Consider the following 72,089-nt stretch of genomic DNA (forward strand, 5'->3'; position numbering starts at 1 on the left):
ATAGCGGAAGTCATGGTAAACAGAAATATAGTCGCCAGTAAACTTACTTACATTAGAAAATTTTATTTTATTTGATGAACCGATAGCCATTTAAAAGAACAGGGCTCTTACTTTACTTCTACGTGATTGAACTAAAGACATTGATAAATTTGGTGCTGGACTGTGATTCGAATTCATATCTCCTCTGTCGAGGATCTGAATCTCTCGGAAGAGTATAGTTCAATCATTTCGTTCCTTTTCTCAAGACGGCAATCTTCTCTAGGTCTCCTCCAAAGGTAGTTATGTGGGTCCGAATCCTGATACAGTACAAAAATATTCATAATTTCATTTCAAGCGGTATCACTTGTACACCGGCCTGTTAGTGAAAATTAACGTACATTTTTAATGTCTGTTCATGTGTTGTCAATAATCGCAATAGGTGTCATTATTTCTGGTCAAACACGCACACATCTTACTATTGGTGAGTAAGCAACTGATACTTAAGCTATTTTCGTGGATGCACGGTAGGTGAGCAGTTCGATTGCCGCTTAGGCACAAGAGTTTGTATCCTTATTTTAGATTCAATCACCTAGCAGCAGGTAAGAAAAACCGATACAAAAGATTTGATTTTACTTAGTTAAAAATCCGATTACGTGTTGGGTTCGTATCTCCGTCACAGAACTTCGCATCATGCACTTCATCCTTAAATGCATGCACACTTTGTTACTTCAGAGTAGAGGTATATCAGACATCTTTCGTGGTTAATTAACAGGGACGAAAGGGTCTTGACAGAAGTCCCGGTTTATTACAAAAATTGTCGTCTTTTATTTTCAAATTTAGATTTGGTTACTGGTATTGGCAAAAGCTTCGGTAATTCATGACTCTTCATGGCTAGTCATCAATATGATACGATTGGATTAGATTAATTCTTGTTTCATAGATCATGAACACGATATTTCGTAATGATGTGGAACGTGCCATTTTAATGAAAGATTTCTTTAAATACCATCATGAAATTTCTTTACAATTTTTTACTCTCTCTCTCTCTCTCTCTCTCTCTCTCTCTCTCATTCTTTTTGATTTTTATCTCTCTATCTCTGTCTCTCTCTCTCTCGCTGTCACACAAACACACACACACACACACATTCTTTTTTTATTTTTATTTGTTTGTTGTGATCGACGATCGGCGAGGCACGATAACGTCTGTGAATGAATTTCTTAGTTTTGAGTACACTTACGAAACAAATATAGAAACAACTATGAGAGTTACTGATTTATGATGTTTAGTTAGCAGTCAGTTCTGAGTATTATTAGTTCAAATGGTTCAAATGGCTCTGAGCACTATGGGACTTAACATCTGTGTTCATCAGTCCCCTAGAACTTCAAACTACTTAAACCTAACTAACCTAAGGACAGCACACACATCCATGCCCGAGGCAGGATTCGAACCTGCGACAGTAGCAGTCGCGCGGTTCTGGACTGAGCGCCTAGTACCGAGAGACCAACGCGGCCGGCGAGTATTATTAGTAACTACGCTCCAGTCCCTAACCCTAGTTACAGAAATGCGAATCAGACGCATTATGTATTGTAGGTCGTTGCAGCCGCGACTTGGAGACACCAGCTATGGTCACTTCCCAGCCCGCTGTAGGATTACATCGGTTCGTCTTCTTCCTGCTGGTAATGTAACTGAGATTTGGCAACCAGGCAATGTATGTTTGGTGACTCTGTGATCGACGAGTTACTTCCTGGTGTAAACGGAATTAAGCCTTAAAGATAACTAGATTTTACCTGCCATTTCCATAGAATAATCTGAGTTATTATCGCTTGAGATGTAACAAAAGATTGTAAATTTACGTTTTTCATCCGAGGAAAGTCGTTGCACGTGGAAATCGCAACTAATCTCGTCCTTCAAATAGCGGTTTACGAGTTCTAGGCACTATTAGTCTCGTAAGAGGACGCTTGGAGTCATACTTCTTCGCCAGCTCTGTGGTAACATGCAGAGCTGTGAAAAAGCGGCTGTTATGATTCGTAGTTCCAGTCTCACTAAGTGTAGCGTTTTTATCCCTTCTGTGAATGACTGCAAGCAGTCAGATCAACCATCGATCAGGATATCGCAAGAAAATACTTTCGGCTCATAGTGCAGTGGTGAAAAACTTACAATGCTGCATAACAGTTAACGCCTCTTTCTGCTGCTGACAAGCAAATTTTGGGTTTCTAGGAATACATAATTTTATTTATGAAATGCCACATTTGCATACATCTTGAGTATGACACAGCATACCAATTAAACACGGACCCAATCAAAATCTAGGTGAGTAGTATTTTACCAATTCGTGACGATAGAGGCACGCTTGTGTACAGATACTTAGTATTATTAAAACAGACTTTCGTCGTAAGGTTATCGTGGGTAGTTTCATTTCATTTTTTATAATAAAGTTCACAATTTTCGTTAGGTTTCCATTAATGTTGTTAAAACAATAGTATACATGAGAGAGAAATTAATCATCAACGATATATTTGAATTCTCTGATGTTATCTATAACAGTCTGAAAATGCACATTCAGTTTATTGATTACATGCATGTAGAACACATGTTCTGAGTTAAAGCACTCAAACAATGTTTGAAGAAGAATAAAATGCCACTACCAGACGACAGCTAATGTATAAAAAAACTTTCCGACGTATTTTGGCACGATGCGCTCTACCCATACATAATACAAAAGTTTCGAGATGCATCTACTGTCTGGCTGTCTGTTGAACCTGAAATGAACAAAATGTCACAGAAGTTAGCCCTTTTTCCACATACGACTATTTTGGGTTGAGATGTGAAGGGAATTATGTTACAAGTTCGATTATATTGATAACTTTAGCAGACAGCAGAATTGTATTTTATAAAATATAGCAGTGAATGTACTCTAACTCTCAACATCTTATCTACCGTGCGCGATACTTACCATTATGCTGCTAGCTGACACTTAGCTATAACAGCTCCAGAAGTCACCAACAGTTCTTCCAGAACTTCTGCATTCCACAGCACTGTGGGATAATGCATATGGCCAGGTCTATACTTATGAGAGACAAACAGTTATACCTTTTCTTTTGCACTGCACGACGTTTTCAACAAACAGATAGCGCAGTAGAGTAGATCAAGTGGAAAGGAACACTTCCTATTTAAATTTCTCCATCCTACACTGTTGGCAGTTCTGTGTTGGTGGCAGTTACGTGATTTTATTTTGGCGATTACAAAATAAAGTTGAATGGTGATTCGGTCAACCAAGTAAATGAATTTACTGAACATGCTGTAAGTTGATATAGGGAGCCTGTGTATCAGAATTTTCAGCCAGTGTGGCACAACAGCGTGATGACAGAAAAATGAGCCACTGAGAAGAGGATTTGGTGGTCTGTTGGGCTGATGAGAGGTTCATGTAAGTACGGTCTGGGTTCGATTCCAACTTAGGTCACTGATTTTAGATAGATAGAGACAGATTCCATTCTCTTCTGGCTACATCAAGTGAAGAAGATATAATGGCATTGTGGTCTGAAATGCACATTAAAAATGATATTCCTTCTCTACCAAGTAGCCGTTAGGTTGAGCCACAATAATGTCTGGAGTGGCGACACGTAGAAACTCTATCACCAATAACCTTTCTTACTATTTATTTATTAGTAGTGACGAAACAAACGCCATGTAGGCTCACATGACACTTATTCCATCTTTTATCTGAGCTTCTGCATGTCGATAAATTGGTTCTGAACTGGGAATGCAACTCAGACCGCCCTTATCGCGGAATTTGTTCCCTTCGTGACAATAAAGCTCGGCCACAATTGGTTGTTTGTTCAAAACTGCAGATTCCTCAACATGTCCACATACTGCGCGTGAATGGGTTCGAATCCTGTCCCGGCACTAAAGACTTCATTATGAATTACCAAATTCTAGGATGAGAACACCTATCTGCTGGTGCATAATAATTTCGAATTTTAATGTATTTTCATTCGTTGTCAACACGAACGATATTTGACGTTTTTGACTCCCAATGAGACACAGAACTATTTGCGAGATCACTGTAAGTTCAAGATGTTACTCCGATCTGCTGGAGGAGAAAAATTCGGTAGCTGACGTATCTTTGTGTGTAGTCAACAACGATATGTGTGGGGCTCTATTCCCAGTGAGCACTGAACTCTTCGTCATATTATTTCTAGTTCAAACATGCTCACATGTCGCTGCTGGTGCAACAAACCCATATTTAATGTTCGTTTTGTCTAGAATCAAACGGTGATAGATGCTGGAGTCCTGGGAAGGGAAAAATTAATGCTTCGTCTCGTCATTTCACTTAAAACATCTAGCTACTGCCGAGAAAATGCGATATGTCACAGATGATTGTGCTTTATCCGATTAGGTTCTGGGTTCGAATCCCTGTCCATTACAAAGCTTTACCTCACGGCATTTGAAGTAAGTTAGTTGTTAAAAAGCAATATTTAACATCTCTCGTAGTTCGTTAACAGGGCCAGTAGGTGCTGGGTAGGAATTCGCGTCCCTTAAAAATGCTTGCGTTATGTAATTTAAAGTTGACATTTGCTAACTGATACTGTCTAAAATCGAGGTATATCACTCTCTGTATTCCTAATCAGGGATGACTGTTAGTTTCCGTCAGTCATGAAATCTCTGCTTAGTCTGCATGGTTCAAATGGCTCTGAGCACTATGGGACTTAATATCTATGGTCATCAGTCTCCTAGTACTTAGAACTAATTAAACCTAACTAACCTAAGGACAGCACACAACACCCAGTCATCACGAGGCAGTAGGCTGCATGACCTGGGTTTGACTTTGAAGAGGAAATCATGAATACGACGAACTTACTGCGTGCATTACCTATCTGACGTAATAATGAGAGTGGTGACATTTCAGGTATGTCATTTATTGTAATAAATGTGAGCTTACAAGCCTTAGGGGCAGTATTATCTGTGATACGTTGTTCCCTGATATTTGTAGTATCGTAGTATTACTTTACATCTTGAGTTATTGCGATACAGAGCAGTGTTTTCTAGTGGTGACTTGTTGGAACCATTTTCAATAGTCAAACGACTGTACCAAGGGGCGATTAGAGGACCTGCTAGACAGCTGCGTTATGTGGGTTGCATGCGAATCAGGCGAAATGCAATTCTGGTCGGTCGGATACTTTTGAGCATGACTGTACATATAGAGTAATTAAGTGTAAGTAAAATAAGGCTTTATGTGTAAATTTCTTTAAAATAATATGGTATAGAATAATATTAAATGTTTTGCTGAGGGGAATTCTTAATAAACATTTTGAATTTCACATAACATTTACTGGAATTGTAGCGTAACATGTTAACCATTTAAATTTCAGGTACTGTGTCATGTTTTCCAAGATTGTAACTCTTAGAGTACTGTTTGTCATGTGGTGAATCGAGGTAGTGGGGTGAGTGTTAATTGTGGTTGGTGTGCATTGCGTCTTACCGCAGTTGTGGGTTTGATTTGCGTCTGTAGAGACGATATTAGGTGGCCTGTCTTACCGCTGTGAAATGACGCACCAGTTCGAGGATGTTCCTTTGATTTATGTTACCGTCCTTAGAGACGAAAGGGGTCAGTTTCAAGCAGGAGCGAAGACATGCACCATTTTCAAGGGTATTTTGAGTGTGTTGTTGCGTCCACAGAGACGTGCGGTGATCTGTCTAGTACGGAATGTCTGGACGCACCGAATTCGAGGCTTTAATGTAGCGATGTGGGTTGTAGAGCCCGGTGGTTTATTTGTATTTGTCTGGTACGTTCAACTTGTGAACGCCGACAAGGTTGAAAGAGTAGGTTATCGACAAAATCACAAGACAAAACATTGTCAAGGATGCGCAAGGCTGGAGAACTTGATTACAAATATGAATACTACAAATTTAATGCAATTTTTCAGGAATCAGCGTTATTAAAATTTAATACTGTATATGTCAGTAATTGATAACTATAAGTAATCTGTTTTTCTTTTTTCTTTTTTTTTTTCACGGGAAATGTGGGGCGTCCAATGTTGACAGCAAGGACGGAACGAAAGATAGCTTCCCTTCCTTTTTCCTCAGTCCTAGTTGGCCAACAATTCCCCAACACATCTTAGAAACATATGTTATGTCTGCATGATGATGTATTGAAGTAGAAACTACAAGTCATTTATATAGTATCCATAGTAGAAAGTGAAACATTGTAGTAAGAATTGGTGGTGGTAAATATTCTATCGAAATGTTTTCTTTCCCTACAGCAAAATGAAAAAAGGAGAATGATGTTATATTGTTTAAATGAGTTAAATTGATAGAATTGGTAGATATTCATATTATTGACAAGAGTGAATATATGTAAAATGTGTAATTTATGTCTAGAGTAGAGAGAGTAAACTTTGTAAAGGAGCCTATAAAATGTAATGTTTTACTTTGTATAAAACTAAAAAGGATGGAATTTGTTGTAAACAGATGGACGTCGATGTTTTGTCCCAGAGGACTGACACGCAGAAGAGGGTTTGGCGTAAGTGGAGTACCGGCCACAGTGGGACGACAGCGAGGAGAAACCACTGTCGCTTTCCGTGGCTGAAGCAGGTAGCGAGCTGGAAGGCTGAGGGCGCATGGAAGACACCCCTTCCACTGGACGCGCTCCAGCTGACCGTGAAAGGGCCAGCGTAGCGAGAAGTAGGACCCTTGCGGCGGCCTGCTGTCACAGCAGGCGGCGGGCGACACAACCGCTGTCCGTCATAGTGGGGAGTCCAAAGCTGGAACGGCCCAGCGCAGAGGAGGGCGGCTCAAAGTCGACTGACCATTATCTTGCTGCAGACAACGAGGTTGTAGTGGACGAACACTGACTGAGAGGCAACCGTAAACACAGCTCGTGTGGATACATCCAAAGCCTTCTAGACTATGGTATTGCAGCTGTATACACAAGCATAATAACATCTCCTGATCGTAACTGTCACAAAATTTGCCTATCCAAAAACAATAGCAGATGAAACGTAACATGAAGAAAGAAGACTAGGTACACATTTGAGATTGGAAGAACACGAAGAATGAAATAGGAAACAGTGACACAAGTCCTTAATCGCCGAAGAAGAGTATAGTTTCCTAAAGCCCTGTCAGTACACAACACAACATGTGCGCACTACCAAATAAATCGTCATCTTACACCTCTTGTACCAGCCATAATTCTGACAGTCCTGCAGCTAATTGAAGAGGCCCATTGTATGTCGGAGGAGATTCCTGAATGATTACCATTTTTGCTGAACCACCATCGAGCCGTGGGTCCATCAGCACCTTTCAACAGCGCCACAAATGCATTAATCAACAAGTGTAAAGTGTTGTGATAGTGCCAGTGAAATTCTTTTCAACCTCCTTCTTTTTATGTGGTGTAAGCCTCGTAATCGACTTCTGTATCCCTGCACACGTTCAACAACGTGTTCTATTGAAAACTTCCTCCATAGCCAAACCTTCCCTATCCGTTTGGAAACTTAGTCTTAGCAGCCCCGGGGACGCCTAAAAATTGCCACCTAACTTAAGAAACCCTTCTCGCTGCAATTCCACAGTAGACTCGAGATGTCCCTGAATCCACAGCTTTGCGTCAGAACGTTTCAGCTACCACCAGTCAGTCAGTAACACCCATTTTTCATATGAAATGAAGTGTAAATGATCTGGTATTGGACTGAGAAGCGATTTTTACTAGTCAAGATGCACTTTATCGACTCGAGGCTATCTCAATGATTATCTGTAAGTTTGTCAGGAATATCAAGCTTTTATTTTTCTCGTATATTTGCTGTTTTCCTCCTTTGACCTCGTACTAATCTCAACTTTACGCGATACCAGAAATCCTCGATGCAATTTGCCGAATTACTAGTCTTTCTGTTCGCAACATACTCTTTACGTAATGTGTCTAGCAACTCTGGAATGACACTCGATTTGAAATGCCCTTACCATTGTTCAACTAATCTCTTCCTTCCTCTGGTATGCGCTTCCCACAGATGTCTTTCACAGCCTCTTCAAAATCCTACTCTGTTGACCTTTTATATGGAGATATCAATTATCTTTGAAATACACTACTAGCCATTAAAATTGCTACACCAAGAAGAAATGCAGATGATAAACGGGTATTCATCGGACAAACATGTTATACTAGAACTGACATGTGATCAGATTTTCACGCAATTTGGGTGGATAGATCCTGAGAAATCAGTACCCAGAACTACCACCTCTGGCCGTAATAACGGCCTTGATACGCCTGGGCATTGAGTCAAACAGAGGTTTGAAAATTGTCTTTACGCCATGTTTGCGCAATATACGGCCGATTCTGTCCGTCACTCTGGGAATGTATGGCAGAAAGGCCGTACCCGACATTTCTTTTTCTGGTTCCTTACTTCGCCGAGTGTTTGGCTCTGTTACACTTCTAATATAATTTGTGGAGTACCCATTGCTCCTCAGGAAGATCAAAGAGTGTCTTAGATCGGCGAAGGAGAAAAGAGACCCACTTGCAATGTTGAGAATATACCGTATACCATGCACATGCGGAAAAGTTTATGTCGGAATGACTGGAAGATCCATCAACACCAGGATCAAAGAGCATAAGCGACATTGCCGGTTGGGGCATGTGGAGAAATCGGCCGTGGCAGAGCACGCACTGAATGAGACCGACCACGTAATAAAATTCGCCGACACGGAAGTTCTGGCTGTAGAGAAGCATTATCACATGCGCTTGTTCAGAGATGCTGTAGAAATACTAAAACACGCGAACAGTTTGAACAAGAAAGAGGAAAGCCTTAAGGTAAACGGATCCTCGCTTCCCGTACTGCAGCGAACGACCGTCGCAGGTAGCAAGAGGAGAACCGCACCGGAAATGACCGCGGAGAAGCCCTCGGACGTTGGCGCGCCAGGTACATATAGTCTGCGCCCGCGAGCTCGGCTCCACTCAGGAAACTCCTGAACTCCAGGGTGACAGTGGAGAGAAAATCCGTTAGGGAAACCGCGGCCCCCCCACACCAACCGAAAAACCCCACAGTCAGCGCAGTGATCAAGGATGTCGGCTTCGACATTCTTCCTGAAGATGTCAAAGCCGAACTTCAACGCCAGGGAATCCCAATTCTAAACGCATGGAGAATTAAATCCCGAAAGACAGGAAATTTTGGCCCCATGATTCGAGTCCTCTCGAACAGTCAGAGGGACATCGACTTCATGCTCGAACATGGAGTCCACATCTACTTGTCTCACCATAGGGTAGAACCTTCAAACCCACCCAGTCCCCTACCAATTCAATGTCAACGATGCCAGCAGTTTAACCACAGAACCGAACAATGCTCCTCTCCTCACAAATGTAGCCGCTGTGGCAAGAACCACCCCCTATCTTCCTGTGAACTAGACCCTTCCGTCACTCCCACCTGCGTCAATTGCGGCGGCCCACACTCCTCCCGCTCCTTCCGTTGCAAAAACCGCCCCCAACAGGCCGTAAACGACCACCTCCAAGCCCCCCTCCACCTCGCTGACACCCCCGCCACCCAAGGTCCTCACCTTCTCATCGAGGACTTCCTTAAATCCATCACATTCACTCTCGCGTCCCTCTTCCAAGGCCGGCGGCAAGAGATAATATCTACTCTCCGACAGGTGGCCCAAAAATTCTTTCTCAAAGACCTAAAGTACAATCAAGCAGGCAATAACGTCACCACAACGATAATCAAAACACCGTATTCGCAAGCACTGAGGAGTTAAACACACTTGCCAACACCCTCATCCCCCCCCCCCCCAATCTCATTCATGGCAGTACACCCCATTAGAGAACCCACCAACCTCCTTTTTGTCAACATAGAAGGCATCCACAGCCGCAAAGCCCTCCTCAACGACTGCCTCTGCAGAAACGACATAGACATCCTTGGACTAGCAGAGACCTGGACCAAACCTACCGACAATATGAGACTCAACCGCAACTACGACCACTACGCCAAACACCGACCTGACGGCAGAGGCGGCGTTGCTATATACACCAAGACTACCCTGGCCACCCAAGAGGTTCCACTCCCACCTCAATATCAACATCTAGAGGCAGTCATGATAGCCATACCCCGCCCCAGACGTAGACGCCTCATCATAGCCTGCCTATACAACCCACCAAACACTCCACTCCCTAGATCCTTCCTCCGCTACCTAACAACCTTTAAAGAATACTTCCTCCTAACTGACCTGAACGCAAGACATGAACTACTAGGAGACACAACACACAATCAAAACGGAACCGACCTACTTGACTTTCTCACCACTGAAAACGCGACAAGACTTCCCATCAATACCTCCACCTTCATAGGACACAACGGTTGCTCCCTCCCCGATCACATCCTATACAGCCCCTCCCTCTCTGATACCATCACCCAGTATTCAATAGGTGACACCCTTACCAGCCCCCACCTACCCATCCTCTTCAGCACCTCTGCCATCAACCCCCCTCCCCCAGCTCCCACATCCCGGACGATAAAAATCTATAGCAAAGCTGACTGGGCAAAGTACAAAGAGACCATTAACAACAACCTACTAGCCCCACTAACCATTACCGACACCAACGACCTTAACCGCATCAACGACAGAATAACAGACACCATCAAGACAGCCATCGACACAGCCATCCCCACCAAAACCATCGCCTCCTTCAAACCCCACCTTCCCCCTGAAATTCTCAGACTTATCCGAGAAAAAAGAAAACTCTACCGCGAAATCAACAAAGACAGAAACCCCGACCTTAAAACAATCTGGAACAGGCTAAACAACGAGATTAAGCGACTCACCTCCGAACACCGACAAAAACAATGGGACGAAACCTGTTCCAAACTTGACTACAGACAAGGACGCAAATTTTGGAACAAATTCAAGACACTCACGGGACAAAACACTGACAGGACATTCAAACTAAAGGTAGACGACTCCCCCACCACCGACCCCACCCAAGTAGCAGAAGCCTTCAAAACCATCCTAGAAGACACCCACAAATTCCCACAGGACCCCCAATTTATCGAACCATTCCACCACACAGTCACCACAGAACTCCCCCTTCTACTCGTCTCCCCCACCGCCCCCACAGAAGAAGACATTAAACTGCAGAATGTAATTACCGAGAGTGAAATTAAGAAGGCCATCTTCTCTGGCAGAAACTCAGCCCCTGGCGAAAACGGGATACAGCGTCTACACCTCCGCAACTGCCCCCTCAACACCATCATCCCCCTCCTGTCCCTTCTATTCAACTTCTGCCTCTCCCACAATACCATCCCCACAGCGTGGAAATCCGCCAAAATCATCATGATCCCCAGACCAGGCAAACCCAAATCTGATCCTAAATCCTACCGCCCCATATCCCTCCTCGACGTCCTCCGCAAGACCTTTGAAAGAATAATTACAGACAGACTCACGCACTTTACTGACAAACTCCAACACATTCCTCACCTCCAGTCTGGCTTCCGAAAACTCCATTCCACCAATGATCCCCTTCTCAGACTCACTTCAGACATAACAAGACATCAGAACCTTGGACAGTGCACGCTCGCTGTCTTTCTGGACATCGAACGGGCATTCGACAAAATCTGGCATGACGGACTTCTATATAAGCTGCTTAAGACAGGCTTCCCACCACAGACAGTACGACTAATCCAAACCCTATTAAACGACAGACGCTGCCAAATCCACGTCAACCAAACCACCTCGGCCCCCTTCCGCCCCGAAGCAGGAGTAGCTCAGGGTGGGATTATCTCCCCCCTGCTCTACTCCCTTTACACCATTGACATCCCCACCCCGACAAGAACTAACGAACAACTCCAATTATACGCAGACGACACAGCATACTGGAATTCTGGTCCCTCGACAAACACCATCAACAACCAGACAGCGACCTACCTGACAAAACTAGAAGACTGGATGCGACAATGGCGCATCAAACCCAACCCCACCAAAACCCAACTCATCCTATTCAAACACCGCAACATCCCCAAAAAGACAAACCAAAATCCCGACCACATCTCCCTCACGCTGTGGGGCACCCAGCTCCTCCCCTCTCCCAATGCAAAATACCTGGGCGTCCACCTCGACAAGTATCTCAACCTGAACAACCATATTAAGGAGACCCTCAGCAAAGTACGTCAACGACAACAACTCATACGACGTGTTCAAGGAAAATTTACAGGCTGCAGTGACAGGACAGCTGTAAACACCTACAAAACGTTCGTCCGCCCACTGTTTGAATACGCAGCAGCGCCTCTCGCCTGCCTCTCCAAAACCCAAGCTGAAAGAATCTTCCGCACCGAGAGACGAATACTACGCAGCATCCTTCGCCTCCCACCCTCCACCCCCAGACAAGAGGTCTTTGAGGAAGCTAAAGTCACCCCCGTTCAAACAAGGCTAGCCATCCTGAGAGCCCGCTATGGGAAAACCATCCTCACCTCCCGTCCTGACCTACACACAATATACATACACAGAACCAGACACAGAAACAAACCAAAACACAAATACACCTACCCACCAAGAACAATCATAAACAACACCCTCCACATCTTTCCTGACACAATACACCAACACGAACACGCAAGACAATTACACATACAGAATAACGACACTCCCGCCCCCTCCCACCTCCAGGCACTGAACCCCGACCGCCCGCCACCATAAACTCGACCTAATCGATTGCAACAAAACGTTCAAGTGCAACAAAATGGCACATAAATCCGCCTCCACTGTCACCCCTATCTCCATTTCTATTTCTACCTCCTTTGCTTGAAAATTTGTAATTAGTTCTTAAGATAACAAAACATTTATACACTATTGGAAATTGAAATAAGAACACCGTGAATTCATTGTCCCAGGAAGGGGAAACTTTATTGACACATTCCTGGGGTCAGATACATCACATGATCACACTGACAGAACCACAGGCACATAGACACAGGCAACAGAGCATGCACAATGTCGGCACTAGTACAGTGTATATCCACCTTTCGCAGCAATGCAGGCTGCTATTCTCCCATGGAGACGATCGTAGAGATGCTGGATGTAGTCCTGTGGAACGGTTTGCCATGCCATTTCCACCTGGCGCCTCAGTTGGACCAGCGTTCGTGCTGGACGTGCAGACCGCGTGAGACGACGCTTCACCCAGTCCCAAACATGCTCAATGGGGGACAGATCCGGAGATCTTGCTGGCCAGGGTAGTTGACTTACACCTTCTAGAGCACGTTGGGTGGCACGGGATGCATGCGGACGTGCATTGTCCTGTTGGAACAGCACGTTCCCTTGCCGGTCTAGGAATGGTAGAACGATGGGTTCGATGACGGTTTGGATGTACCGTGCACTATTCAGTGTCCCCTCGACGATCACCAGTGGTGTACGGCCAGTGTAGGAGATCGCTCCCCACACCATGATGCCGGTTGTTGGCCCTGTGTGCCTCGGTCGTATGCAGTCCTGATTGTGGCGCTCACCTGCACGGCGCCAAACACGCATACGACCATCATTGGCACCAAGGCAGAAGCGACTCTCATCGCTGAAGACGACACGTCTCCATTCGTCCCTCCATTCACGCCTGTCGCGACACCACTGGAGGCGGGTTGCACGATGTTGGGGCGTGAGCGGAAGACGGCCTAACGGTGTGCGGGACCGTAGCCCAGCTTCATGGAGACGGTTGCGAATGGTCCTCGCCGATACCCCAGGAGCAACAGTGTCCCTAATTTGCTGGGAAGTGGCGGTGCGGTCCCCTACGGCACTGCGTAGGATCCTACGGTCTTGGCGTGCATCCGTGCGTCGCTGCGGTCCGGTCCCAGGTCGACGGGCACGTGCACCTTCCGCCGACCACTGGCGACAACATCGATGTACTGTGGAGACCTTACGCCCCACGTGTTGAGCAATTCGGCGGTACGTCCACCCGGCCTCCCGCATGCCCACTATACGCCCTCGCTCAAAGTCCGTCAACTGCACATACGGTTCACGTCCACGCTGTCGCGGCATGCTACCAGTGTTAAAGACTGCGATGGAGCTCCGTATGCCACGGCAAACTGGCTGACACTGACGGCGGCGGTGCACAAATGCTGCGCAGCTAGCGCCATTCGACGGCCAACACCGCGGTTCCTGGTGTGTCCGCTGTGCCGTGCGTGTGATCATTGCTTGTACAGCCCTTTCGCAGTGTCCGGAGCAAGTATGGTGGGTCTGACACACCAGTGTCAATGTGTTCTTTTTTCCATTTCCAGGAGTGTATATGATCAAACAATATTTTAAGAAAACTGTAATTAGTATGTTATTTAGCAATAAGTACAAAATAAATAAAGAAAACCAAAATGTAATACCCTCATCTCTGGCCCCAATAGAGCAACAAGCTCTCCAGCGGCCCATCTGCCTCCCTTTAGGAGCGGAAATGAATAGTTTAAAAAAAAAAAAAAAAAAAAAAAAAAAAAGCTCGGCTCCAGTTCACCACCGGCAATGGAGGGTGAAGCTTTGACAATGCCAGCCACTCGTGCTGGCGAAACGTCAGAAAAATCATTAGATGAGCGTCGGCCGAAGAACTCGAGACAGAAGCCAATAGGCAGTTTGTCAACAAGTGGCCATGAAAGCCTTAACAATTTTATACTTCATGTAGCTGTATAAATTGTACTAATATTGGCCTTCATTCGAGGTAGCTGCGGTCGTTACTACTGTGTAGCTACCAAGGAAGATTTCGGAATTATTTCCACACATAGCGCACAGAGGGCACGACAGGTTCGGTTATAGCAGCAATAATGCGAATAGTGAACGGATCTCCTTACAGGTTCTACGAATTAGCTTCACATAGCGAGAGCGTGATCAAATACATACGTTGCCGCATGTGTCTCTATGTGTGAAAGAAACCATAGATAATTAATCTAAAGAGAAAACACTCCTTGCATCGTGAGTCCATATACACACATCAAAAATTTTTGCATCAACCCGGTTCCCGGAACTCCTCAAGATAGATGTTGACTCTGGATATTTCATCATAGTCCCTTTGACTGTTCAGAGATATCACTAAACCCACCCAAAGATGTAAACAACCACGCATGAGCAGCGCCTATTAGACGGAGGGGGGTCCGACAGCCGATCAGTTTCAGTCATTCCACCAGGATGGAGGTACACGGCTCGTATTGTCTCTAGTTGAATCATCTCCTCACGGTTAGATCAGGTCATAGAGTCGGCATTATAAATCTGCCATCAACAGCACCGACAAATATTCTGTTGTTTCTGATGTCCGAGAAACATGGTGAGATGCAGCACGGTGAATTACCGCTCCTAAATGCATAGCTTCTCCAACACCACGACCAGCAAGATGAGCTACAACATCAACCCCACAACAGCTTCTGCACCATCATCATCAACAAGCTGTAACGGTTGAAGTGATGCTGTTGAGCCAGCGGTTGCTTCAGTTTAAGCAACAACAGCTGGCTCAGTAGCGTCACTTCAAGTGTTACAGCTACAACAACAGCAATTCTAGCAATCTACCAACAACAACAACTGCATCAGGTTAGCAAGTTGTCCATCCCAGCGACCCATTTAGCTCTGCGCTTTAAGCCAGTGCACCAGCAAGTCAGCAGCAGGAAAGTTGTCCAATTAATACACGGCTGTGTGCGGCTCACCTCCTGTCCCTGACAGCGATATGTGTAAGTTATCGAGTTCGGATCCCCCTTCTAGCAATGGTACATTGCAGGCAAACTCAGAATGCTCGCAGAGTCAACCGTTGACTTCCGCTGCCGCAGTCGTACGGCCAAGTGTCAGCAATCGTTACAGTCCATCAGATGCAGGCCCTTATATTGTCTTTGTGGAGAGCTTAGGTAAGAACATTGGCAATCTCCACTCTATGTCGATGGGAAAGTTATTATCTTCCTATAACTCCCCTATCAAGCATATCATTGCCGACATTATTGCGTGCCGGCCGAAGTGGCCCTGTGGTTAAAGGCGCTGCAGTCTGGAACTGCAAGACCGCTACGGTTGCAGGTTCGAATCCTGCCTCGGGCATGGATGTTTGTGATGTCTTTAGGTTAGTTAGGTTTAACTAGTTCTAAGTTCTAGGGGACTAATGACCTCAGCAGTTGAGTCCCATAGTGCTCAGAGCCATTTGAACCATTTTTGAACCATTATTCCGTCAGGCATAAACAGAGTCAAGATAGAACGGAAAACTGCTGCGGCTGCCAACGCTTTGATAGAAGTCCCTGTTTTCAACGCTCGTAAGATTGATGTCCTTATTCCCAACTTCCTGATCCATAGATGTGGCATTATTCGTGATGTTGACAGGCAAGGAGATGGTAGCTGCTATCGATAGTCTGCCGATAGCGAGGCGTTCGTTTTCCGTGGTTAAAGAGGGCTGCTGCACAAAAGAGGTAGGGAACTTCGTAAGAGTCGGTTGTCTTGTCGGAATATGGAGCAGAGAATGGTGATAAAATTTTTATTATAGCGGTAATGAGTAATTTATTGTCGATGAATGTACGAATAGCAATGGAGCCCGACAGGGGTCGTACTTCCGTGTCTATCTTGAAACATTTCAGACGGGAAGCGATTTATGCCGGTGAAAACCCACCATGTCGCATATCCTACGCTGTATGCATCGAACTGAGAACTGACCCTAAGGAATACTAACAAAGGTAATCTGTTCTGCTGCTGATAACGCACTTATCGTTAAACCTGAAGTCGCGACCGCGAAAATATCTTAGATATCTTAGAAACGACGTATAATATCACTTGATGCTACTGTGCAACTTAGAATAATTAAAAATAAATTTTACAGCAGCTTTACGTTTTACAGTGTGTCATTTCTAAAATTTATAAAATTTTTGAAACACAATCAATAAAAAGTACTTAGGAGAAAATATTGCTGTGCTAACAAGAAGTCACTCACTTGACTTACGTGATTTGATCGTGAGATCGATTCTAATGTACATACAATATTAGTATGTGAATCGTGGAGGCAAATGAATTACAATTACAGAACAGAAATCAAATTCTACTACGACTATCTTATTTTTAGTAGTAGAGTAGCACTCATTCAGTACTTGTTGGACAATTTCATTGCACCGTACTCGCACATAAAGCGTTTTAACCACTAGCAGTGTCATCGAGGATCGAGGCACGGGTAGGTGACGGACTGCGGTCGTTAAGCATGCCCGTCGTTGTGGTAACTGTGTAGTACTGTGCAGTGTAGAGTGAGGTATTATTACCCTTGAACTTGCAACGCCTTATATCCTGGTTTGGGCCCTTGAACCTTGAACAAATAAGCGTTATATATAAATGCCTGAGATTCTGAAATTCTTTCACTAGGTACCGCACCACCACATCCACCTCAGCCACACCTCCAGCTGGACATTTTCTGCGCACGTGTGTGTGTGTGTGTGTGTGTGTGTGTGTGTGTGTGTGTGTGAGGCAGAGAGAGAGAGAGAGAGAGAGAGATACGAGGCGAGCGTATTTCGTGTAATATTCACAGTCAGTTGGGATTTCTGTATAAAAGAAAGGGCAGCTTGCCTAACGGTGTGTTCAGTCAGATATCAAATGGGCATCCGAAGAGATTAGACTAGACTAGTTTCATTTAACAGTCCCTGATAGAATTACAGTTAAAATGAAGCAAAGACGTATTTCAACATTTGAAAATTGTGACATAGCCAAAACTGAGCACCAGAGATGAATTCAATGTAAAACGATATTTTAATGTAACTAGGCTAGTGCGACTTACTACTTGTTAATTTGAAAATTGCTTTGGCTGTGGAGCCTGCTGAAACTATTATTTTGTTCCTTTGTTTTTCTTGTAATTGTTGTAGTTTTGGTTTTCCTCCGTCTGCATAAATGAAACGTTTAGTTTACTCTGCTGCATAGTGAGGAGAGAACAGTCAATTGCTAAATGTTAGGCGGTTCACAATTGTTACAGTCGAGACGATAAAAGATGTAACAGTCACAAATAATGGAGCGACGACAGAGACCATAACAGAAGGCAAATAACAGAGCACTCACGCAGTGGTAGACAATCGTCGGTAGCACCATAAATAGAGCACATCGGCCGGTAATTTACTTTAAGCACGCGTTATTCGGTAGCCACAATACATGTTTAATTCAATAGAGGCCGGCCCGGTAACGAGGCTAATAATATATTCCGTGAGAGCGCTGGGGTCGGCCGACGTCACAGGGCGGCGATTATGGCTGCCTCCGCCTCCGCCACCGCCGCGCCCGCAGCCAACCCCTGCCCGGCGTGGCGGTCAGCCTGTCGGCGCCGACGCCTGGCGTCGCGACGCCGGCCGGCCTCTCCTCTGGCGTCTGTGGCGTCGCGCAGCGCGCGTCCGCGCGAATACTAATGAGCTGGCCCCGCCGGACAAAGCCACGCAGCTCCGAAACGCTTTAGTCTCTCCCGAGGTACACGGCCCTCATAATCCCTTTAGCGAGGACTTCACAAACGGATAAGTGAAATCCAGACACATAAAGAAGATCGTAGTGAAACCGGGGCAATGTTGTGTGGATGTCTGGACACAGAATGAGGGGTGACACAATGGTGTTGTGTTGATACTACCACGTAATTACATCCTACCACGAGCCACTTATGAGACAAAGGTCGATAACGTGGGAAAACAATGAATGAAAAGGGGCATTCAATAGGCTACGCAACAACTTTTTTCTGGGAGTTACGGCTGAAAAAATTCGGAATATGTTATGCGACATTATGAAAAATTCTCACGTTAGCCATCCTAGTTACATGAAGCTCCGACAGGGTGCGGCGCTATAAGTAGTCTTAAAAATGCAGTCTGGAAAGAAGGTGTGTTCCAAGCAGAGCGCTGTCATTGAGTTTCTCTTCACGGGTATCCATGGTCTCCCAGATGTTCACAGGCGCTCGCATAATGTCTACGGAGTGAACAAAAGCACGGTGATATTTTGGGCGAGGCGTCTGTCATGGTCGCAATAACGACCCGCAAACACATCCGATCACCCGTGTGTCGTCCGACCACACATAGCGGTGACTCCTGTAATGTTGGAAAGCGCGGACACACTAATTCGAACTGATGGACGTGTCTCAATGATACACCTCGCTAATCAGCTAGACGTCTCCGTTGGTAGTGCTGACACACTCGTCCACCTGTTGGGGTACTCGAACGTTTGTGCCAACTTGCATTCGTGTAGCCTAACGGAAGACCATAAAGAGAACAGAAGGACAATCTGTGCGAAACTACTTCCGTGCTACGAGGCTGAACGTGACAACTTTTGGTAGCAGAAACAAAACGGCAATACATGCACTGGGGCCACACACCACCTCTCCTCCGAAGAAAAAGTTCAAAGTCGCACCCTCAGCTGGTAAATTAATGGCGAAGGTCTTCTGGGATTCTGAAACAGTAATTCTGTTTGATGTTCCGACTCATGTAGCAACAGTTAACTTTGAACTGTATTATACTACCATCAGGAAACTGAAGAAACTACTTCTGCGTGTTTGTCGTCATAAAAGTGCAAAGGAACATTTCCGTGACAACGCAAGGCCTCAGACTATTCTGCGTATCCGAGAGGAGCTCACAAAACTGTATTGGACTGTTCTCCCTCATCTGCCCTACAACCGGATCTTGCACCTTCCGACTTCCACCTGTTTGGCCCAATAAAGGATACACTCCACGTGAAGCAATACGTGGATGGTGAGCAGTACAACGTTGGCTCCAACGTCGACCAGTAAGGTGACGTAAGGCCGTCGCATTGAATGGAGATTATGTTGAGGAACAGAGCTTAGTAGCCAAAAGAGGGGGAATAATGTGGTGCATTGAAGTCCTGAGTAAAGCCAAGGTGCTTTCAGAAAAGAAAGTGTTGCATCACTTATTGAAATCATCTCCTAAATTTGTCCTAACTTGAGATTGAGGGTATATTGCAGCATCATTAAGTACGAAAATGTGCCGGTCAGCAACAGCGCGAAAACCACAGGTAATCGGCCACATATCCCACGAAAGTCATTTGAGCACGATAAAATCTAGTAAGCGTTACGTCGGGGATACAGTGATATCGTCAGGAAAGTGATATTATACTCCCGCACCCAATCTAAATGATATTCACCCATATAGGGGCTGCAGAAACTGGGTCGAAATTCAAGAGATTTTAGTATTTTAAGTACATTGTAAGTTGACGCAGCAATATTCCCAGAACGCTTTTAATGAGGTTGACAGCGACCGCGGAAGCCTAGACATTTATACTTGAAAAAGAGTAGATAAAATTTTGCATTTTCGGTATTTGTAGGCAATGACATCGGAGCAGCGAAAGGCACATGAAGAGTGTAAATGCGGTCTTGGGTGCTTTTAGTGTACTGTATAGTGTTTATAAAACTAAGTTCCAACATTTTGCAGTCGTGGTGTATGACCAACAGCAAATTTCGGCAGTGAGGCACTGTGACCGGAAGATCCGTACGTCACCTTTAGGCACTGCCAGTGGTCAACAACAGTCTGCCACAAGGTTAAAGCTGAAAATTGAGATGACTGTGTCCTGTGCTGGACTCGGAAAAATGGAAATCCCAAGGAACCACTACTGAACATCGGTGTTACGTATTTTCTGACACTGAGCATAAGCAGATGTACAAGAAGTAGTGTAGACTTGCATAAATTGTACCACTTTTGAGATTTGATGTGTTATAGCCTAACAAGAAAGTTCAATATTATTTCAACAATGATATCTTCAACTACAGGATTTTTTCATAGTATCTAATTTAAAGAGTAGAATTCCTTTGAAAAATAAAAACACTGCACCCTTTTTTAAACATCTGAAAGCGGTACCAACTAGAAATTTGGTTTCCTAATTTGTACCAGTGGGTACGTAAATTATAACGCTATATCCTTGAACATGAAGATACGCTATACGATCAAAAGTATCCGCACACCTGGCTGAAAATGACTTACAAGTTCGTGGCGCTCCCCATCGGCAATACTGTAATTCAATACGGTATGACAGCTTCCACTCTCGTAGGCATACGTTCAGTAAGGTGCTGGAAGATTTCTTGGGGAATGGCAGCCCATTCTTCACGGAGTGCTCCACGGAAGAGAAGTATCGATGTTGGTAGGTGAGTTCTGGCACGAAGTCGGCGTCTCAAAACATTTCACATGTTTTCTATAGGATTCAGCTCAGGACTCTGTGAAGGCCAGTCCATACACAGAAGCTATTGGGTAGCCACTCCGCCACAGGCCGTGCAGTATAAATAGGCGCTCGATCATGATGAAAGATGCAGTCGCCGTCCCCAAATTGCTCTTCAGCAGCTGTAAGCAAGAAGGTGCTTAAAACATCAACGTACGCCTGTGTTGTGAAAGTGCCATGCGAAACAACAAGGAGTGCAAGCCCCCTCCATGGAAAACACGACCACACCATTACACCACAGCTTCCGAATTTTACTGTTGACAGTACACACGCTGGCAGATGATGTTCACCGCCCATTCGCTATACTCACACCCTGCCATCAGATCGCCACATTGTGTACCGTGAATCGCCACTCCATACAACGTTCTTTCACTGTGCAATCGTGCAATGTTTAGGCTCCTTGCACCAAGCGAGGCGTCGTCTGGCATTTACCGGCGAGGTGTGTGGCTTACGAGTAGCCGCTCGACCATGAAATACAGGTTTTCGCACATCCCGCCTAACTGTCACAGTACTTGCAGTGGACCCTGCTGCAGTTTGGAATTCTTGTGTGATGGTCTGGATAGATGTCTCCCTATTACACATTGCGACTCTCTTCAACTGTCGGCGGTCTCTGCCAGGCAGCAGCCGAGGTCGGCCTGTAGGCTTTTGTGCTGTACGTGTCCCTTCACGCTTCCGCTTCACTATCAAATCGGAAATAGTGGACCTAGGGATCCTTTTTTTTTTCGTCATCAGTCTACTGACTGGTTTGATGCGGCCCTGCGGCCCGCCCCGAATTGCTTTCCTCTGCTAACCTCTTCATCTCAAAGTAGCACTTGCAACTTACGTCCTCAATTATTTGCTTGACGTATTCCAGTCTCTGTCTTCCTCTACAGTTTTTGCCCTCTACAGCTCCCTCTAGTACCATGGAAGTCATTCCCTCACGTCTTAGCAGATGTCCTATCATCCTGTCCCTTCTCCTTACCAGTGTTTCCCACAAATTCCTTTCCTCTCCGATTCTGCGTAGAGCCTCCTCATTCCATACCTTATCAGTCCACCCAATATTCAACATTCGTCTATAGCACTACATCTCAAATGCTTCGACTCTCTTCTGTTACGGTTTTCTCACAGTCCATGTTTCACTACCACACAATGCTGTACTCCAGACCTACATCCTCGGAAATTTCTTCCTCAAATTAAGGCCGGTATTTGTTATTAGTAGACTTCTCTTGGCCAGAAATGCCTTTTTTGCCATAGGGAGTCTGCTTTTGATGTCCTCCTTGCTCCGTCCGTCATTGGTTATTTTACTGCCTAGGTAGCAGAATTCCTTAACTTCATTGACTTCGTGATCATCAATCCTGATGTTAAGTTTCTCGCTGTTCTCATTTCTACTACTTCTCATTACCTTCGTCTGTCTCCGATTTACTCTCAAACCATACTGTGTACTCATTAGACTGTTCATTCTGTTCAGCAGATCATTTAATTCTTCTTCACTTTCACTCAGGATAGCAATGTCATCAGCGAATCGTATCATTGATATCCTTTCACCTTGTATTTTAATTCCACTCCTGAACCTTTCTTTTATTTCCATCATTGCTTCCTCGATGTACAGATTGAAGAGTAGGGGCGAAAGGCTACAGCCTTGTCTTACACCCTTCTTAATACGAGCACTTCGTTCTTGATCGTCCACTCTTATTATTCCCTCTTGGTTGTTGTCCATATTGTATATGACCCGTCTCTCCCTATAGCTTATCCCTACTTTTTTCAGAATCTCGAACAGCTTGCACCATTTTATATTGTCGAACGCTTTTTCCAGGTCGACAGATGCTATGAAAATGTCTTGATTTTTCTTAAGCCTTGCTTCCATTATTAGCCGTAACGTCAGAATTGTCTCTCTCGTCCCGTTACTTTTCCTAAAGCCAAATTGATCGTCACCTAGCGCATCCTCAATTTTCTTTTCCATTCTTCTGTATATTATTCTTGTAAGCAGCTTCGATGCATGAGCTGTTAAGCTGATTGTGCGATAATTCTCGCACTTGTCAGCTCTTGCCGTCTTCGGAATTGTGTGGATGATGCTTTTCCGAAAGTCGGATGGTATATCGCCAGACTCATATATTCTACACACCAACGTGAATAGTCGTTTTGTTGCCACTTCCCCGAATGATTTTAGAAATTCTGATGGAATGTTATCTATCCCTTCTGCCTTATTTGACCGTAAGTCCTACAAAGCTCTTTTAAATTCCGATTCTAATACTGGATCCCCTATCTCTTCTAAATCGACTCCTATTCCTTCTTGAATCACATCAGACAAATCTTCACCCTCATAGAGGCTTTCAGTGTATTCTTTCCACCTATCTGCTCTCTCCTCTGCATTTAACAGTGGAATTCCCGTTGCACTCTTAATATTACCACCGTTGCTTTTAATGTCACAAAAGTTTGTTTTGACTTTCCTGTATGCTGAGTCTGTCCTTCCGACAATCATATCATTTTAGACGTCTTCACATTTTTCCTGCAGCCATTCCGTCTTAGCTTCCCTGCACTTCCTATTTATTTAATTCGTCAGCGACTTGTATTTCTGTATTCCTGATTTTCCCGGAACATGTTTGTACTTCCTCCTTTCATCAATCAACTGAAGTATTTCTTCTGTTACCCATGGTTTCTTCGCAGCTACCTTCTTTGTACCTATGTTTTCCTTCCCAACTTCTGTGACGGCCCTTTTTAGAGATATCCATTCCTCTTCAACTGTACTGCCTACTGCGCTATTCCTTATTGCTGCATCTATAGCGTTACAGAACTTCAAACGTATCTCGTCATTCCGTAGTACTTCCCTATCCCACTTCTGTGCGTATTGATTCTTCCTGACTAATGTTTTGAACTTCAGCCTACTCTTCATCACTACTATATTGTGATCTGAGTCTATATCTGCCGCTCGGTACACCTTACAATCCAGTATCTGATTTCGGAATCTCTGTCGGACCATGATGTAATCTAATTGATATCTTCCCGTATCTCCCGGCCTTTTCCAAGTATACCTCCTCCTCTTGTGATTCTTGAACAAGGTATTCGCTATTACTAGCTGAAACTTGTTACAGAGCTCAATTAGTCTTTCTCCTCTTTCATTCCTTGTCCCAAGCCCATATTCTCCTGTAACCTTTTCTTCTACTCCTTCCCCTACAACTGCATTCCAGTCGCCCATGACTATTAGATTTTCGTCCCACTTTACATACTGCATTATCCTTTCAATATCCTCATACACTTTCTCTATCTGTTCATCTTCAGCTTGCGACGTCGACATGTATACCTGAACTATCGTTGTCGGTGTTGGTCTGCTGTCGATTCTGATTAGAACAACCCGGTCATTGAACTGTTCACAGTAACACACCATCTGCCCTACCTTCCTAGACATAACGAATCCTACACCTGTTATACCATTTTCTGTTGCTGTTGATATTACCCGATACTCATCTGACCAGAAATCCTTGTCTTCCTTCCACTTCACTTCACTGACCCCTACTATATCTAGATTGAGCCTTTTCATTTCCCTTTTCAGATTTTCTAGTTTCCCTACCCCGTTCAAGCTTCTGACATTCCACGCCCCGACTCATAGAACGTTATCCTTTCGTTGATTATTCAATATTTTTCTCATGGTAACCTCCCCCTTGGCAGTCCCCTCCCGGAGATCCGAATGGGGGACTATTCCGGAATCTTTTGCCAATGGAGAGATCATCATGACACTTCTTCAATTACCGGCCACATGTCCTGTGGATACACGTTACGTGTCTTTAATGCAGTGGTTTCCATTGCCTTCTGCATCCTCATGTCGCTGATCATTGCTGATTCTTCCGCCTTTAGGGGCAATTCCCCACCGCTAGGACAAGAGAGTGCCCTGAACTTCTATCCGCTCCTCCGCCCTCTTTGACAAGGCCGTTGGCAGAATGAGGCTGACATCTTATGCCGGAAATCTTCGGCCGCCACCAATGCTGATTATTTATCAAAATTTAGGCAGTGGCGTGGATCGAACCCGGGACCGAAGACATTTTGATTGTGAATCAAAGACGCTACCCCTAGACACCGGGTAGGAGGGTGAAAATCTCTCGTGTGACAACAGGTGACAGCCAATCACCTGACCACGTTCGAAGTCCGTGAGTTCCGCGGAGTGCCTAAGTCTGCTCTCTCACGATGTCTAATGACTACTGAGGTCGCTGATACGGAGTACCTGGTAGTAGGTGGCAGCACAATGCACGTAATATGAAAAACGTTCATTTCTGGGGTTGTTCGGATACTTTTCATCACCTAGTGCATGCTCTAGTCTAAGATTAAGAAAATTTTCCATATCTTAGATTTAACATCACTAATTGCAGCCTCGTACGCACTGAGATAGTACAAGATCAAGAGTATGACAAATCTCCAATGGCCCCTCAGCCTAGCATAGCTTCAGTATAGGGATGTGTCAACAGAAGCCAGCTTCAAGATGTAAACATATGACACGGTCTGTCAGACACCAAGAGTGCTACGTCGACACTTCTGGGTTTGCATAAGCCCAGTGTAAAAGTGTACGACAAGCGCACACCAAACTGTCTTTGTTGTCATCACAACATTAAGTAAGATGCACTAGATAGGACGCAACACCACCTATAAGGCAACTGAAAGAGCACTTACGGTACTGAAACAAATCTGTTAAGCAAACGTAACAGGCCTAGAGACTGCTGATTACTCGCAATAAACTGGACCGATTCGCACAACAAAGTCTCTCCTCAGTTCAATACAAGCACCCCGACCAGCTAGCTTAAAGGTAGTCAATTAGTAGCATCGTGGTGCCAATGTTGTTCGTGCTCGGTTCTCGCATTACTGAATTTAAACACTGTAAGATTCTTCCAGAACTGACACAAAAAATGGTTCAAATGGCTCTGAGCACTATGGGACTTAACATCTTATGTCATCAGTCCCCTAGAACTTAGAACTACTTAAACCTAACTAACCTAAGGACATCACACACATCCATGCCCGAGGCAGGATTCGAACCTGCGACCGTAGCAGTCCCGCGGTTCCAGACTGCAGCGCTAGAACCGCACGGCCACCGCGGCCGGCAGAACTGACACACTGTGTCAGTATTATTCTCGCTGCCTAGCGTAATGACAGCAATTCCGTAAGCACGCATAATTTACAGCGTAGCCCGAGACGGAAGCTGCCACTGATGGGTAGTCCACGGGTCCACCATCAGCGCCCGAGCTGTTCCGACAGTTCGGTATCGTGTGGACCATGAGTCCTACCATGCCGATGGACCAGGATCAGTGTACATCACGACGTCAGACATCATGCCACCCGACACGGTGGTCCAGCCAATGGGACACCGCAGATAGCGAATAGAGAGAGGGGGAGTGGGGGACAGAGCACTCTCTGGATGAGGTGTGAATCAGTCATACACGCGCCGCTGTCACACTGCTTCGCAATAGATCTGCCGCACGGGAATGCCTACTGATCGGCGTGCGAGCAACCCGTCAGACAGCGAGTCGTCTACCTGTGGTAAGGGCTGACGCAGCGGCTCTGAACAGCCTTGAATCTGGCGTATATGACACAAGTTTCCATAACAGCCTAAGTAGCAACCGACTGTCGCTGTAAATAACAGTCGCCGCTGAGACCACAGCTACGAGATCTATATTGAACAATGAAATGATTGATAACTAATCTTCTGTTATTGGAGTCAAAAGACGCCCCAGGGGTTCTTAAGCCGCATATTCTGATAAAACAATAGGAGTTACCAGCGCTTGAGGGGATAACTCCTGTGAGGCTTTTTGAACTTCTTTCTCCATTCCTACACACTTTTTATGAAATCAGATTTCTCTTTTCATGCACATCTGCTTCTTTTCCATTTGATCTTTCTTGCACAACTCGCTATATATTTTGTGCAAGTGGACCTGTAGTTGTAGATCTCTTCTCCTTTGCTTCGCTTAACTTACTTTTGCTTAGAATAGACGGCAGTTCACAGACTCCATGACTAGGCATTGCAATTTTACTTGGATATTTATAATATTCCTTGGATTCGATGATAATTCTTAGATAGAAACATTTAAGCCACTTTTTGGCATGCCATGGCTTCTTCTGCATTGAAATCATAGGGCAGTCCGTTTCGTTCTGCCACTTCGAAAGCGTTATCTTAAATGTGTATGCATAAATCGAACATCATCTCTTTTAATACGGGTATAAGAATATGTTCTTCCGTTTCGTAGCCGGCCGAAGTGGCCGTGCGGTTAAAGGCGCTGCAGTCTGGAACCGCAAGACCGCTACGGTCGCAGGTTCGAATCCTGCCTCGGGCATGGGTGTTTGTGATGTCCTTAGGTTAGTTAGGTTTAACTAGTTCTAAGTTCTAGGGGACTAATGACCTCAGCAGTTGAGTCCCATAGTGCTCAGAGCCATTTGAACCATTTGAACCGTTTCGTATTCAACTTCGTTGGAAAACACTTTTACTCCGGCCAAGAAGTTTTATATCTCAGTTTGTATATTTATTTTCATTTACAACCTCCTTCTTCGGTCTTAAAGCCAACAGTATGAGAAAGTTCTTCTTTTAAAAAAAGAAAACTGTATCGGCATGGAATCGAAAACTTACAGCGGTACTCAAATGGATAATAGATTCGTGACTCTTTGAAAAGTAAGGTTATTTCATGATATTCGTTTGTTCCTATGGATACATTTTACAGACAGCCAGAGACCTGATTCATTTAGCATAAGATAACCTGTTTCCGTTCCTCCAATGTCCACTTACGGGTCTCTCCTATGACTATATAGGTTTTGAACAAGAGTTGAGCAGTGATCTCGTTCATATAGCTCTGCTTCATGATATAGTTCTCTGACGATTTTAAATAAAATAAAATTGCGAAGCATCCACAAGAACTTTATAATTTTCTTTATTACCGGTTTCGATCGTAAGATGCGAGAACCTTAAGAAATTTAGTATTCAACGGCCGTTAAATGTATATACCTGAGTACAGCTCCAATGTCAGAAGTCTTCGTTCTGAGAGACAAACCCGTAACTCCTGTAATAATTCCTGGGTTTTGTGCAAAGGAATTTGTTGTAACCGTCGTTGCTGATCTCTCAGTCCATCATGACGAATTTTTCACGAATTTTCTAAGATGAATTCCTTTAACAGCCGAATGCCTGTCACTATCGCCAAATCTGTATAAGGGTATGAAGCAATAAACCTGCTATATCCGCTACTTGCCTGATGACACGATCTCTGATTCACCAGAAGGCAAACAGCCTCTTTAACCAGCTGCAAAATAACACATAGACACTGCTCTGCATCAAGAACTCGCTAAAAACTAGTCCTCCAAAGCATTCGCCTCCCAGTCAGTCCCGTATGCACTGCCGCTGGCGACTGGTGAGCTTACTTTCTTTCCTTAGAAGAGTGCTGTTTTGAGAAACGATAACGGCATGTTTCTAAACATTGGAGAAGAACTTCCTAGAACATGCGTTCGGCTTGAACACATGCTCCTTCTTGCCGACATCTGAACTTCGCAAAATGCAGTCTGTTATTATCTATACAGCAGACAACATACTGTACTCCATGAACGGCACTTCGAAGGTACGTGTTAAATGGCAGACCTGTATTTAGCTATACAGCCCTTCATGACTGGCCCTGATCACCAGTTTCATGCTTTAATTACCGTGGCAGTGGCATCCAACACGAAAAGGAATTGCGACGGTTAACGTTTCAAAGAATGTGCAACCACCTGTGTAGTGCAGATGTAAGAGGCTTTTAAAAAGTCACCAGGCTTATGTTTTCGAGAGCTTGATCATTTTGAAGTATGATGAAGATTTTTTACTTGACAGAGACGTCGTTGATGTAGACATCCACAGTAAGTAAGTAACCTTATATTCCTTCTTCAGAGCCACAAGATGTTCTTGCCTTGTCCACTGTCCTTCGTAGCACATTCCACTGACGACGGGCGATACAGGATAATTTAGCTGAACCTACCGAGGTCGATTTATGCAACCCATCGATGCTATGTCCTATATAAAAAATTAATGGAACCTTTTTGTACGAAATTTGAATCAGGTAGACTTTGTATTAGGAGACGTCTTCGCTGGAGGCCACAGTTTTCGAGTTATTCAAAATAAACTTAAAGAAGTGACCTTCAAACGCACCTCCATCCCCTAAATCATCCCTCACCAGTCAGGATTTTTGGCATTTTGATCGTGGCACCCCGTCCAACAACTGTAAAAAACTTCCGACTAAATTAACTATTCCTAATATTGCCACTTTTTTTCTCTATTTACTGGGTCACTAATACGCATTATTCGGCTATTTCCTTAACATAGTTAAGTTAAACCTACCGCCGAGTGAAATGAAAGAAAGAAGACTTTTGTGCAAGTTACGCTAACACGCTAAAACTAGTTAAATTGACAATTCGATCCAAGCCAAGGCCTTAAAAGCACAGTAGTTTCGTAGTCAGATGACCAATGATGTAATTATTTATTTTATGCAGTCTACATTCACAAAAAACTCTCACAAAAATCAGTTTTACAATTTCTAAGTGCTCAGCAAGGAAGGATCAAAAGTGGGAAATAATCCGTACAGTTGCTAATTTTTGTAGAATGGTTCTTGGGAGTGCTACGAACAATACATTAAAGATTCTAACAACAGATGTGGGACTTTGAGAGCGCCTGAAGGTTACTTTCATATTTTTTTTCTTGAATAACTCAAAAAGAATGGTCTCTACCAAATACGCATCCGAGTACAAAATGTAACTACATTAAATTTCCTACAAGGAGTTACGGTCTGTTTTTCCCGTAGGACTAAATAGTTTGCGAGTAGCGAGGAGGATAATATGAAAATACCGCCCGTGCTTTTGAAGGCCAGACATAACAGTGCCTTTGCATAAAACGATATCGGTAGGGGCAGCTGAATAAACCTGTATGCACAAATATCACTCTGATATATAAATATTTTTTACGTGGAGCTCATGGTGAAGAACCAGCATTCTTTAACAAATACAGACAAGTTATGGATCACACAACGTACAAGATTTTATACACCAGAGAATACATTCATTACTGATAGAACTTAATACAGCGGTACATTACGAAGGAGACCTGCGGGAACAATAAGCTACTTTCACTGATCCACGCAACTGCCGAACGTGCTAGATTGTTAATTATCTGCATATACTCTACTGGCCTTTAATATTGCTACACCAAGAAGAAATGCACATGGTAAACGGGGATTCATTGGACAAATACATTATACTAGAACTGACATGTGATCCCATTTTCACGCAATATGGGTGCATAGATCCTGCAAAATCGGTACACAGAACAAACAACTCGGGCCGTAGTAACGGCATTGACACGCCTGGGCATTGAGTCAAACAGAGCTTGGATGGCGTGTACAGGTACAGCTGCCCATGCAGCTTCAACACGGTACCACAGTTCATGAGGAGTAGTGACTGGCGTATTGTGACGAGCCAGCTGCTCGGCCACCATTGACCAGACGTTTTCAATTGATGAGAGATCTGGAGAATGTGCTGGCCAGGGCAGAAGTCGAACATTTTCTGTATCCAGAAAGTCCCGTACAGGACCTGCAACATGCGATCGTGCATTATCCCCCTGAAATGTAGGATTTCGAATGAATTTAATGAAGGTTAGAGCCACGGGTCGTAACACATCCGAAATGTAACGTCCACTGTTCAAAGTGCCGTCAATGCGAACTAGAGGTGACCGAGACGTGTATCCAATGACACTCCATACCATTACGCCAGGTGATACGCCAGTATGGCGATGACGAATACACGCTTCCAATGTGCGTTCACCGCGATGTCGCCAAACACGGATGCGACCATCATGATGCTGCAAACAGAACCTGGATTCATCCGAAAAAATGACGTTTTGCCATTCGTGCACCCAGGTTCGTCGTTGAGTACACCATCGCAGGCGCTCCTGTCTGTGATATAGTGTCAAGGGTAACCGCAGCCATGGTCTCCGAGCTGATAGTCCATGCTGCGGCAAACTTCGTCGAACTGTTCGTGCAGATGGTTGTTGTCTTGCAAACGTCTCCGTCTGTTAACTGAGGGATCGAGACGTGGCTACACGATCCGTTACAGCCATGCGGACAAGATGCCTCTCATCTCGACTGCTAGTGATACGAGGCCGTTGGGATCCAGCACGGCGTTCCGTATTACCCTCCTGAACCCACCGATTCCATATTCTGCTAACAGTCATTTGATATCGACCTTCGCGAGCAGCAATATCGCGATACGATAAACCGCAATCGCGATAGGCTACAATCCGACCTTTATCAAAGTCGGAAACGTGATGGTACGCATTTCTCCTCCTTACACGAGGCATCACAACAACGTTTCACCAGGCAACGCCGGTCAACTGCTGTTTGTGTATGAGAAATCGGTTGGACACTTTCCTCATGTCAGCACGTTGTAGGTGTCGCCACCGGCGCTAGCCTTGTGTAAATGCTCTGAAAAGCTAATCATTTGTATATCACAACATCTTCTTCCTGTAGGTTAAATTTCGCGTCTGTAGCACGTCAGCTTCATGGTGTAGCAATTTTAATGGCCAGTGATTATCAACGACACACTTAGCGAAGTCATATAACGTCATTCATATAATTTATTTGCACGAACAACTAGTCACAATTCTAAACCGAAGTATCTAACTCGTTGTAGCACTGAAGAGACTTCGTAGCAAGACATGTTCAGTATATCACAGAAGTCTCTGCACCCTTTGGCTATAAAAGCATATTTTATGCTGGAGAAATTACGTACAAAGTGCTAAAACAAACGCAACACCCACAAGGACAACTTTATTTTATTTCCAAGTGAGATGACAGGTAGTTCATCATTGTACGACTATATGATGACAAATTCAGACCAAACCGAACTCACATACCACAGTAATGCAGCCGCATCCATGCTCGTTGTAACCCCTCTGGCTCCGACACCGGCGTGATCATAACAGCGCCGAAAGACATCCTGCGATAGATTGTCCCGAACATCTTGCGCCTTTTGCTGCAATTTATCAATGGCTTTTGCAGGCTCTGGAGAACGAGTAAGTTCCCGTTTAATAATGTCCCACATGTGTTCAGTCTGGTAATGCTGCTGACCAGGGCACTGGCTGTGCGGCCAGAAGACCACGTTGTGTTGCAGCAGCCGTATATGGACGTGCAGCGTCCTGTTGAAAAACATTACCTTCCTGTCGAAGAAATGGCTATAACACGAGGACAACAGCCTGTTTTAATATTAAAGGTACCTGTTAATTCACCCTGCAGAAACACCAAACGTGACTGCGAGTTGTAACTGATGGCACCGCACTTAATGAACTCACTGGGATGTACTTGTGGTCTCTGAGGACACAGCAGGTGTAACATGTGCACAGATTTCGTTCCTGGGAGGAGTTCGCTTTGGCCACTGTTGTTCGCACAATGTCTAGGTATCGACGTGCAACTGTACTACGCACACGTTCAGAATCTCGTCTACAGTTTCCACAGACCATTGTTGAAACCAGCGACACATCACCGATACATTGTGCCCAACATGTGCAGCAGTTCGTCGATACGTACATCCAGCTTTCCCCAGGTTGACAATGCGACTTCATTCAAATGAGTAAACTGTTCAGCTAGGTACGTACTTGCTGGTAGCATATGATTCTACCCTGGAATGAATGATACACTCTTCCCCTCGGTTACTGCTTGTAGGACCACACCTGAGAGTGCACAGACAGGTTCTGAGCCCCATGTAATTCCCGTAGTTCAAGACAAATAATTTCATAGCATTACAACACAGTACTTGAGGAGGTTGAGTTTTTTTTTCCAGCAGTGTGATATCTATATGTCCAGATGTATGTGGATCGTCGTGCGTTAAACATAGGTCTATGAGTCTCTATGTCCTCGTTGATTCTTGCGATTATTGCGGTTATTTCAGCAACGCTTTTACGCATTTCCTCAATAATTTTGTTCCGACGTTGAACTACAAGAGACTTGGTTATTCCCTGCAAGGAGTTGTCTGGAGTTATAACAATGGTATTTGCGGGTGGCCAGTTCGATGGGGGTGGAGATTTTCCTGAACAGCATTCAACCGAGTTGCCACGAAGTTTTTCATCAAGGAAATCACCCGCCTGAAGAGAAACGTTTGGTAGAGCTCCGTCCTGCTGTATCCATGAATGAATTATCATTCTCTTGTGTTCAAGTAGAGTTATTAACCCTGTTTGCAACATATAAAGATAAGAATTCCCATTCCGGTACCCTTCGAAAAAATTCATACCGAAAAGAGATCGTGATGATCCATATTCTACTGAAAGTGACGTTTCTGTCTAACTCTTGCACAGAATCTGAATAATTCGTACAACAGAATAGGACATTCCTCCTTTCTAAACTGCGATATAGTCTACGTTCATCAGAAAATAAAGCTTTTGTGCGAGATCTGGCATTTTGAAATTGTGGCAACAAAGCACAGCAGATGTGTCGATGTAACAATTCGTTAACAAACGTCGTTCTGTCTTTTTCAATGTTGCTATGTATTGTTGACCGCGGTACTTGAGGTTCGGCTTCTATTTCTTGAATGGATTTAATTGGAGACTACTCAACTGACAGACAGAAGGCGACAACGTGTCCTCTCGCGTTACGTACGCCGTTTACACGGCCTGTCTTTGACGTTAACTGAGACAAAGATTCGTTTCTGTCAATGAAACGGCGTTGTTTTAGGAGTTGGGGCCTTGCTAAAGCGATATCTAAACGCACTCATTATCCATTGTTTGCTCTATCTCTGGATATTCGTACGCCCACACACACCCACCGATGGCCCCTAAACGGATTGCATCCGCTCACATGACCATGGTGTCACCACTGAAACAAAATAATACAATACTATCAACAGATCTTATCATCAGCTTGAAAGCAGGGTGATAACAAAATATCTATTTAATTTTCCAACTTCGTAATGTCAAGAGGCGTACAGGGACTTCTGAGACAACCTGTAAAAATTAGATCACAGCAGACGTCCATCTGATTCAGATCAGGCGAATGTGGTACTCAAGACAGCAAAATGAGTTCAGTATCACCACAACAGTATTATTCTGGCCTTGTGAGACGGTCAATTATTGTGCTGGAAGATGCCACCACCATCGTGGAAGATATCTGGCGTGAACGGATGTGGATATCCGTACTACTGTCGCCCTGCTCACCAGCTACCCTGGTGTCTTGGATTACCACCATAGATCCCACTGATGCACAGATGAGTGTGTTGCCTTTTTCGAACAGCTGTTCTTCTGGGTCACGGTTTATCAAGAAGAAATATGATTCATCCGATCAGGCGACACGTTTTCAAGGATCAACGGTACAGTCTCCATGATCCCGTGTCCTCGGCAATCCTAACTGATGATGTCATTGGTCCATGATGGTAACAAGTAGGCGTCGTCTCCTGAAGCATCCCAGTTGTCAACAATGTGCGCTAAACCGTGCACCAGAAACACTTGTACCTCTTTCTGAGCTCAACATCTCACTCATTATGGAGGGATGCTGACTCAGTTCTTCAGGACAGCATATGGGAAGTTGCGGTACAGAAAATGGCCAAGAGATCAGCAGTGTGTGTGTGTGTGTGTGTGTGTGTGTGTGTGTGTGTGTGTGTGTGTAGTGAGTGAAGTGTTATGAAACGATGTGTGTATAGTGTTTCAGTGACTGATAGTGAGATATGAGTGAAAAATGTGGCATTACATTATTTTATAGGTTTTTTGTAAAAAAAAGCTTTGTATACCAGTCTGTAACTAGAAGTCTGTAAATATATGTGTATACGAATTAGCTTATTTTAAATTGATCTAAATTTGTAAATATTTTGACGTGTCCTATATCCTCGTAAAAAGAGATCTACGGATGAATAAAGCCACTACTACTGCTACTACTACTGCTACTACTACTACTACTACACGTACATTGTCGTCTTCATATCTGCCTATCATCGCCGTCTGTCCCGCATTACAGAACAACAGACCTTCGGCCTGCTCTTTTTATGATGGAACGTGGACATTCAAACCCTTGTAGTGTATTTGTGGATTTACAGTGCTTCACCAACTATCCATAGATGCTCACCACAGAAGCACGATAATAGAAGGCCAGCTTCGCCATTTCCGAGATGATCGTTGTCATGCGCCTGGCCGTAACAGCCTGATCTTTCTGAGAGAACTGGGTCCACAACCTTAGTGTAATTTTGACAGAACACAGTTCACATTTGACTGTTGAAAATATTATTTGTTGCGACAGTTATTTCGACACATAAATATTTTTGAGCATTCTGAAAGGAAATAGTCACTAAATAACGCACTCTAGCGCTAACAATTAAGTAACAATTGACTTGGAATGTTAAAATTCACTCTGAAACATTACGTTGTGACATGTAGGAACGTAGTCTCCAGCCTAAAACCAAATACAGTGGTAAAATAAGTCCACTCTCTGGCCACACATGATAGACAAGGAGCAAAAAAAGGAAGGCATGGTTTTCTACACCTAGTTGGGGACACAGTTTTCAAGAGGATGCAGTCTAGTTGCTTTGGCTTTGCTGGACTTCCTTGCTGCCTTAGATAGGAAACAAATAAGTAATGGCACCAATACTATGTATGTATTGTCAGATTCTTTCAGAAGCCTAAATAAAAACAACTGTATGAAGGCGATGCTTACAGTGTTCTTGGGAAACATGCCTCGTGCCCATAATTATACGCATCCAGACCAAGTGTTTGGTAGATTTGAAAAGTATTGCAGAAAGAAAGGAGAGCGTCTTTCTTCTAAAGAATATTATGATATTTTAGAAGAGCATGGTACTCAAAAAGTTGTAACTAGAGACTGGACTGTTAAAAAACTAAAAGATAGTACACAGAATCTAGTAAAATCCATGCTACCATTCAAAATAAACAGCCAATGGGTCCTCTCATACGAGTAAGCAAAGAAAATTGTTAATGTTTTAATAACTGATACATACTCTGAAGATCAGGTACAAGTTGACATATTGAGATGAAAGAAACGAAGCACTCGAACCTTTTACCAAACTAGAAAGATGTATCTGTATTGCTAAAACATTTGGAAATTGCAGATAACGCAGAGGAGTTTGACAAACATGCCCTAGGATTTAGACGAATAGTGTGCAGATGTTAAAGGGGAAAACTTGACAACAGAAGGTCCCGGCGGAGGTTAGAGTCCTCCCTCGGGCATGGGTGTGCGTGTTTGTCCTTAGGATAGTTTAGGTTAAGTAGTGTGTAAGCTTAGGGACTGATGACCTTAGCAGTTGAGTCTCATAAGATTTCACACACATTCGAACATTTTTTTTGACAACAAAAATGTGCCTGTAAAATGCAATTATTTTGTTATTCATTTCATACTTCAAGTAGAACTGACAATGATATAAGCTAAAAAATTGTGCTAAAATAGTTATCATTGCTACTATTGTATTATGCCACTGTATTTATGTTATTATTGTTTGTATTCTTAAGAAAGTCAAAAACTATAAAAGTAACATGGTATATCTGACCATAAGTAAAACTATATAAACTCCATTGAACAACATTCCCACTGCAGCAGGGCTGAGCGTAAAGTCTTCATATTCAAATATACATGGAATTAAAGGACAGTGAAATGACCTGTATACCGACGGCATCATGCAGCGACTGACAATGTTGTCACAGCGCACAAAACAGGAAGCAGAGCTTGTTTACTGTAGCATTCTCATACTAACAACCATACAACTCCTCGAATAGTCCTTGTACTGCTGCTAACAATAGCTGTACTGTGACGCTCAGTACCTGTTCTTCCGTTCTCGTATGAATTTAAGAAATTAAGTGAAGGAATGCAGAAGCTGCTCTGTTTTGGGACTTCACCATGTATTTTCACTTTTTCTGCAGGTGCTGCGTTTAGAATGCTACAGACGGCCTTAGAGCTCCAGTTAATAGTTAAATTTTCAATTTCGGGCATTGGTGTTTATAACAGTAGTTTAGCACTGTATCGTGTAAACAAAATGTCATTAAAATCTAATTGCTGTATTTTTCAATTAATTTTACACACCAGATACATTACAGAGATCTGGTAAGTGATGACGATTGACTAACAGAAATACCGCTCTATACCACATATCACTGCTCTCGAAGAGATCGTTTTACGAATCATTTCAACCAAAATACTCTATTTCCTATGACAACAAATACTATTAAAGAAATACAGAAAATGATAATTGCGGAATGTCATCTCGTGCTGTGGCCAGTGATCTGTCCATTCACACAAAAAAAATAGAATTAGTAATTATTTTACAAAATTGCCTTCTTGTCTAGCCTGACTGTGAACCACGATGTGCGTAGTATTTTGGAAAATAAACAAAAAGAAGACTCTTATTTCCAATGAAATTTTTTCTGAATAATTATAATTTTGAAAGTGAAGAGGAAACAAAAAATTATTTACCTTTAAAATGTGCTGAATCTTATGCTGCATACAGTGGAAACAGGTTCAATACTTGGTCCTGCCAGAGATTTTTTCCTCGTTTGGGAGGAATCGGACGTGGTTTCCAGGGATGTCTATCGAGGAACTACTTCCATGATAAACAGCAGCATCAAGATCTGGAATGCCGAAAAATGCTGGGACAGCGGAATTCTCACCACATATCGTTCCACATCCATCCAAGTGACACCACTGGCAGAGGACGACACGAGGGCCCGTCATCGCGTGATCCTCCAGCCAGGAATGTAGTGCATGTAACAACCTTGAAACTTCTTAATAATCTCTTTACTTGGACTAGAATAACTGAGAAGTTGAAACTTCTTAATTTAATTCTGAAACTGCTGAGTGAAACTGAACATACTGTCAGTTTATTTCTGTGTATCATTTCATATCTGACCTGCAGAATTATTCCAGACAAATACAACTCAAACAAAATCTGACTGCTCAAATAATTAACACAAAATAATGGCCCTGAATTAGAATAAATCCTAACAATAACCTATACATTTCATAAGATACTTACCTACTAACTACTGTAGGCTCTAACTACTAACAGGCATGTGGTAAGCAAAGGAAAGATTTTGTTGCTGAGCAAACAATGTATTTAGCAAATTTTACCTGAATAATGTGACATCCAGTTGAAACAATTGTTTAATCGTCCGTGACATCCAGTTCCAAAAATTGAATAGTCGTCAATCACTTAAATCTCTATGACAGATGCGTACAGACCGTCCGCTCGCTCTAACACTTCAGCCCTCTAACCTCCATCACTGCTAACTACGAGTATTTACTTCCAACCTCAGCCGGTGCTGGCTATTCACCTCCAACTTCCATCACTGCTGGCTATACACCTCAAACTGCAGGTTCAACCAGCCACAGAGTCTCTCACAGAGGGCGCACAGCGATGTCAGAGTTATTAATACAGTGTATCGTGTTGCCAAAATACAAACACATAAACAATCTACTTACATATCCCCATGCTCCCCTCAAAAAATTTTACGAAGTGTTTTGGGCAGTGGCGAAGACTAATTTGTTAAAAAAAATGTATATTGACAACATCAAATAGATCAGATGCACACAATTAGTAATTTACTATTAGTTAATAAAGCAAAAAACTTTCCTCACAGTCCCTAATGACAGCTTAGTAATTCATCAGTAGAGAAGCTTACGACAGTTTTATGCAAAAAGTCTGAGCAGTAAAAGAAAATGCACATGTAAGTAGTGGACCTCCATGCAGTCTTGAATAAGTAGTGTTGTCCTCCCAACGGAAACACAGTGGTAATGGGCCACAACAGAGCAGACCCACAGCAGAGTCAGTCGAAGTCTTGAATAATGTTGTTGTTGTTGTTGTGGTCTCCAGTCCAGAGACTGGTTTGATGCAGCTCTCCTTGCTACTGTATCCTGTGTAAACATCTTTATCTCCCAGTACCTGCTGCAACCTACATCCTTCTGAATCTGCTTAGTGTATTCACCTCTTGGCCTCGCTCTATGATTGTTACCCTCCACGCTGCCCTCCAATACTAAATTTCCCTTCATGCCTCAGAACATGTCCTACCAAACGATCCCTTCTTCTAGTCGAGTTGTGCCACAAATTTCTCTTCTCCCAATTTTATTCAACACCTCCTCATTAGTTATGTGATCTACCCATCTAATCTTCAAAATTCTTCTGTAGCACCACATTTCGAAAGCTTCTATACTTTTCATGTCCAAACTATTTATCGTCCATGTTTCACTTCCATACAAATACTTCCAGAAACGACTTCCTGACACTTAAATCTATACTCGATGTTAACAAATTTCTCTTCTTCAGAAACGCATTCCTTTCCACTGCCAGTGTACATTTTTTATCATCTCTACTTCGACCATCATCAGTTATTTTGCTCCCCAAATAGTAAAACACATCTACTACTTTAAGTTCTCATTTCCTAATGTAATTCTCTCAGCATCATCCGTCTTAATTCGATTACATTCCATTATCCTCGTTCTGCTTTTGTTGATGTTCATCTTATATCCTCCTTTCAAGACACTGTCCATTCCGTTCAACTCTCTCCCCTCCAACACCCCCCCCCCCATTAATCATGGACCTTACTGCCATTGGTGGGGATGCTTGCGCGCCTCAGCGATACAGATAGCCGTACCATAGGGGAAACCACAACAGAGGGGTACATTTTGAGAGGCCAGACAAACGTATGGTTCCTGAAGAGGGGTAGCAGCCTATTCAGTAGTTGCAGGGACAACAGTCTGGATGATTGAGTGTACTGGCCTTGTAACACTAATCAAAACGGCCTTGCTGTGCTGGTACTGCGAACGGCTGAAAGCAAGGGGAAACTACAGCCGTAATTTTTCCTGATAGCATGCAGCTTTACTGTATGGTTAAATGATGGTGGCGTCCTCTTGGGCAAAATATTCCGGAGGTAAAAAAGTCCCCCATTCGGATCTCCAGGCGTAGAGTACTCAGGAGGACACCGTTATCAGCAGAAAGAAAATTGGCGTTCTGCAGATTGGAGGGTGGAGTGTCAGATCCCTTAATCGGGCAGGTAGGTTAGAAAATTTAAAAGGGGGAATGGATAGGTTAAAGTTAGATATAGTGGGAATTAGTGAAGTTCGGTGGCAGTAAGAACAAGACTGCCGGTCAGGTGAATACAGGGTTATAAATACAAAATCAAATAGGGGTAATGCAGGAGTAGGCCTAATAATGAATAAAAAACAAGGAGTGCGGGTGAGCTACAACAAACAGCATAGTGAATGCATTATTGTGGCCAAAATAGACACGAAGCCCACGCCTACCACGGTAGTACAAGTTTACATGCCAACTATCTTTGCAGATGACGAAGAGATTGATGAAATGTATGAAGAGATAAAAGAAATTATTCAGATAGTGAAGGGAGACGAAAATTTAATAGTCATGGGTGACTGGAATTCGATAGTAGGGAAAGGAAAAGAAGGAAACGTAGTAGGTGAATATGGGATGGGGGTAAGAAATGAAAGAGGAAGCCACATGGTAGAATTTTGTACAGAGCATAACTTAATCATAGCTAACAGTTGGTTCAAGAATCATGAAAGACGGCTGTACACAAGGGAGAAGCCTGGAGATACTGGAAGGTTTCAAATAGATTATATAATTGTAAGACAGAGATTTAAGAACAAGGTTTTAAATTGTAAGACATTTCTAGGGGCAAATGTGGACTCTGCCCACAATGTACAGGTTATGAACTGTAGATTAAAACTAAAGAAACTGCAAAAAATGTGGGAATTTAGAGAGATTGGACCTGGAAGCCTGACAGAACCAGAAGTTGTAGAATGTTTCAGGTAGAGCATTAGGGAACGACTGACAAGAATGGGGGAAAGAAATACAACAGAAGAAGAATGAATAGCTTTGAGGGATGAAATAGTGGTTGGTTGGTTGGTTGGTTGGTTTGGGGAAGGAGACCAAGCAGCGAGGTCATCGGTCTCATCGGATTAGGGAAGGACGGGGAAGGAAGTCGGCCGTCCCTTTGAAAGGAAACATCCCGGCATTTGCCTGGAGCGATTTAGGGAAATCACGGAAAACCTAAATCAGGACGGCCGGACGCGGGATTGAACCGTCGTCCTCCCGAGTGCGAGTCCAATGTCTAACCACTGCGCCACCTCGCTCGGTGATGAAATAGTGCAGGTAGCAGAGGATCAAGTACGTCAAAAGACGAGGACTAGTGGAAATCCTTGGTTAACAGAAGATATATTGAAGTTCATTAATGAAAGGAGAAAATATAAAAATGCAGTAAATAAAGCAGACAAAAAGCTCCCTGCCGCCGTTGGATAAGCAGCTGCCAGCAACAAGTCGTACACTCTTAGAACACTTATTTGTTACGTAGTTTAATTCTTAATTTATTTGCGTGTTTTTGGGTACTTGCATTGTTTAATTCATAAATTTCGGTCGTATTATTGTATTTGAGAGTTGTAGCAACGCGTTTTTAGTGCCTGAATAGTATAAAATTGCGTGGTCTCCTTCTGCCGCCGAGCAGTGTGTCAGCAGTGCGCAAGTAGCAGAATTACTGCATTTACTAGACATTCTTGTATTTTAATAACCGTTTAAATTTTGTGTCGAATTGTTTGTGCCCTCTGTAGGTTAGTTCGGACGTTCTTTGCACAACAATATTTAGCATGGATAGGGACTGCAACTGCTGTGTTCGGATGCAGGCTGAGTTGGCATCCCTTCGTTCCCAGCTTCAGGCAGTGTTGTCTTCGGTCACACTGCTTGAGGCTGTTGCCATTGGGCATCACTGTGGGGTCGGGATGGGGGTTTGTCAGGGACGGGCAGCTCGTCCCACGCTTCCCCCGATCGGACTACGGCTGTGGCTGCCCGTGATACTGCCCACACTGAGGCTGACCCCTCACTCGTGGTAGAGTGAGACGTCATCTCGAGGTGTGGCAGGGGGCGAAAGACATTCTGGAGGGCTGAACGGAAGGCCTCTCCAGTTTGTCTAACGAACCGGTTTCAGGCTGTGTCTTTGGCTGATACTCATCTTCGGCCGGATCTGGCTGCATGTCCTGTTCCAGAGGTTGCTCCTCAGTCTGCAAGATCCGGGCGTTCGCAGAGGGTGGGCTTACTGGTAGTTGGGAGCTCCAATGTCAGGCACGTAATGGGGCCCCTTAGGGATATGGCTGCAAGGCAGGGGAAAAAAATCAATGTGCATTCCGTGTGCATACCGGGGGGAGTCATTCCAGATGTGGAAAGGGTCATTACGGATGCCATGAAGGGTACAGGGTGCACCCATCTGAAGGTGGTCGCTCATGTCGGCACCAATGACGTGTGTCGCTGTGGATCGGAGGAAATCCTCTCTGGCTTCCGGCGGCTCTCTGATTTGGTGAAGACTGCCAGTTTCGCTAGCGAGATGAAAGCAGAGCTCACCATCTGCAGCATCATCGACAGGACTGACTGTGGACCTTTGGTACTGAGCCGAGTGGAGGTTCTGAATCAGAGGCTGAGACGGTTCTCCGACCGTGTGGGCTGCAGATTCCTCGACTTGCGCCATAGGGTGGTGGGGTTTCGGGTTCCGCTGGATAGGTCAGGAGTCCACCACACCCAGCAGTCGGCTACACGGGTATCAGGGGCTGTGTCGCGTGGACTGGGCGGTTTTTTAGGCTAGATGGCCTCGGGCAAGTACAGAAAGGGCAACAGCCTCAGGACATGTGGGGACCAAGCAGCAATCGGTATTGTAATTGTAAACTGTCGAAGCTGCGTTGGTAAAGTACCGGAACTTCAGTTGCTGATAGAAATCAACGATGCTGAAATCGTTATAGGTACGGAAAGCTGGCTGAAGCCAGAGATAAATTCTGCCGAAATTTTTACAAAGGCACAGACGGTGTTTAGAAAGGATAGATTGCATGCAACCGGTGGTGGCGTGTTTGTCACTGTTAGTAGTAGTTTATCCTGTAGTGAAATAGAAGTGGATACTTCTTGTGAATTATTATGGGTGGAGGTTACACTCAACAACCGAGCTAGGTTAATAATTGGCTCCTTTTACCGACCTCCCGACTCAGCAGCATTAGTGGCAGAAGAACTGAAAGAAAATCTAGAATACATTTCACATAAATTTCCTCAGCATGTTATAGTCTTACGTGGAGATTTTAATTTAACAGATATAGACTGGAACACTCAGATTTTTGGGACGGGTGGTAGGGACAGAGCATCGAGTGAAATTATACTGAGTGCACTATCCGAAAATGACCTCGAGCAATTAAACAGAGAACCGCGTCGTGGGGATAACGTCTTACACCTACTGATAACAAACAGACACGAACTTTTCGACTCTGTAAGCGCAGAACAGGGAATGAGTGATCATAAGGCCGTTGTAGCATCCCTGAATATGGAAGTAAACAGGAATATAAAAAAGGGAAGAAGGTTTATCTGTTTAGCAAGAGTAATAGGAGGCAGATTTCAGACTACCTAAGAGATCAAAACGAAAATTTCTGTTCCGACACTGACAATGTTGAGTGTTTATGGAAAAAGTTCAAGGCAATCGTAAAATGCGTTTTAGACAGGTACGTGCCGAGTAAAACCGTGAGGGGCGGGAATAACCCACCGTGGTTCAACAACAAAGTTAGGAAACTACTGCGAAAGCAAAGAGAGCTTCACTGCAAGTTTAAACGCAGCCAAAGCCTCTCAGACAAACATAAGCTAAACGATGTCAAAGTTAGCGTAAGGAGGGCTATGCGTGAAGTGTTCAGTGAATTCGAAAGTAAAATTCTATGTACCGACTTGACAGAAAATCCTAGGAAGTTTTGGTCTTACGTTAAATCAGTAAGTGGATCGAAACAGCATATCCAGACACTCTGGGATGATGATGGCATTGAAACGGAGGATGACACACGTAAAGCTGAAATACTAAACACCTTTTTCCAAAGATGTTTCACAGAGGAAGACCACACTGCGGTTCCTTCTCTAAATCCTCGCACGAACGAAAAAATGGCTGATATCGAAATAAGTGTCCAAGGAATAGAAAAGCAACTGGAATCACTCAACAGAGGAAAGTCCACTGGACCTGACGGGATAGCAATTCGATTCTACACAGAGTACGCGAAAGAACTTGCCCCCCTTTTAATAGCCGTCTACCGCAAGTCTCTAGAGGAACGGAAGGTTCCAAATGGTTGGAAAAGAGTACAGGTAATCCCAGTTTTCAAGAAGGGTCGTCGAGCAGATGCGCAATACTATAGGCCTATGTCTCTAACGTCGATCTGTTGTAGAATTATAGAACATGTTTTTTGTTCACGTATCATGTCATTTCTGGAAGCCCAGAATATAGTTTGTAGGAATCAACATGGATTCCGGAAACAGCGATCGTGTGAGACCCAACTCGCTTTATTTGGTCATGAGACCCAGAAAATATTAGATACAGGCTCCCATGTAGATGCCATTTTCCTTGACATCCGAAAGGCGTTCGATATAGTTCCGCACTGTCGCCTACAAAGTAAGAGCCTACGGAATATCAGACCAGCTGTGTGGCTGGATTGAAGAGTTTTTAGCAAACAGAACACAGCATGTTGATCTCAATGGAGAGACGTCTACAGACGTTAAAGTAAACTCAGGCGTACCACAGTTGAGTGCTATGGAACAATTGCTTTTCACAATATATAGAAATGACCTAGAAGATAGTGTCGGAAGTTCCATGCGGCTTTTCGCGGATGATGCTGTAGTATACAGAGGAGTTATAGCATTAGAAAATTGTAGCGAAATGCAGGAAGATCTGCAGCGGATAGGCACTTGGTGCAGGGAGTGGCAACTGACCCTCAACACAGAGAAATGTATTGCGAATACATATAAAGAAGGATCCTTTATTGTATGATTATATGATAGCGCAACAAACACTGGTAGCAGTTACTTCTGTAAAATGGGAGTATGCGTACGGAACGATTTGAAGTGGAATGATCATACAAAATTAATTGTTGGTAAGGCGGGTGCCAGGTTGAGATTCATTGGGAAAGTCCTTAGAGAATGTCGTCCATCAACAAAGGAGGTGGCTTACAAAACACTCGTTCGGCCTATGCTTGAGTATTGCTCATCAGTGTGGGATCCGTACCAGGTCGGGTTGACAGAGGAGATAGAGAAGATCCAAAGAAGGTCGACGCGTTTCGTCACAGGGTTATTTGGTAAGCGTGATAGCGTTACGGAGATGTTTAGCATACTCAAGTGGCAGACTCTGCAAGAGAGGCGCTCTGCATCGCAGTGTAGCTTGCTGCCAAGGTTTCGAGAGGGTGCGTTTCTGGATGAGGTATCGAATATTGCATTCCCCTACTTATACCTCCTGAGGATATCACAAATGTAAAATTAGAGAGATTCGAGCGCGCACGGAGGCTTTCTGGCAGTCGTTCTTCCCGCGAAGCATACGCGAGTGGAACAGGAAAGGGATGTAACGACAGTGGCACGTAAAGTGCCCTCCACCACACATCACTGGGTGGCTTGGGAAGTATCAAAGTAGATGTAGATGTAGATGTAGAATAGAAACGCCTCAAAAATGAGGTCGACAGGAAGAGCAAAATGGCTAACCAGGGATGGCTAGAGGACAAATGTACGGAAGTAGGGGTATAGCTCACGAGGGGCAGATAGACACTGCTTACAGGAAAATTAGGGAGACCATTGTAGAAAGAGAGCCACTTGTATGAATATCAAGAGCTCATATGAAAATCCATTTTCAAGCAAAGACGGGAAAGCAGAAAGGTAGAAGGAGTATATAGAGGGTCTATACAAGGGTGATGTACTTGAGGGCAATATTATGGAAATGGAAGAGGATGTAGACAAAGATGAAATGGTAGATATGATACTGCTTGAAGAATGTGACAGAGTACTGAAAGACCTAAGTCGAAACAAGGCCCTGGGAGTAACCAACATTCCATTACAACTACTGACAGCCTTGGGAGAGTCAGCTCTGACAAAGCTCTACCATCTCGTGAACAAGATGTTTGAGACAGGCGAAATACCCTCTGACTTCAAGAAGAATATAATAATTTCAATACCAAAGGAATCAGGTGTTGACAGATGTGAAAATTACCGAACTATCAGTTTAATAAGTCACGGCTGCAAAATACTAACGCCAATTCTTTACAGACGAAAGGAAAAATTGATAGAAGCCGACCTCGGGGAAGATCAGTTTGGATTCCATAGAAATGTTGGATCACGTGAAGCAATACTGGCCCTACAACTTACCTTAGAAGATAGATTAAGGAAAGCAAACCTACGTTTCTAGCATATGTAGACTTAGAGAAAGCTTTTGACAATGTTGAATGGAATACTCTCTTTCAGCAATACTGGCCCTACAACTTACCTTAGAAGATAGATTAAGGAAAGCAAACCTACGGTTCTAGCATATGTAGACTTAGAGAAAGCTTTTGACAATGTTGAATGGAATACTCTCTTTCAAATTCTGAAGATGGCAGAGGTAAAATACAGGCAGCGAATATTGATAGAATTGGTAGGTCACCAGAGAGCAAACCCACAGTATTCCTTGTAGAGATTGACGTTGTAATGGGCCACCAAAAGTGCAGACCCACTGTAGTACTTGTAGAAATTATGGTAGTAATGGGCCACCACAGGTGCAGACCCATTGTTGTCATTCTAGAGGTGGACCGAAGCCATCTGTTCTGACTGTGCAAGTGCACAATCACAATTTAAGAGTCTTGATGACAACGTAGCAAGTCCATGAACCACTACTTTTGCACTCACAAATTTTTTTGCATATCCTTAGAACCAGCAATGTTGTTAACCAGTCCATTGCTGAATTACCAACACGCATGAAAGCACTAACACAGTCATATAAGTTCAGATATTTTACACATATACTATGACCAACAGACAAAATGTGTGCAGTTAAATGGATCCTTAGTATTTACTTAACTTGAAGAACTGGCGTCTATACAATTTCAATTTTTTCAGCGTAAGAATACAATTACAAATGTAAAGAAAACATCATTGTAGCCAAGAAGTTGATAATGCAAATAACATTTGTAGTAATACAGGCTTTACAAAAAGAACTGAAATAAATATGTCCATGAGTATTACAAGAATTATGACATAAGTAAATAAATGAAAAATGAAAAAATCCGTAGAAATATTAAGTCGATACATGAGTATTAGAAAATAAAATAAAATAAAATAAAATAAAAACAGAACAGAATAAATAACAGCTGATCATCTCTTCAAAGTAAAAAACAAATAAGATTTGAAGATAACAGTATTCCTCATCATAGTCAATGCAGCTTAGAAGGAAAAAAATTCTATCACTTTTATCTCCTCACGTAAGGACTCAAAGACGGGAAGATCAGAGACACACACGGGTACACAAAAGGAAAGGACAGGGTATGTTTTCAGTGTGACATTTGGTACTGCAGTACTTGTGGTACTTCATTTCCAACCAAAACTTCTTTTTTTCTCAGAGATCTCTCTTAGTTCAACAATGTTCCCAAAAATCCTGCCTATCTGTATTCATACTTTCATGTGTTTCTTACTTCATCATTTGTTTCCCAGAAAATCCTACCTAACAAACTAATTGTTGCTGATTATACGATACTCTTTGGCGAAATCTTTTCCTAATAGCTTCTCATTGCATTTCTTCCCAACTCAACACAACTCATTTTCTTATATAGCGTATATACTAGACTAACTAGCTTAAATCTACTGAGCTCAGATATATGAACTAGAGAACGAGGAAATGCAGCAGCACAAAACGTTTAACACAGACTATAATGACAAAAAAAGGCGAAGTAGTAGAGCAAGCAGTAGCGTATCTAAGTTGGCAAAGAAAATGCAACATTAAGACTAATATAAGGCAATATGCAGCAAACAAAAAAAGATCACTGGTGAAACTGACTGAACACAGTAAAGTAAAATGCAGTAGGGCAGTGGCTGACACATAGCAGCAGCAAATGCAGTAAGTTATATCTCAACATGACAAAGCACAAGCAGAAAAAAATATTACAGTAAAGATATCAATGCAGATAAAGGAAATGTCTGTTTACATCGTAATGTCTATGTCACATGTTAACACTAGAGTGGTGCAGCACAAAAACTTATTGTACCAAAAAATTACCAAGTTATTGAAAAGAAATTTATATAAGCAATTCCTGTTATTAGACCCTTCTCCTTTTATGCTTCTTTTCTTTCCTAATGCTCTTTTTTTAAGAATGTGTATCATAGAATTATTTAATAGATCTGATGACAGAAGGTGTATACATTAGCATATATATTAAATTTTATTTTGTAAAACCAATGCTGCACGACAACTAAAAACTAGATATAAAATAAAATAAGCAAATATGTACAAATTAAAGCATGGAAACATCATTCAATAGCCATGTGGCTCTTCATAAGTGAGTAAAATTTCTTGCAATTCTCATAGAGAGGTACTTATCATAATCAGTTGTGTAGATGTAAGAATATTTCTTATCACATTCTTTAGCATTTCAGTAAGAAGCACAAAGTACAAACTCCGAAGTGTACTCATATGTTTCCAAGTAATAGTGTGTGTTGTGTTTGTGGTGTTCTGTGAAGAAATGACAATACTGAGGTCAACGGCCTCTTTTTCCTACAGCTATGCAAGCAGTTACGGGAGTGCGGCGAGCTTTAACGTGGCGGCACCAGTATAGTTGGAAGTTCACACAACAATAGGTATATTTATAAGTGGCTAGCGAGCAGCCAAGTGCATCAGAGCATGACTTCAAGGCCACACACACACTCTTTACCAAAAAATTCACGATAGCAGTGTCAGTTTCATAGAAATAAAAAGATTTCACAGGTTGAAAATTGACGTTGGAAGTGTATAGAAAAGTAATCTCATGAATAACAGTGTCCAAAAATTTCTCTCAGCATTGTGGTACTCACATTCGCATACATACACACATCTCATAATTCTTAAAGTACAATTCTTGGTTTCCAACACTGTTTTCCACAGTCAGAGTCCCTAACCACTACTCACTACTCATAACCTCATTACACATATACATACATTTCATCAAAATAAAAATGTAGCAAAACATTATCCTCATATAACATCACTTTGTCGATCATAACCGTATCTCAACATCATAATATACACATCGTCACTATAATAATATCATAATAACCCCTCAATCAAATTTCAAAATCGTCGCAGCTTCCTTTAATAATCTCAAAACCTCTAAAAAAATTCTCTGTTCTTGTCAATGGTGTCATCTACCTCAAACTTACTTCTTAAATCATGATCCCAGAAAAAATACAGCTATCAAAGCTCTTACCATTCCACAATAGGTCCAAAAATATATGTGAACAGTTCACAAAATACAAAGTACAATTTGGTAATCCAACTGCATAATTGACTAGACATGTATCTGAAATGAAATAAAAAATGTTTAATCCTCTCGGTTCAATAACCAGATAGCTGTGTAATTCTGTGCTAGAGAAATATGGTACCGATGTGTAAACTGTATAATCAAATAACACATCAGTTAGGGATTCTTGCGTTTGGCACCACATGGTACACAAAGTAGATGTACCCCCATGAGGGATAATATAATGACACCCTCATATGTTACAGATTAAAACTGCAGAATGAAATGTATTGCAGAAAACTTTCTCTATATCATAGTAGTTCAAAAATATTTCTTAAAAATGTTCCAAGTACAAAAGGTAATAACTCAAATGCGTGTCATGTGGTGCTAAACTATGCTTCTTGCTGTAAGATAATTTCTGTCATTGGCTAACGATAAAAAGAACCAAGTGTCGCAGTTACCGTCATCCATAAGCAACGTTCTACAAAAATCGGTGTACTTACCTTTGTAATGTATAAAAGTGAAGGGCTATGCATATAAATGTCGTTGTTATTACATTCATTGGCATGACCTTGAATGTACTATACTGTAACGTATTGTTGTGTTACGAAAAATATCTGTCTCCATGTAGCTATGCCACAAAAGTAATTACCAAAACATATTTTACTTTTCAGAAGAATGCAGAAAATCTGTGCACATATAAAACAGATACAGCGTAGAGGAAATTATAATAATTATGTCGTAGTACAATTGTCTAGCTGTCAAACAAACCAAGTACTGTGTCGTCTGTGACCTTTCAGGAAGTACTTTCAATAAAAAGGTCTTTTTAAGTAAACCAAAATGTTGCAATAAAACCTCATTAGCAGTATATGTTCGAAGAATGTGAGCATTGTATTCGTGACGTAATCGTGTAACTAACAAGCAAGATTTACACTCAGTGAGACTGTGTCGTCTGTTCTCTATAAAAGTGAACTCGTAAACTTAGTGTATTAATTGATATTCACGCCAGCTACGTCGTCAGTTTCATTGGTACGTTTTATGGCTGCGTGCAGTGTGAGTCATTGTCTTTTATCTCTTTGTTGTCGCGTGTCATTGCTGGGATTTGGAGGTCTAATTTCTACATTGTCAGCTGTCGAGAGGGCCCTGCCCTATTTGAATCACGCCACTTCTGATTAAATTCTGGTCTATTGTCATAACTATAGCGTCTGTCGTCATGTTGATAATTTCTGATATTTTCTTTTTTGTCGATGACATGGTGGAGAATTCCTCCTGGATTCGTAATGACTAGGTGGGCCGTTGCGTCTGAAGTTACCTTGTGTCCCTTGATAATAATTGTTCTGGTTCCTACATTGTCAGTTTCTATGCGAATAACCGATCGCATTCTTACAGCTGGTTCATTCTCTAAATAGCCACAGATAAATTCTAATCTATGTTCTAAAGACCTATTAGGAGGAAAGCAATGAGCAAACTGATGAGGCCAAGCTTGTGGATGTATGTCATATTCATTACCATGGAAATGTGATCTTCCTCTGTAACTATTATGATTCTGCCAATGGTTGTCATACGGGTGGTGTCTGTTTTGGTCACGATTTGCTTTCTAATAATAGCCTTGTCATGTCCAGTTATTATTTCTCTCATCACGAAATTGTGACGGATGTCACCTGTTAATCACACTTCGCGACTGTCTGTGTCAATTTCCAGTTCTCCCAACAGTCCCTGAAAAGCCTCGATGTCATCTTTATTATGTCCAGTTAAAATAATACGTCTTAAATGATCAGGCAATTTAATCAAACAAACACGGATTAGTTCCGACTGGCTGTAAGGGTTTGATAAATACAGGTTCTTGTGCAACATATCTTCAAAATATTTTACCGAGCTGGAAAATTCAGATTGTTCGAAATATTTCATCATTATAATGCTGTGTTCTACTCGATTTTGAGTAGCCTGAGACCAATATGCAGAAAGGAAGGGTGACAGTTGCGAATAACCGATCGCATTCTTACAGCTGCTTCATTCTCCAAATAGCCACACATAAATTCTAATCTATGTTCTAATGACCTATTAGGAGGAAAGCAATGAGCAAACTGATGAGGCCAAGCTTGTGGATGTATATCATTACCAGAATTCACGAATGTTTTAAATATATACCTAGTGATGAAGAGCTTATAGTCAAAAATATCATGATGGCAGGTTGCAAATGGGTCATTGTTACGTCGTGTCGGCGGTTCTGTCTCAAGATTCTGTGCACCGTGCCAATTCCTTTCAAAAACTCCGGATTACCCAGTGTTATTACTTCGTGACTCTTCAGTATTTCTAAATCCCACTTCCCGTGGCGTAGCGCGAGTATCCTCTGAAATATGTTAAACCCTTGTGTCACGTGTGCCAACTGATCTTGTACTTCCTGTATTTCTCTTTTGTGTTGCGTATTAATTTGTTTCATTGTTTGAATTTCCTAATTTCTTCGTACTCCTCTGTATCAGTAAAGGCTACCGGTCTTGTATCATTCAGGTCATCATCTCTCTTAAATAAATTTGTTAACTCATCCCAAAGTTCGCCTACTTTTTCCGATAACGAGCTAGTTTCCTCCGTGTGTTTTTCTGAAAAAAATTTAAGAGTGTCCATTTGTGTCGAAATCGTATGTACTGTGTCTTGTAAGTTCTCCTGATTTTCTGCAAGTAGCGTATCCCTCTAAGTAGATGCAACTGAGTCAATTTTGGCCTGCAAGGTATCGTGATTTTCCTGAACCATGATCTGCCGTTCTTTTATGACTACTTCATGATTCTGTAATGTGTTTTAATATCGCAAAAATATAGGCTGGAAATGCTCACAAATTTGTGTTTTTACATTTTCATAAATTTTTTGACATTTCGATTCAATTTTAAGTAACTCGATGGTTAAACCTTCACGTGTTTGTTCAAGTGTTTCTAGAATTTGTTTCTGATTTTGTTCCATTTGTTGCTATGTTTGTTTCTGATTTTGTTCCATTTGTTTCTGATTTTGTTCCATTGTGTCTAACTTTTGTTCCATTTGTTGCATTAATTGCAATAAAATTGTATTAATGACTGAAACATGTTCCTCTGTGCTTTTCGGCAGTGCATTTTCAACCGCAGTATTCGTGTTTTGAATAGTAGAGAATGTTTCTTGACTTAATTGAGAAAAGTGTAATGACACAAAACCTGAATCCACGGTATTTTGCAAGATTTCGTTCTGTTATTCCGCCTTCCTGAGGCGAACAGTTACTGACCGATCGATCGACAATAGCTCCGAGTTCACTGATCGTTTCCATTTCTACCCCGCTATATACTACCTGGTCCATGTCCCTCTACAAAATTATCAACTTACTGTTATGAAAATTTGTCAATTTGTTACAAGGTCGTATTAACAAGCTACGCTGGTCGTCACTGCCATTTTTCTATTTCCTTTCAGCCTAGTGCTCCGCTTGTCACACGCTATGACTATCACAGAATTTCACACGGTAACACAAGGGAAAAAAATGAGCAACACCCCAAAATACCACAGAAAATAATAAATATCTAATTAATTGCTAAATCAACTGCGAGATACTTTGTGCAAATTAACATGCATGCCACAACTGCTTTGCTCATTACTATTCAGTACAATAATAAGAACTACACCTACAAAGAACATTCCATATACAATTACGCACTAGCAGTAAACAATAACTAATTTGTGATCATGCAGAAGATTCCAGTGAGGTTGTAACCTCCCCCTCACTTATCGACCTTAATGACCGTGAAAAATGAAACCGCGTGTACCTAATGGGAATTTTGGAAAAGCAATCGTCACCGAAGTTAACCTGTCGGTAAAGAGGGAGGAAAGGGTTACATCTAAATGAAAGGAAAAATGCAAGTGAAACTGGTGGAAATTAATTTTGAAATAGGGATAAAGTTAATAAAGGAAGTAAATGTGCGGCCGTTATGTTAACAATCAACTAGCGGTAATTAGATATTTGAGATTTGGGGGAAATTACGGTCGTCAGTCCTATGGACAATTACTATAATAACTGAAAAAGAAAGGTTATTACACATATAATTAGCACTAGAAGCGTGGCAACTGAAGGTTGACACGTGTAGTGTGAAAACTGAAAGTTTGTCAGAAGTAATAAATTTCTCTACACTTAATTTAGCAAAAGAATTAATGAAACCGGAAAATCGAAAGTTAATTTAGTGACTGAAGTTAATAGTGAGCTTTCTTTCTGAAGCACATCGAAATACAGTTAGTCTTGGACTACCTCAACAATCATTTCTAAAGCTACTTGAATCTACGCAATTTAGAAAGAAGAGATTTAACTTTGAACTTGAATCAAACGATTCTGAACAATTAACAATAGTAAAATTTAGTATGTACCAAGCTGAGCTGCAGTCACAGGTAAGCTAAAATACGGTAACAAAACTCGCACTCTTAATTTGTGCTTGTGTAATCTAACTATTGTAGCCAGCTAATGCTTAAATTGAACTTTGAAATTAAAGCAGTGAAATGGAATTATGCTGGCGTTTGAATTTCAACGACACTCGGGTTCATTTCGGAAAAGGAAGGGACCCTGCTTGGCAATGCAATTGGGACAATGAGCAACAAAGGTTCATGCTAAGTTGCTGTAATTTTGCGAGGCAAATGGAACAATTTGAAAAGCTGAGGTCTGCCATACAGTTCTGAAACTTTACGTGCTTTTAGTCTTCCTTGTTGGTTGATTGAAGGTTTGAAGCCGTCGATAGAGGAGGTGGCGACAGTCACTCATTGTCGGCCGTCGCTGTTGGAGAAGCTGGATGTTGGCGCGCCTTCTTCTCGACACGGTCACCAGGCGAAACGGGCTCTTGATGTGCGCCAGCTAATGCTTCCCGTCCGCGACACCATGTCAGAAACTATCATCGCGAGTCGAGCGCAATTACATGCTGCCAAACCCCGAAAGCGCGGCAACTCGCGGGAGCCTCACACAACACACCTGCTCCACTCGCTACTCCAGCCAGACTCCCTACAGCTCTGCCCGCGCTCCACGCGGCAGAGTTAACACCACCAAAGATCCTACACACTTTGAGTCTTCACACGACCTATCGATGTAATCGTTCGATAGCAGTTTTCCCTAGGCAAGACCCAGCGTAAAAATACAAATAATATTTACGAAAAAAACCAATTATACATCGACACAAATGCATAAATATATATATTCAAAAACTAAAACAATTACAATATGTAAAGACACAGAAATGTCATATATTGAGGTAACAAAACAAGGAAAAAAATTATAGTACAATAGATGGAAATAGGATGATATGCATTTCCGGCGTTACACGTGCCCCACATTGTCTGAGGATGTTCGTGTAACGTTAACAGACTCAGAAAATGTCCAAAAAAAAAGAAACAGCGGAAATGCATATGCTCAAAACATCAACAAAATTTAGCATTCGCCTAATTAACCATAAACCAATTTTTAGACGATAATAATTGAGTGGAGACACTCCTAATCTTATTCCACTCTGTCATCTTGATCAAAATAAAACAGGTTGACATCATATTAAAATTCATAGAAAACATAGAAAATGGTTTAGCTATTCTAAAAATCTAAATTCCTAGCAGTATCAAGAAATGGAATACTATTTACAAAATTAATCAGATTACATGGTCATAGAAAACAGGTATATCAAAATACGCAAATTAATAATTAATTACATAGAATACGTAGTTTATATAAACTTTTCATAATTAATATTCTCGTCATGAGTGTGCACTTAACGCCAAACAAGAAAATAATATTCAGCAGATCGAAAAAAACCTAAATATTGACAGCAGAATTCTTTCACATCAGCTGTCCGGGAAGAAAAAACAACTCCACCTTCCGTACTCGCAAGTACAAAGAATGCCGACAGTGGCTCCGCCTCGCCAGTATTGTTGCGCCCGCCTGTGCGGCACGCTTGATCTCACTCGCCTGCGTAACGGCATTTCCAGAACGTCTGTTTCACTGAAATCGTTAGGAAAAACTCACTCCCGAGTAATCTCAAGGAGTCCCTTAATACTATCACAGTGGATAACTCAACACTGTCCATCATCACACGCATGTACTAGCCTGAAACTTAAAACAGCGTCTAAGTACATCGGCAATGACTAATAAAACACACATTCATGAAATCTGACAGCTAGTTACAAAAGCATATTTACATTCCTTAATCTACTGTGACTCAGCTGAAAACTTAAACTAGCAGCTTGGATTTTTCAGTTGATTAGATCATGATTAAATTGATTAAAATTTAATTGATTAATCAAAATTAATTACTTATTAATTACAACTTCTTTAATGACCTTGGTCAGTCAAAAGCATGGCAATCTAGCAAATCGTTAAATCTTACACTCTATTTTACATACTGTACAAATTACCCATTCTGTGGTATTAATCAATCCTAGGTTGGTACAATTTCAGGTCTACAATGTTCCGTATACTTAATAGTTTTCCAGAGCTTGGATACTCTAAGGAATAAGCATTTGTGTGAGGTATACCAATGACTTTATATGGTCCATTATAAACAAACTTAAATTTAGAGATTTCATTGTCTATCTCGCTCGATTTCTCATGAGCTTTTACAAGTACTAAGTCTCCAACTGCAAACTTAGCAACACGCACTTTAGCGTCATGACGACGTATGCGAGCATCGGCTTTTAGCTTCATTACTTCTCGCAAACGATCTTTTTTCACACAAATACTAATGTCAATCCGTGGAGGGAATTTGATTATCTCTTCCACTAAACTTTTACTTCTGTCATCCAACAGGATTTCCTCTGGAGAAAATCCCGTCGATTCATGTCTCAAGGTGTTCATAATTCTCTTAAATTCTGCTTCATATTTGCCCCATGCCCTATGGTTGTGATGGCAATAGGTACGGGAAAGTCGGCCTCGTCTTTGTTCGTGTGTTACGTTTGACACACCTTCTACAATACTTTCCAATTCACTTTCTACATTATTGTCAATTCCGAGATTCCTCACATTACAGTAGTTCAATTTCATACCTACGTGAATAGCATCCGGGCAGTTAACAATGTGTATAGGCTGGTATTGCCTATGCACACTGTCTCCTGCCTCGTCAAAACTAACTACTATTGTTTTATCTTGTGACGTACATGTCAAAGTTTTGCTTTCGCAATTAATCACTGCACGGTACTTTAATAGCCAATCTAACCCGATAATTACTTCCGTAGTCAAGTCTGGCACGACGACAAACTCTTGTTCAAATCTTGCCCCACATATCTCGAAGTGGACAAAAATCTGTTTTGTGACCGGTTTACTGGCCTTCCCAGTAGCACCGATAATTTTCACTCCTGTTACTGGCATAACTACGATGCCAGGTCTATCTTTCAGTAACTCAAATATTTTCCCAGATACAGCACTCAATTCTGCACCGGTGTCAATCAACACGTTTAGTTGTAGGTCGTGCATATTAACAGACACTACTAACTGTCTACACTTGTCCTCGACGGTTTCTTTATTTTCCCACAGTAAATCCTCGTCTATATCCAGGTCATTCCAGAAAAAACCATCCGGCTTTGATCCCAAATCCGGTTTATCTGGCGGCTTTTTCAGCCTCTGTTCAGATACAGTTTTAATTTCAACACGTCTGTCCTGAGGCTTAGTCTGTAGCTTCGCCTCCAATACCGAAACCTTTTCCTGTAACTCGTCAACTAGTGAGTGTTGCTTTGCTATCGATTCACTAATTGTCACCTTCGTTGATTCCTCTTTGGTCAGATCGATCTCATCTGCCAATCTACCTGGAGGAATGTGCCCAGTCGCATCTGAAATTACTTCCTCTGGATCTGCGCAACCCACACTGCTACCGTCTGACCGCATAACGTCAGCTCTAACCTCATACACGCTGAAATCTATGTGCTTTTCTACCAATTGTGTCCGGCTATCACTAAAATTTTCGTAATCTTTCCCCTTAATACTCTCGCAATGTTTAAACTGGAGGTTTGCGTCGGATGGGTCGGCTACTTCTACCACTATAACTTTCGGTAAAGTCTGCCGGTTAGGGCCAGAACTTTCCGTTACTCCTTCAACATCTAACTCCTGCGGGACGAAACACGACGAATCTTGCTCGTGCTCCCCATTAACATCAACTATTTCTGGTAAAGTCTGCCGGTTAGGGCCAGAACTTTCAATCACTTCACAAATACTATCTTCCTGTGGGACGAGACACGGCAAATACTGCACGCGCTCCCCATAAACACTTCTCCCATACAGACCCCTATAATCTCTTAGTTCGTCGTATAAGCGACCGAACTGCCTTAAGCAGACCTCATCCCTCTCTGCATCCCCTCGCTCGATGACGGACGTTTTATCCGACATCTGATCTTCTCTCAACAATTGCGAATCATTCTTAAACTCAATCTCCAGTTCCGCTGTGGGTATTACAGCTGGCACCTTATAATCGATTTCCGGAACACTACTTAAATTGTTCTCACTGACAGTGAATGTATTTTCTACTGCCGTGTCTACAGCTGATCTACTACTTGTGGGCGCACTCTTTTCTCCTAATACTGGCACACTCTCCCGCCGTTGATTATTCCATACGGAATTTTCATAACGACGACACCTGGGTTTTCTCCTGTTATTGGGCCGTCAAAATTTCTCGACGCCCGGTCGGCCCCTCACCGGAGCGGCTAATGGTTTCCCTGTCTCGTCCCAGCAGATACGCTCCCCGGATACTGCTGAGGCGGCTGGTCACACCCTCTGGCGTTATTACTATTCTGTGCAGCCCGTATCACGCTAGTATGATACTGGTTTCTGTCATTCCTGTTATTATTTGCATTGTACCGATTGTTATTACGGTCCGAACCATTATTGTTATTGCTGCCATGGTTGCGGTATGCATTATTCCCATGGTTATTGTTGTTGTGGTTGCTGTGGTACCCGTTGTTGTTACCACGGCCTCTACCACTGTCGCGATTATTGCGCCAATAGTCCTCGTCCTCAACTCTTCCCAGGAAATCATTGATTGTCCTGTGATTGCTCCCTACGTAGCGTTTTGTATCATCTGGAAGCTTTTTGTAGAGTTCCCAGACTATTTCGGATTCCGTGCGGCGATCACGCAAGTATTCCAACTTGCGGATCCAGCCCTCACAAAACTCCTTCATCGAACCGCGCGAATTCGCATCGAAAGGCCTCGATACGACAAATTCGCGCCAGACACTTTGCTGTTTTTGCTCTGACCAGTATTCAGCCAGAAACAAATTTTTAAACTCGTCAAAAGTCAGGTTCGTAATGTTGAGGTTTAAGCCCCAACGCTTGGCATCACCAGCCAACACATCAATAACCGCATTATTTTTTCTCTCATTAGTCCATGATCTGGGTAAAACTCTTTCACAATTTTTAATGAAATCCGTCGGGTGTATACCGCCTTTTTTCAAGGGGTTGAACCGCTCCTCTTTCGTCAACAACTCCGAACTATGTGCACAGATTGGCACATAGCTCTGTTTTTCGTCAAGTTTCCTTTCTAATTCCGACACCCTCGTAATCACTTGGCAAGTGGTTGTCGCAAGCGTTTCCACTTCCCTCTTTTTCTCTTCGCAGGTATTAGCCTGCTTCGTCACTTTGGTATCTACTTCGGATACTAAAGCCTTTAAAGTTTCCACCTTCTTTTGATCCTTTTTTTTCACTAATTGAATTTGTTCCGTCACCTTATTCTCGATGATCGGAGCAACTGATTCTCCTACACTATTCTCGATTCTGCTAATTTCGGAATAAAAACAAGTATTTATGCTCGCAATTTCCGCCTGAACGCCTATCATTTCCTGTTTAAGATTACCGATTTCGCTATTAATCACAACAATATCTTCTTTGATTTTATCAACTTTTCTGTTAACAACTCCAACATTGTTGTTAACAACATTAATAGCTTTGTTGTGACTGTCAAGCTTTCGTTCAATTTTTTCAGACTGAGCTTCTTGCTTGGCCGATTGACTCTTGATTTCGTTAATCAAAACATTCAATAAATCAGTTAAATTCCCGGAAACTACCGGTTTTACTTCCGTAGCGGCTTCCTCTTTAATTGTCCCCCCCTTTTCGTCATCAAGTGATTCAGATTTGATTTTCACTTCCGATTCCGAAACATTTTCTAAAGTTTGGAATTCCATTTCTGCTCTTTGTTGCATTTCGGCAGTCGCGTCTTTCATGCTAGCCGCCTGCCTCTGAACAATGGGTACCACGGTGCGCGTTTCCCACTGTTCGACCGATTGTTCCGTATCCAAGTCTACCAAATTTTGGTAATTGTTGCCTTCACACATTTTAATAATTTTCAATATAAATAACAAATCTCAAATCTAATTAGGATTCCTCACACTAATATTCTCGCTGACGTATCGACCATTTCGTAACCAGTACTTTGTTACGAGATTTGTACAATGTAAAATTCGTGTCCAGAGCAACCTCAAATTTGAAGATTGTCCTGTCACCAGGTCGCCACGTGTAACCTCCCCCTCACTTATCGACCTTAATGACAGTGAAAAATGAAACCGCGTGTACGTAATGGGAATTTTGGAAAAGCAATCGTCACCGAAGTTAACCTGTCGGTAAAGAGGGAGGAAAGGGTTACATCTAAATGAAAGGAAAAATGCAAGTGAAACTGGTGGAAATTAATTTTGAAATAGGGACAAAGTTAATAAAGAAAGTAAATGTGCGGCCGTTACGTTAACAATCAACTAGCGGTAATTAGATATTTGAGATTTGGGGGAAATTACGGTCGTCAGTCCTATGGACAATTACTATAATAACTGAAAAAGAAAGGTTATTACACATATAATTAGCACTAGAGGCGTGGCAACTGAAGGTTGACACGTGTAGTGTGAAAACTGAAAGTTTGTCAGAAGTAATAAATTTCTCTACACTTAATTTAGCAAAAGAATTAATGAAACCGGAAAATCGAAAGTTAATTTAGTGACTGAAGTTAATAGTGAGCTTTCTTTCTGAAGCACATCGAAATACAGTTAGTCTTGGACTACCTCAACAATCATTTCTAAAGCTACTTGAATCTACGCAATTTAGAAAGAAGAGATTTAACTTTGAACTTGAATCAAACGATTCCGAACAATTAACAATAGTAAAATTTAGTATGTACCAAGCTGAGCTGCAGTCACAGGTAAGCTAAAATACGGTAACAAAACTCGCACTCTTAATTTGTGCTTGTGTAATCTAACTATTGTAGCCAGCTAATGCTTAAATTGAACTTTGAAATTAAAGCAGTGAAATGGAATTATGCTGGCGTTTGAATTTCAACGACACTCGGGTTCATTTCGGAAAAGGAAGGGACCCTGCTTGGCAATGCAATTGGGACAATGAGCAACAAAGGTTCATGTTAAGTTGCTGTAATTTTGCGAGGCAAATGGAACAATTTGAAAAGCTGAGGTCTGCCATACAGTTCTGAAACTTTACGTGCTTTTAGTCTTCCTTGTTGGTTGATTGAAGGTTTGAAACCGTCGATCGAGGAGGTGGCGACAGTCACTTATTGTCGGCCGTCGCTGTTGCAGAAGCTGGATGTTGGCGCGCCTTCTTCTCGACACGGTCACCAGGCGAAACGGGTTCTTGATGTGCGCCAGCTAATGCTTCCCGTCCGCGACACCATGTCAGAAACTATCATCGCGAGTCGAGCGCAATTACATGCTGCCAAACCCCAAAAGCGCGGCAACTCGCGGGAGCCTCACACAACACACCTGCTCCACTCGCTACTCCAGCCAGACTCCCTACAGCTCTGCCCGCGCTCCACGCGGCAGAGTTAACACCACCAAAGATCCTACACACTTTGAGTCTTCACACGACCTATCGATGTAATCGTTCGATAGCAGTTTTCCCTAGGCAAGACCCAGCGTAAAAATACAAATAATATTTACGAAAAAAACCAATTATACATCGACATAAATGCATAAATATATATATACAAATACTAAAACAATTACAATATGTAAAGACACAGAAATGTCATATATTGAGGTAACAAAACAAGGAAAAAAATTATAGTACAATAGATGGAAATAGGAGGATATGCATTTCCGGCATTACAAGGTATCCTTAGCCAAGGGTCAACAGCTGAAACTTCATAATATAATTTTTTTCTACCTGAAATAACTTTCATGGTGAACCTTCTAAAATTAATTCTGAAACTGCTGAGTGAAATTGAATGCAAGAGAACCTGCTTAAACTGCTGAGTGAAACTGAATGTACTGTCACTTTGCTAGTCTTTATTATTTCATATCTGACCTACAGAATTATTCCTGACAAATACAACTCAAATGCAATCTCACTGCTCAAATAATTAACACAGGAGAATGGCCCCTCATTAGAACAAATCTTAACAATAACTTATACATTTGATAAGACACTTACCTAACAAAAATTGTTCATTACATGAACTGCAGCAATACAGTAAGCACCAATACAGCCAGCTAAATAAAAGATTCTACCTACTGTAGGCTCTAACTACTAATGGGCATGTGGTTAGCGAAGGAAAGATTTTGTTGTTGAGCAGACAATGTAGGCAGCAAATTTTACCTCATTAATGTTGAAACGTCCCCTTTGAACAATTTATACAAGACTGTTTTTAAACTGACACACAATATTTTGTTAGTGCAACGCAATCTGACTTTCAAAATTCCATACAAAAGAATGGCCCTGACTAACATTAAACTATACCTTTCACAAATCACTTACCTCACAAAAATCTTCGCTGCTCAAGCTATTGCAATACAGCGAGCGCCACTACTGCCAGCTAAATAAAAGATTCAAACTATGGAAGGCACTAACTATTGATAGGTATAGTTAGCAAATGAAAGATATTAATAGAGAACAAACAATGTATTTACCTTGATATCATCATATATAAATATAGCAGTTCATGACAAATGTCAAAACTCCGCCATCTCTCTCCCCACATCCACCACTGCTGGCGGCTCACCTCCAACTGCGCAACGCTACGCGCTGTTCACATCCAGCTGCCGCTGCCCAACACTACAATGGCAGACAACAATGCAAACTAGCCACAGACTGCACACAGCACAGCCAGTGATTTTCATATTGAGCGCTACGTAACGTTGCCAACAAGAAAACATAAACAGCCTACTTACATAGAGAAAACATAAACAGCCTACTTACATAGCCCCCATGCTCCCCAGTTCTGATGGAATTCAGGTCTGTCGTTTTGTCGGTAGTTTACACAGTTTCTTTCGTGTCGGTCACGTGGTGGAGAATTTCTCCCTGAATCGTAACTGCGCGCTGAACTGTTGCGTCTGAAATTATTCTGTCTCCCTTGATAATAATAGTTCTGATTACCATATTGTCTGTTTCTATGGTTATCTCTGTCATATTCATTACTACGGAAATGTGATGTTTCTCGGTAACTATTACTCTGCCAATGGTTGTCATATGGGTGGTGTCTGTTTTGGTCACGATTTGCGTTGTAAGAATAGGCTTGTCGTGGCCAGTTATTGTTTCTGTCGTCACGGAATTGTGACGGATGTGACCTGTAGTGATTGTTTTCCTGTTTTCGCATCCCGCGACTGTCTGTGTCAATTTCTATTCTTGTAGGAGTCCCTGAAAAGCCTCAATGTCTTCTTTGCAACGTCCTGCTAAAATAATATGTCGTAAATGTTCAGGCAATTTGAGTAAGCAAATGCGGATGAGTTCTGAGGGGCTGTATAGGTTTGAAAGACACTGATTCTTGTGCAACATGTCTTCAAAATATTTCACAAGACTGGAGAATTCAGATTGTTCGAAATGTTTCATCATTATGATACCATGTTTTACTCGGTCTTGTGTGGCTTGAGACCAATATGCTGAGAGGAAGGCATGGTAAAATTCTCCTTCACTGTGGCAATCGTGAATGACCGATCGCATTCTTACAGCTGGTTCATTCTCTAAGTAGCCACACATAAATTCTAATCTGTGCTCCAATGACCAGTTGGGAGGAAAATAATGAGAGAATTGATGGAGCCACGCTTGTGGATGAATGTCGTTGCCGGAATTCTTAAATGTTTTGAATTTACGTGTAGTAATGAACAGCTTATAGTCAAAATCATCATGTCGGCGAGTCGCATATCGGTCGTTGTTAGGTCGTGTCGGCCGTTCCATCTCAAAATTCGGTGCACATTGCCAATTTCTTTCATAACTTCCGAAATGTCCTGTGATATTATTTTGCGGCTTTTCCGTATTTCTAAGTCCCTCTTCCCGTGTTGGAGCGCGAGTGTCCACTGAAATACGTAATTCTTGTATTACCTGTGTCAGCTGATCTTGTACTTCCCGGATTTCTCTTTGGTGTTGTGTATTAATTTGATTCTGATTTAGTTTGAATTTCCTAATTTGTTCGTACTCTTCTGTGTCATTAAAGACTACCGGTCTTGCGTCAATCAGATTATCATCTACCTTCGTAGATAAATTAGTGAACTGATCCAAAAGTTCGGCTACTTTCTCCGATAGTGTACTTATTTCCTCAGTATGTTTTTCTGAACCAAGTTTCAGAGTATCTACTGTGTCCTTAAAGTTTTCCTGAGTTTTTGCAAGTTGCGTAACCGAATCGGTAGATGCAACTGAGTCAAATTTAGCTTGCAAGGTCTCATGATTTTCATGAACTATAATTTGCAGTTCTTTTATGGCTGCTTCGTGATTCTGTAATGCATTTTCATGCCGTGAAAAAATAGGTTGAAAATGCTCACAAATTTGAGTTTTTACGTCATTACAGACTTTTTGACATTTCGATTCAATGTGATGTAACTCAGTAGTTAAATCTTCACGCGTTTGTTCAAGAGTTTGTTCCAATGAGTCTAACTTTTGAAGCTGTTGCTGTGTTTGTCTCTGATTTTGTTCCATTGTGTCTAACTTTTTGAGATTTTGTTCCACTGTGTCTAACTATTGCTGTGTTTGTCTCTGGTGTTGTTCCATTGTGTCTAACTTTTCAAGCTTTTGTCCCATTTGTTGCATTAATTGTAATAACAATGCACTGGTGTCTGAAACATGTTCCTCAGTGCTTTTCGGCAGTGAAGTTGCACCGGCAACATTGACATTTTGACAAGCGGAAAATGTGTCTTGACTCATTTGAGAAAACGGTGAGAACCCAAAACCTGAGTCTGCAGTATTTGCAATATTGTGTTCTGTCATTCCCGATTCCTGAGGCGAGCTGTTGCCGACCAATCGATCGATAACGCTTCCCTGTTCACTACCTGTTTCACTGTCTACACCATTGTTTGCCGCCCGCTCCATTTCCCTATGCGCAATTACCAAATTACTACTTTGAACATTAGTTAATTCATTACTCTGCGGCGCTAACACACTGCCTTCGTCTCCACTGTCATTTCTCAGTTTACTTTGGAGCCTAGTATTACGTTTTTCACACGCCATAATTGTCACAATATTTCACACGATAACACAGAAAAGCACAATTTCAAGAGCAAAATAAAATAACATAGCAATGGAAATAATGTCTACTTAATTGCCAGCGCAGCTGCGAAATACTTGGTGCAAATCTACATGCATGCCACAACTGTTTTACTGTACAACAATGAAAAACTACAACTACAAAGGAGATTCTCTCTACAGTTACGCGCTAGCAATAAACAAAATCTACACTAATTACACAAACTACAAGAAAAATCAGAAGATTCCAGTGAGGTATCCTAGGCTAAGGGTCGACATATGAAACGTCCCCTTTGAACAATTTATACAAGACTGTGCTTAAACTGACACACAATATTTTTTTAGCGCAACGCAATCTGACTTTCAAAATTCCCTACAAAAGAATGGCCCTGACTAACATTAAACTATACCTTTCACAAATCACTTACCTCACAAAAATCTTCGCTGCTCAAGCTACTGCAATATAGCGAGCGCCACTACTGCCAGCTAAATAAAAGATTCAAACTATGGAAGGCACTAACTATTGATAGGGATAGTTAGCAAATGAAAGATATTAATAGAGAACAAACAATGTATTTACCTTGATATCATCATATATAAATATAGCAGTTCATGACAAATTTCAAAACTCCGCCATCTCTCTCCCCACATCCACCACTGCTGGCAGCTCACCTCCAACTGCGCAACGCTACGCGCTGTTCACATCCAGCTGCCGCTGCCCAACACTACAATGGCAGACAACAATGCAAACTAGCCACAGGTTGCACACAGCACAGCCAGTGATTTTCATATTGAGCGCTACGTAACGTTGCCAACAAGAAAACATAAACAGCCTACTTACAATGTGACATCCAGGTCAAAAGAAGGTAATTTACAAGAATGATTGCCTGCCGAAGTCGCGGGGTCCAGACGATACATATCGAACGTGCGATCCTAAATCGATCACACGACTCTGGTGGCGGGCGTTATGAGTATGTTTACGGTTGTCACTACAGCAATGACAAAAGAGGACCGTTAAAAAAATACTTCTAATTACAAAGGAGATGACTTACTTTACTCGTCGTCGGTGTTGTCGTCGTGTGAAAGTCAATGTGATGTGTACGCTACGGGAAGAATTCCCTTTTTGTCATTAATTCGCGTGGTATGTAATTTGGAGCAACTAAGGGAACGACGTTAAGCAGATAAATATAGCGATCACTAATAATTGATTATAACGCCTGTCCATACAGTCGCATGATCGATTTACAATCGCACATTCGATATGTATCGTTTGGACACCGAGCCTTCAATAGACAATCATTCTTAGATATTACCCAAAAAAATTGTATTAATCATCCGTGACATCAAGTTCCAAGAAATTCTTGCACTAACACTTCAGAACTCTAATCTCCATCACAGCCAACTATTAACTTCCAACCGCCATCACTGCTGGCTGATAACTTCCAACTTCCATCACTACTGTCTATACACCTCAAACTGCGAGTCCGACCAGAAAAATTGTCTGTTGCCAGCCGGAGTGGCCGTGCGGTTCTAGGAGCTACAGTCTGGAACCGAGCGACCGCTACGGTCGCAGGTTCGAATCCTGCCTCGGGCATGGATGTGTGTGATGTCCTTAGGTTAGTTAGGTTTCAGTAGTTCTAAGGTCTAGGGGACTGATGACCTCAGAAGTTAAGTCGCATAGTGCTCAGAGCCATTTGAACACAGTCTGTTACAGAGATCGCACAGCGCTCTCAGAGTTATTAATGCAGTCTGACGCGGTGCCAACATATACAGTTGTAACGTTTAGGTTAACTGGTTATCATTTTGAATGAATGGTAGCCGATGAGGCAGTACTGATACACCATGGAAGGAGTACGGAAAATTTTATCACGGTCATTAACTCAAGACCAGATGTGCTTCAATACATAAAAGCCATCAAACTACCGAATGTTTTCCTTAAGGGCTGGAATTAAGTAATACATGTTCTGGCGACGTTGGCTGAAGTATCCAATGTGAATCGACTTCTGCTACAAGTAGATGGATGGTAAAGGCTTTTCTGTGACATAACTGCGTCTAAATAGGAGTTTCAGTTCAACCGTTCAAATATAGTACTTAGTGTATTTGCAAAAAGTGAATGTGTTAGGCTTAACAATGTTGGTTCATTTCTTAAGGGAATTTTTACAGAGGCTGCCTGTGGATACGGAAGTAGGATAATTACCTCTGACGTAGGAAATTGAAATTATCTTCTAAATGGTAATGTCGAATTGCAATCCTCCCTTGAGCAACATCGAGAATCTTCTGTACACTGTTCCTGGATATTTTAGGGGAAACACGTAGCACCGTGTTCCAAAGATCTGAGTGTGCATGTGCCTCCGACCTCATACATAACAGTTCAGACACGAGCTGAAATATTTCCAGAGTTAGCGACGATGCAAGAGTACTTACCGAACTGGCGGGCGACAGGAGATCAGTTAGCCGCGTTATCGTGTTTGTGTCCCGCGGCAGAACTTATGAGAGAGCGATACGGCGCGCTGTTGGCAGCGGTAGCTGTTTGCTTCCACGCCACCGCGGTCGGGGGCTGAGAAATAGCTGCAGCAAACTGCGAGCATTAGTCCGCCGTCAACAACTCGATACCGTCTACTTGTCACAGCGGATGACTGGGACCAATGACACCCAACTCCATCTATTACCTTCTCCTTTTGTTATAACCATCCTCAATGTTGTAGTCCTCCTATGCCAATGCGTGTTAAATATCACTATGTAGCTTGTGATTTATGTCATGGAAGAATAACAGCATTTCTGAAAAATACAAGAACGTACGTAACTTTGTAGGAATGGATTATTGTCTTAATATCTGCCAAATATAAAACATATATCATTTGCATTATCAATCATCAGTGTCCATCGAAGACGAAAACTTAAAACAAACTTATGCTGGGTGTTTCGGTAAGTGTGTGCAGAAGTTTAACAGAACATAGAGGATGTTCCACTGAAGAAGTTGAGGTAGGAAACCTGGGGTCGGAGAAGTCAGCTTAAGGAGATAATAGGAATACTTTTTATTTACATTAGTTTCGATTAACTGTAAATACCATCACTCTCACAGTGAACGTATCTTACAAAATGTGCTGAAACTGACAGCAAGCATGACATCGGCGAACAAGATTCTGACTCACCTTGACAAATATCCCTGGTGTGTTTCGAATCACATAACAGGCAGCTACAATTCTGGCAACTAGAACCATCTCCGTATCCACTGCGGTCCCATATACAAGTGACTTTAGATATCCCCATAGGAAATAATCAAAAGGGACTCAGGTCATGGAACAGTCCCTCTCCTTCCAATGGAGTGATCTGGAAATACTTCTTAGTAATCAGGCTCGTCCTCCCCGTTTCCTTGCAGGAAGTAAATAATGTAAAAGTAAATAAACAGCACTGTAGGTGTACACGTTTAAGCATATTAGTTGTAAATATTCTGGAAAAAACGGTAGACAAGTTTACTACCATATCTCTTTCAACTGGCTTCTCCGATGCCAGGTTCCATACCTTAAACTGTTCAATGGACCATTCTCTACGTCCGGTTACAATTTTCACGCTCTTGCGGAAACGTGCTGTATACTCGGTAATGAAGTCTTCACAGCTCACATCGAATAAAATTTTGATAAACAATTTTTAATTTTCAGTTCAACTGAGACTGCAAATTTTCCTTCAGTCTCTTCACCTGCCAATTAAGATCATATTGAGTATCTGATTCAGTTATTTGAACGTTTCCAAAGAAGCATCTTGTGCACTTTTTGTGAACACCTGTCAAGCATTCAGCGCACTGTTTCCAGGATGCTTTGACAGAGATATAGAGTTGGCTCGTTGTTGCAGGTTTTATTGGCTATGATCGGAAATATTCTATTAATGAGTTGTTTACTATGAAACCTCCTTATAAACACTTGCAGTATTTCAAAGTGTAACATAACTGCCACAAATCGCTTCTGTTACGATCACTCAAAAATTTATTGTGTGAGCTTGGTACTTCTGCTGCGAGTGGAAAGCTGGTCGATTTCTCGAAGGAAGGCAGTAAGCCTGGTGTCTTGACAGTTCGCCGTCGGGCCTGCAGGAGGCATTCACCATGACTCAAAGGCACAGAACGGCAATCTCCTGGATGGCGAGCAGAAAATGTCACGTTTCCCGAGATATTATTGTGGTCAGCTGCTGCTGTTAATCTGCTTGTCACAGGCGCGTTACCGTCAGACTCAACGTGTCCACCTGTACGTGGCTGAGTGTGAAAATTTCCTTACTGTCTGCACATCAGAAGATCTCACCTACCGCTGCTACCCTGTTATCTGAAAGTTCGTTGCTTTCCCTCCGAAAAATATGGACTATCCAGTCAAAGTCTAGCTTCTGCCACTAGACTTGACGACATTGATAACCCATGGGGACAGACTATTTAAAACCAGCACGAACCTAATGAACTGAAATATACACTACCGGCCATTAAAATTGCTACAGACGTGCTACAGACGCGAAATTTAACCGACAGGAAGAAGATGCTGTGATATGCAAATGATTAGCTTTTCAGAGCATTCAAACAAGGTTGGCGCCGGTGGCGACACCTAAAACGCGCTAACATTATGAAAGTTTCCAACCGATCTCATACACAAACAGCAGTTCACCTGCGTTGCCTGGTGAAACGTTGTTGTGATGCCTCGTGTAAGAAGAAGAAATGCATACCATCACGTTTCCGACTTTGATAAAGGTCGGATTGTAGCCTATGCGGTTTATCGTATCGGACATTGCTGCTCGCGTTGGTCGAGATCCAATGACTGTTAGCAGAATATGGAATCGGTGGGTTCAGGAGGGTAATATGGAACGCCGTGCTGGATCCCAAAGGCCTCGTATCCCTAGCAGTATGACAGGCATCTTATCCGCATGGCTGTAACGGATCGTGCAGCCACGTCTCGATCCCTCAGTCAACAGATGGGGACGTTTGCAAGACAACAACCATCTGCACAAACAGGTCGACGGTGTTTGCAGCAGCACGGACTATCAGCTCGGAGACCATGGCTGCGTTTACCCTTGAGGCTGCATCACAGATGGAGCGCCTGCGATGGTGTTCTCAACGAAGAACATGGGTGCACGAATGGCAAAATGTCATTTTTTCGGATGAATCCAGGTTCTGTTTACAGCATCATGATGGTCGCATTCGTATTTGGCGACATCGCGGTGAATGCACAATGGAAGCGTGTATTCGCCATCGCCGTACTGGCGTATTAGCCGGCGTGATGGTATGGGGTGCCATTAGTTACACGTGTCGGTCACCTCTTGTTCGCATTGACGGCACTTTGAAAAGTGGATGTTACATTTTAAATGAGTTACGACCCGTGGCTCTACCCCTCATTCGCTCCCTGCGAAAACCCACATTTCAGCAGGATAATGCACGACCGCATGTTGCAGGTCCTGTACGGGCCTTTCTGGATACAGAAAATGTTCGACTGCTGCCCTGACCAGCACATTCTCTAGATCTCTCACCAATTGAAAACGTCTGGTCAATGGTGGCCGAGCAACTGGCTCGTCACAATACGCGTCACTACTCTTGATGAATTGTGGTATCGTGTTGAAGCTGCATGGGCAGCTGTACCTGTACACGCCATCCAAGCTCTGTTTGACTCAATGCCCAGGCGTATAAAGGCCGTTATTACGGCCAGAGATGGTTGTTCTGGGTACTGATTTCTATGGATCTATGCACCCAAATTGCGTGAATATTTAATCACGTGTCACTTCTAGTATAATATATTTGTCCAATGAATACCCGTTTATCATCTGCATTTCTTCTTGATGTAGCAATTTTAATGGCCAGTAGGGTACATTTCTGTATGGCTTCATTTGCAAGTGTCAGCTGCGTTCTCCTTATTTTGCCTGGCTGAATATACATTATCGTTCGTCATATTGGCAACAGTATTTATTATTGGAGCTTTGGATTCATGCTGTTGTGTTAAAGAGAATTTGGATTTTGGGCACTCGCAGTCCAACTCTCGTCTCATCTGGACTGGGGCTCACATACTTCGGAGGTGTAAATTTCACTCAGGCTGCATCGCAATCCTCTTCAGAGCAGCTCGCATTTAATTTACTCAGTTATGCATTTTGAGTGTCTAGTTTCTCGTATTTAATATGTGTGTCGGTTGTCTTGAAATTGTGATCTGCGAAATGTGGAAGTCTTATTCGCTTTTCTTCCTGCAGTTTTCTGATTAGGTACAAGTCCCACAGGGGTTAGCGTAATTTTGATTCGGGTTACTGCATTCTGTCAGAAAGTTGTTCTTTATTATTACTGTTAATTACTCATCTGATAAGAAAAAAATTCTTCCTATATCATTCTTGTCTTCCATTTCGGACAGCTAAATTCCCACAACTTCTTCATGATTAGGGAGCTCTTAAATAACTAATTTCTATGGTGTTGTTCATTGTAATGAGTTTCCGTTGTGTGCAGTGCGAAGCACTAGATTCAATGAAATGAGAGCTGCAGAGGTGATAATGAGTGACTGACACTCAATTGTTTTGTGACAGGATTGATTTGTGCACAGGTTATTGAGTTAATTTCGAATTCTTCCAGATACGTTGTTGCAGAATTATTCATATCAGCTGTTTCATCCTATCCGTGAAGGAACATTTTTATACTTTAGGTTTGATTTCCGTATGCACATAAAAATAGTTTTATTTAGTAGTTATCATAGTCCCACCTAGCTTGCGCCACTTTGTGATGAACTCTGAATGATCTGATGACACATACAAACACATGCCAAACAATTCATTTTCAGAAACTAATTTGAAACTAAGCAGCCCAACTGACTTCAGTAAACGAAATTAGCTGGAATGTATAACTATACACATAATTCACACATATAATGAAATTGTGACTGACCGCTGTCTATACATAGGAGTCATTTAATGAAACTTAATATGAGGGCTTTTTGTAACAGCAATGGAAGCCAAAACTAATATTTTTAGAATTTTTATATTTTTATCTGTCCGTCTGCCCTTCCGTAAGTTAGTACACACGTCACGTAGAAACTACCGCACGAAAGAGAATGCTATTTTCATAGCTGTATTTTTCGAGGTCTAACTTAAAATTTGGAACACGTTTCATCTTGACCTGCTACCTAGAAGCCGAGTTATCTGTGCATACAGAATTTTTACTTTAACTAGGTCAGTACGGGGATATCGGAAATCATAGGAGATACAGGGAAACTTTCTTAGAAACCTTAGGTATTTTCCTGTGAAAACAATCATGCCATAATAAAATTTCTTTTCAAGCGTGAGTTGTCCATGAAAATGAGTAAAAATTGGCAATTTTTTATATGGATCGCGTAAGTTTCCTGTAAAGATCATTTCACTATATCCGAAAAAACGGGGAAAAGTA

The sequence above is a fragment of the Schistocerca serialis genome, chromosome 5 (assembly GCF_023864345.2).
Source record: "Schistocerca serialis cubense isolate TAMUIC-IGC-003099 chromosome 5, iqSchSeri2.2, whole genome shotgun sequence".
Taxonomy (NCBI): domain Eukaryota; kingdom Metazoa; phylum Arthropoda; class Insecta; order Orthoptera; family Acrididae; genus Schistocerca; species Schistocerca serialis.